The sequence below is a fragment of the Pistacia vera genome, unplaced genomic scaffold (assembly GCF_008641045.1).
Source record: "Pistacia vera cultivar Batoury unplaced genomic scaffold, PisVer_v2 Contig338, whole genome shotgun sequence".
In the NCBI taxonomy this organism is placed as follows: domain Eukaryota; kingdom Viridiplantae; phylum Streptophyta; class Magnoliopsida; order Sapindales; family Anacardiaceae; genus Pistacia; species Pistacia vera.
Window position 1 is genome coordinate 1,906,269 of NW_022196155.1, and position 60,948 is coordinate 1,967,216.

The 60,948-nt window shown below is 34.6% G+C and overlaps 1 protein-coding gene and 3 pseudogenes across 2 annotated transcripts; all 4 read right to left on the minus strand.

Annotated features, from left to right (window-relative positions):
• Positions 1-12,621: 12,621 nt before the first annotated feature.
• On the minus strand, positions 12,622-14,797 carry LOC116138050 ((R)-limonene synthase 1, chloroplastic-like). Of its 2 annotated transcripts, XR_004129256.1 has the most exons (3): positions 14,529-14,797; positions 13,341-14,429; positions 12,622-12,853 (listed from the first exon to the last, which is right to left on the minus strand). XR_004129256.1 is itself a non-coding variant. In XM_031423764.1 (2 exons), exons 1-2 carry the CDS (start codon positions 14,754-14,756, stop codon positions 14,022-14,024), a joined length of 636 nt encoding a protein of 211 aa, XP_031279624.1. In that variant the 5' UTR covers positions 14,757-14,797; the 3' UTR covers positions 13,299-14,021. The 2 variants fall into 2 exon arrangements, 1 of the variants encoding a protein (XP_031279624.1); XM_031423764.1 differs by lacking the exon at positions 12,622-12,853 and having other exon boundaries at positions 13,299-14,429.
• Positions 14,798-35,286: 20,489 nt separating this feature from the next.
• LOC116138052 lies at positions 35,287-38,396 on the minus strand (annotated as a pseudogene).
• A 1,669-nt stretch (positions 38,397-40,065) lies between these two features.
• On the minus strand, positions 40,066-44,498 carry LOC116137950 (annotated as a pseudogene).
• Positions 44,499-46,825: 2,327 nt separating this feature from the next.
• Positions 46,826-51,971, minus strand: LOC116137951 (annotated as a pseudogene).
• Between the last annotated feature and the right edge of the window lie 8,977 nt (positions 51,972-60,948).

Genomic DNA, 60,948 nt, shown 5'->3' on the forward strand with positions numbered 1-60,948 from the left:
TGGGCAATGTACGTATCAAACTTTTTTTAGTTATAGATGTTTTCATTGATCATTTTTTTAGTTATAGATGTTTTCATTGATGCCAAGGCGTTAATGAGGGAAAAAAGTATAAAACTTTTGTTGAATGATATACTACTATTGTTGAATTTCGTTTACTTAATTAGTATGATTCAAAGATTGTTGAATGTTTAATGTTATTTATGAATTGTGATAATTGTCGTTGGCTGAGGAATATTATGAAGAATTTCATTGTATTATTTTATTATTTAATTGGTAATAAATTACAAAATAAAAATATTTACAAAAAAAATCCTTGACATTTTTAAGACTATCAATGATGGAAAATTATTATTAATAAAATTTGATTATTATTATTATTAAATTAATTTTTTTTGGTTAAAATCTCAACAGTTCGAAGAATGTTAATGATTGGTTAAAATTTGGTTAAATCCTTAACGGGTAATAACTGTCAAGAGATCTGTTAAGAAATTATTGACAGTTAAAAAACGATCACCATCCTTTTTGACATTGGCTTCAATGACGGGTGAAGAATTGTTAAGAAACCTTCTTCTTGACAGATATTACCAGTTAAGAAAGGGGTTTTTTTTAGTAGTGTGAGAATTTCATGCATATCTTTTTTTCGTTGAGAATAGATTATAACTATGAAATGGTAGCATTTAAATAACAAGATTGTATTATATAATTTAAACATTCTGGAATTTCATGAACTCTGTCTCTTTTATTTTGTCTAAAGCTAGAAAGAAACTGTATTTTTTTTCTTTTTTAAGTCAGATGATTTGGTATTTCTCGTTTAATAGCATTTTGTTTGTTGCATCCTTATGCATCGAAATAGCTCTCTATGTTTAATTTGACACGAATGTTCTACAATTCATTGTGATATAGTAATTTGTGTAAAAGATGCCATAGAGTCAAAGCTAAATTCAACATACCGTGTGCAAGTCGAGGCAAAACCGCAAAGGTAGACAAGTCTAATTTGGCCATGACTTTCAAAATACCATTTCGATACAGTAATCAAAATTCAAAATACAGTTCTGTATCTACATTGTCCACCCATCTAACAGTTTATGACACACCTAGTTAGAATTTGAAGACGTGGCAAGCAGATAAGAAGGAAATCAATGGTATTATCAATGAGTAATCAATAAATTTCAAACCAAAATCTTGAGGGAAACTAGCAACATTAAGTGAAGCTCAGTAGCTCACCTCCCACATTGCGCAAGCAAAATCACACTCAAATAGAACTCTTACAAGCATTTCATGTAATGATTGCTTAATACTAGGATACTCATAGAAATACATCAGTAAAATACATGTATTGTGCTAAAAGTAGTTGGGCTCGAAAATTTTCTTTTATTATATATAAACATTACTTATACAAACTAGAATATCATTTACAAAATGCCATTAAAACAGTGGACGGTGTAGCTATTGCTCCTCGCTTGCCGACGCCCATCCGACTGCGTTCTCACCTAGATCCTACAACCACAAAGAAAAACAACAGGGTGAGCACAAAATAATGCTCAGTAAGTAAATCCTCTACTCGACTGTCCCCGTAACTCTTTCTCTTAATTCTTTCCTTACATTTTTTCTCATCTCATTTATTTTCTCTTTCACACAGCTCTCTTTCTGCTATATGTCACGACCTCATCTTACCGGAGGCACGGCCGAATGGAGTTCACAAAGCACCATCCCACTCTTCGTGACTGTTGGGTGGAGTTCACAAAGCACCAACCCGCTCTTAGTGACTACCGGGTGGAGATCACAAAGCACCAACCCGCCCTTAGTGCTCTTCTCATTCTCTCTACTTTAGAGTAGTTCATTCACGCAGTTCTCTACTCTTTCTCAAGCCACTTCTCAATGCACAATTAATGTATATGGATGGTTCATCTCCACTAATGCACTCATGAAATGCCAACATGTAATGTTGCAAGAATTAAGGTTTACTACTTATGATTCTCTTAGGCATTTCATCAAACAACTAGTGTGCATACATAAACTCTACTTTATCTATAGTCCTATCCCTCTCTTGAACCATCCAAAATGGGAGACACTCCCGCACCAAGCTATAATTCCTATCATAACATAACACTTCCAAAGAGATTTCTCAATCTCCTTTAATTTCATCTCAAACTACATTCTCATCACACATCACACTTCTCATAGTTGAAGTGTATTTAACAACCACAAAACAATTATTCATCTTCATCTCAATTCTCAATACATATCATCTAACATGCATACACAATTTCTATTAAATTTCTACTCAAAAGAGTTCTCAAATATTAACTTGGATTGGGATTTACTTACCTTGTAATGGAGAGATCTCACTAGCACTTTCCTTTCCTTTAGATTGCTTGTCTCTTCTCTACCCTTTAAACAATAACACCATCAGACTTCAATATACAAATATATGCAAAACTTCACATCTAAAGCAAGAATCCTTACCGTAGGATGCCTTAGATTAATTTTCTACCCCAAACTACTCAAAAAGCCCTGTAAAATTCTTGAAAGGTTGAAGGGAAAGTTGAGAGGAAATGGAGAATGGAAGAGGCGGTGGAAGATGAAGAATGAAGGGTTTACTAAGCTTAATCCCTTTTTAGCTCAAAATATCTTCATTCATTCCCCTATTGCCCTTGCTCTTTCTTGGAAATTCTATCATTGTCCTTTGATTCATTACAATCACACCCCCACTCTAACATATTCTCCATCAAATTTCCTTACAATTCACTCCCCACTTTTCCTGCTAATTAGGGGTAGAATGGTCATTTTGCCCCTATGGAAAAAATATCTAGAAACTTCATTAAACTTTTTAGCCGGCCCGTCGCCGCGGCGAAGAATTACAGAACCGACACCGCACATTACAAAGCCAACGTCGCCGCGGCGAAGACTATTCTTCGCCCCGGCGAAGACCGAAATTCCAACATTCACCAAAACTCAACCAAAATCAAGGCAAACACTCAACCAAGGGCCAACCAACCAAAATAAAAAAATGCAAGCTCAAAAGAGAACACATCAACAAACATTCAAGCATACAACATAATTTACTACGTACCTCAAGTAGGGCGTTACAATTCTCCCCCCTTAAAAGAATTTCGTCCCTGAAATTCACACAAACAACTCTAGGTAATGATTCTGCATGTCTTGCTCTACCTCCCATGTGGCCTCTTCGACCTTGTGATTTTGCCAAAGGAACTTTACTAATGGAATGCTCTTATTCCGGAGTTCTTTAATCTTTCGGTCCAAAATTTGTACTGGATGCTCCTCATACACAAGGTTCTCTTCTAAGTCAACATCATCTACTTTCAAGATATGAAAGGGGTCACTTACGTACTTCCGAAGCATCGAGACATGGAACACATCATGCACCTTGTCCATGCTAGGTGGTAGTGCCAATCTGTAGGTCACCTTTCCTACTCGTTGCAATACTTCAAATGGACCCACATATCTCGGTGTTAACTTCCCTTTGCTTCCGAAGGGCATTACTCGCTTGTAGGGGGAAACTTTCAGAAACACTTTATCGCCCACTTAGAATTCAACCTCTTTCCTCTTCAAGTCGGCATAACTCTTCCGTCGATCTTGGGCTTGTTTCATTCTGTTTCTGATTAACTTACATCCTCTATCATTTTCTGAGTCACCTCTGGCCCAAGAGCGGTGCTTAACTCGTCCCTTTTGCCGATCTCATCCCAATGTAGTGGAGACCTACATTGTCTACCATACAAAGCCTCGTAAGGCGCCATTTTAATTGTAGACTGATAACTGTTATTGTAGGCAAACTCCACTAAGGGTAACATCTCATGCCATGATCCTTTATAATCCATAAAGCAAGCTTTCAACATATCCTTAAGCACCTGATTCGTTCTTTCTGTTTGGCCATCCGTCTGGGGATGATAGGCAGTATTGAATGCTAAACGGGTATCCAAATTCCTCTGTAAACTCATCCAAAAAGCTGAAACAAACCTGGAATCTCTATCTGACACTATTGTCTTGGGCACACCATGCAACCTGACTATCTCCTTAATATAAATCTAAGCCAACTGATCTGTAGTGGTGCTCTCCTTTGTTGGAAAGAAATGGGCTGACTTGGTTAATCTGTCCATAATCACCCATATAGCATGATACCCTCTCTGTACTCTGGGGAGACCTGTGATAAAATCCATCGAAATGCTCTCCCATTTCCACTTGGGAATACTCAATGGCTGAAACAACCCTGATGGCCGTTGGTGTTCTGCTTTCACCTGTTGACAAACCAGACATTTGGCTACAAATTCTGCAATATCTCTCTTCATACCTGGCCACCAATAGCCTTTGTTTACATCTTGATACATTTTGGTTGCTCCAGGATGAGCAGTGTACGGTGTCATGAGCCTCTGTAAGTAGTCTCTTCCTCAACTCATCATTCTGAGGGATACACAACCGATTCCTAAAATAGATGACACCATTTATTACTTGAAACTCTGTTGTCTTGCCCTCATGCACTTGTTGAACTATTCTCTAACACCACTCATCGGCCACTTGCTTATCTCTGACTTCCTCCAGTAAAGTAGATTGAACCTCTAACCTGACAATCATTCCCGGAATCACTTCAATCTGTTCTCTACATAATTCTTCTACCAACTCTTTCTGCTTAATGAGCCGGGACAAATAAGCCTTTCAACTCAAGGCATCGGCTACCACGTTGGCCTTCCCCGGTTGGTACTTAATCTCACACTCATAATCCTTAACCAGCTCTAACCATCTTCTCTGTCTCATATTCAACTCCTTCTGAGTGAAGAAATACTTTAAACTCTTATGATCAGTGTAGATATTACTTTTTGCACCATAAAGATAATGCCTCCAAATCTTTAGTGCAAAGACCACGGCTGCCAACTCTAAATCATGCGTAGGGTATCTCGTCTCATACTTTTTCAATTGTTGAGAGGCATATGCTATCACCCTACCTAACTGCATTAACATAGCACCAAGTCCGTGCAGTGAGGCATCTGTATAAATGTCATAATCTACACCCTCCTGTGGTAACACTACAACGGGAGCTGTCGTTAATCTCTTCTTCAACTCCTGAAAGCTCTCCTTACATGTTTCTGACCATACAAAAGGAGTTCTCTATTTGGTAAGAGCTGTCAACGGTTTAGCCAATTGGGCGAACCTTGCTACAAATCGCCGGTAGTAACCTGCTAGGCCTAAGAAACTCCTGACTTCTTTCACTGTCCTCCGCCTCTGCCATTCAAAGATGGCCTGCACTTTACTCGGATCCACTGAAATCCCTTCCTTAGACACAGTATGGCCCAGAAATATCACCTGATCAAGCCAAAACTCACACTTAGAAAATTTAGCGTACAACTTCCTTTCTCTCAATCGTTGCAACACTATCCTCAAATGTTCCTCATGCTCTTCCCTTGACTTAGAATAAACCAGGATATCATCAATGAAAACCACTATAAACCGATCCAAATAATCATGGAATACTCGGTTCATCAAGTCCATAAAAACTGCTGGGGCATTAGTCAAACCAAACGGCATCACTACAAACTCATAATGCCTATACCTTGTACGAAAGGCAGTCTTAGTCACATCTTACTCAGCCACTCTTACCTGATGGTATCCTGAGCTCAAATCAATTTTAGAGAATATTGCAGCACTTTTCAACTGATCGAGCAAATCATCAATGCGAGGTAGCGGGTACTTATTCTTCATTATCACTTTATTCAACTCTCTATAATCGATTTACATCCGTAGTGACCCATCTTTCTTCTTCACAAACAAAACTGGAGCTCCCTAGGGAGAATGACTCGGTCGGATAAAACCTTTGTCCAAAAGCTCTTGAAGTTGCTTCTTTAATTCTTGAACCTCTACTGGGGCCATGCGATAAGGGGCTTTGGATATTAGTGTTGTCCCTAGTGCTAGTTCAATACTAAACTCAATCTCCCTTTCTGGAGGCAAACCCGGTAACTCTTCCGGAAACACATCTAGAAAATCTCGAACTACTAGCACCCTCTGAATTTCTAGCTGTGGAACATCACCACTCTGAACTACATAGGAAATATATCCCGAACACCCCTTTCTCAACATCTTTCTAGCCTTCACACTGCTAATTAACATGCTCAACTGATAACCCTCTCCAAAACTAAACTTATCTCCATTATCGATATTAAATCTTGCTTTCTTCTTCTGACATTCAATCTCTACCCCATATCTCCCTAGGAAATCCATGCCCAATATCACATCAAAGTCGGGCATATAAAAAACTATTAGATTAACGGTTAAATCTCTACCCTGGATCACCATAAACTCTCCTGCCAACATCTCTTGCGTCAGAACACTAACCCTATCGGCTAACTCTATCTTAATAGGTTGAGTCACTCTAGTAGGTTTCAAACCTAACCTCTCAATCATCCTATACGATATAAAAGAATGAGTGGCTCCTGAATCAATTAAGGCATATAAAGGAACAGAATGGAATAATAACTGACCAGTAACGGCTGATGGACTGGCCTCTGCTTCACCCTGTGCCACGGTAAACACTCTGGCATTCGTAGTACCTCCAGAACTCTGTGCGGGTGGTGGAAGAGGAGCTTTATAATCTCTCATCAAGTGCCCTGGCTGTCGGCACCTAAAACACACCCTCTGGTCCCTCAGACACTCTCCTGGGTGGTTCCCCCACATTTAGGGCAAAGAGGAAACCCTTCCATCCGGGGCCGCTTATTGTTCCACTCTCTTCTGTTCTGTCTAAACTGAAACTTCTTCTTCTGATTCTTCATTTCTTTGCCTTTCACACCCTCTAATTTCTCTCTCTGCGGGGCGGAGGGTGGCTCACTTGGTCCTCTTGTCAAGGAACCTCATAAGGGAATTTTATTCTCGAAGATTTTCGCCCTTATTGCTCACCTCAAGGCCTCACTATAAGTTTGAGGGGGATCGAAACTTGTCATTATATCCCGGGCTATCTCCAGCTTCAACCCGTGTATAAACTTATCTCTTCTCAATGCCGGAGTACTAACTATTCCGGGTGCAAACCTTGCAAGGGAGTTAAATCTCACTGAGTACTCCTTCACGGTACTAGACCCCTGCTGCAAGCTAATAAATTCTTGGACCTTCTCATGAACTCGGTCCTCTGTTCTATACTCGGCCTCAAACTCTTGCCTGAACTCTTCCCAAGTAATCATTGCCACATCATGGGTTTCTTCCATTAGTTCCCACCAAATTCGGGCATCACCCCGAAATAAGAAACTCGAATACTGGATCTTCTCCTGGTCCGTCATGGGGAATAAACCTGTTGTTCGCTCTATGGACCTAAACCATTCTTCTGCTATTACTGGGTCCATAGTACCCTTAAACTCTGAGGGTTGATGTTGACTAGGAAGACTATAAATCGGTTTCACTCTGTTCTATACTAGGGGAGGTACTGGTTGTTCTCTTCCTACATTCGTAGTTGGTGGTACCTGCACGGGGGTTACAACTCTCCCTTGGGTTTCTGCCATAACTTGCTGTATAATCCCCCGAACTCTAGCTTCATCCAAGGGAAGGGGCGTAGCTTCTAGTGGATTAGAAGATTCTCCCTCATTTGTCACACCCTTACCACGCTTTTGGTTACTATGCCTCATCTACAAAACAGTCACATTTAATCAAATCGAGAAACAGTTATAGTAAGGAAAGAATTAACTCACACAGTCGGTTATCGGACGTCATAGCGATGAGAATAGTACACTGTCAAATCCTAAAATCTTGGCTCTGATACCAAAAATGTAATGACTACTTAATACTAGGATACTTATAGAAATACATCAGTAAAATACATGTATTGTGCTAAAAGTAGTTGGGCTCGAAAATTTTCTTTTATTACATATAAACATTCTTTATACAAACTAGAATATCATTTACAAAATGCCATTAAAACAGTGGACAGTGTAGCTATTGCTCCTCACTTGCCGACGCCCATCCGACCGCGTTCTCACCTAGATCCTGCAACCACAAAGAAAAACAACAGGGTGAACACAAAATAATGCTCAGTAAGTAAATCCTCTACTCGACTGTCCCCGTAACTCTTTCTCTTAATTATTTCCTTACGCTTTTTCTCATCTCATTTATTTTCTCTTTCACATAGCTCTCTTTCTGCTATATGTCACGGCCTCATCTTACCTGAGGCACGGCTGGGTGGAGTTCACAAAGCACAATCCCACTCTTCGTGACTGTTGGGTGGAGTTCACAAAGCACCAACCCGTTCTTAGTGACTACCGAGTGGAGATCACAAAGCACCAACCTGCTCTTAGTGACTATCGAGTGGAGATCACAAAGCACCAACCCGCCCTTAGTGCTCTTCTCATTCTCTCTACTCTTAGAGTAGTTCATTCACACAGTTCTTTACTCTTTCTCAAGCCACTTCTCAATGCACAATTAATGTATATGGATGGTTCATCTCCACTAATGCACTCATGAAATGTCAACATGCAATGTTCCAAGAATTAAGGTTTACTACTCATGATTCTCTTAGGCATTTCATCAAACAACTAGTGTGCATACATAAACTCTACTTTATCTATAGTCCTATCCCTCTCTTGAACCATCCAAAATTGGAGAAACTCCTACACCAAGCTATAATTCCTGTCATAACATAACACTTCCAAAGAGATTTCTCAATCTCCTCCAATTTCATCTCAAACTACATTCTCATCACACATCACACTTCTCATAGTTGAAGTGTATTTAACAACCACAAAGCAATTATTCATCTCCATCTGAATTCTCAATACATGTAATGACTGCTTTCTACTCGTATTCTCATAAAATATGCATAGTAAAATACATGTAAACTAGCATAAAAAGTTGGGCCCAAATTTTTCTTTTATTAAACATATACATTCTTTGTACAAAACTCATGTCATATACAAAACTATGAACAATAAGGTGGACAGCGTAGCCATTTCCCCTTGCTTGCCGACATCCATCCGACCGTGTCTTCACCTAGATCCTGCAAAAACATAGGAAACAACGGGGTGAACACAAAACAATGCTCAGTAAGTAAACCCTCTACTCATCTATCCCCGTAACTCTTTCTCTTCAATTCTTTCCTTACAATTCTCGTTTACTCTCTCTGCTCTCTCTCTCTGTTTCTCTTTCTTTTCTGTTAACTCTCTCTCTAGAAAGTCATGGCCCATCTGACTGGAGGCACGGCTAGGACTCACTCCCACTCTCCGTGACTTTTACTCATTCTAGCCGATCGGACTAGGTTATTTATGGATTCAGAACCCTTGGCCATGTGAGTACATAATCTCTCTCTCGGGTAAACTCGGGTATAGCCCTCATCCTCATGCACTCTCACGGGCTACACCACATCTCTCTCATACTCATGCCGTTCTCTCAATGCAGCGTACATGCGGGAATACTCTACCCATTAGTCACGGGTTCCCCATCGCACAACCTACTCTATTCTCTTGTCTAGCACTACTTTCTCTTTGATCTCTAGTGCTTATTCTCTCTCTTTCTCTTTACTCTTAGAGTAGCTTATACTCAATTTCTCTACTCTCTTATCTCTTCTCTAGTGCATAATTAATGCATATAGATGACTCATGCTCATTAATGCACTTATGAGATGCAATTATGCCATGTAGCAAAAATTAAGGCTTTTTACTGTTACTCATGCTTCTCTTGAGCATTTCATCATACAACTCATATGCATATAAAGCTCTACTTTAACTATAACTTTTCTCTTTTCTTTAATCATCCAAAATGGGAGAGAGGCTCCCTTATACTCTCTAATTTCCCTGTCAAAGGAAAACACTTCTATAAATTTAATCAAAAATTCATTCCACTTCACTCAAACTCAACCCAACATCAAGCAATCTCAACATTTCTCATATTTAAATATATACAACAACAAGCATAAATAGCATCCATCTCATCTCAATTGATATAATGAATACACATTTATACATAAATCTCCACTCAAAGGAGTTCTTAAATCTCACTTGGGTTGGATTTACTTACCTTGCGAGGAAATAGCTTCTCTAATATTTCTCATTTCCTTTGGTAGCTTGATTTCTCTCTACAACTTTAAATAACAACCACAACATAAGACTTTAACCAAAATATAATAAAACTCTCATCTAAAGCAAGGATCCTTACCTTAGGATGCTTTAGATTAAAACTCTACTAAAAAACTACTAAAAAAGTCCTTAGAAATCCTTGGAAGATTGAAGGAAATTTGAGAAGAAGTAGAGAATGGAAGAGGCGGTGGAAATGGATGAAATGAAGGGTTCTCTACACTTAACCCTTTTTAGCTCAACTTATACACAAACATCCCCATTTTACCCTTGCTCTTTCTTAGAAATTCCATCCATATTCTTTGATTCCTTACAATCACACCCCCATACTAACATATTCTCCATGAAATTTCTTTACATTTTACTCCCCACTTTTCCTGCTAATTAGGGATAGAATAGTCAAATTGCCCTTAAAAAGAAAATATCTAAAACTTAATAACATTTTTCAGTCGACCCGTCGCCACGGCGAAGACAATTTCGTCGCTGCGGCGAAACACTCCAGCAGCTACTCCGTGGGCTGCAGCACTTCTTCATCGCGGCTAAAATTCTTCTTCGCCCAGGCGAAGCCTATAACACAACATTTCGCCAAGTCTTCATAATTTTCAGGGCAACCACTCAACCAAACCAAAATAACAACATATAAACTTACTTGAAGCTGAACCAATAAACATTTAAGCAATACAACGAATCTTAACTACGTACCTTAAGTGGGGCGTTACAATACATATCATCTAACATGCATACACAATTTCTATTAAATCTCTACTCAAAAGAGTTCTCAAATATTAACTTGGATTGGGATTTACTTACCTTGTAATGGAGAGATCTCACTAGCACTTTCCTTTCCTTTAGATTGCTTGTCTCTTCTCTACCCTTTAAACAATAACACCATCAGACTTCAATATACAAATATATGCAAAACTTCACATCTAAAGCTAGAATCCTTACCTTAGGATGCCTTAGATTAATTTTCTACCCCAAACTACTCAAAAAGCCCTGTAAAATTCTTGAAAGGTTGAAGGGAAAGTTGAGAGGAAATGGAGAATGGAAGAGGCGGTGGAAGATGAAGAATGAAGGGTTTACTAAGCTTAATCCCTTTTTAGCTCAAAATATCTTCATTCATTCCCCTATTGCCCTTGCTCTTTCTTGGAAATTCTATCATTGTCCTTTGATTCATTACAATCGCACCCCCACTCTAACATATTCTCCATCAAATTTCCTTACAATTCACTCCCCACTTTTCCTGCTAATTAGGGGTAGAATGGTCATTTTGCCCCTATGGAAAAAATATCTAGAAACTTCATTAAACTTTTCAGCCGGCCCGTCGCCGCGACGAAGAACTTTTCGTTGCCGCGGCGAAGAATTACAGAACCGACACCGCACATTACAAAGCCAACGTCGCCTCGGTGAAGACTATTCTTCGCCCCGGCGAAGACTGAAATTCCAACATTCGCCAAAACTCAACCAAAATCAAGGCAAACACTCAACCAAGGGCCAACCAACCAAAATAACAACATGCAGGCTCAAAAAAGAACACATCAACAAACATTCACGCATACAACATAATTTACTACGTACCTCAAGTGGGGCGTTACATTTCATCAAACATGTTTTATACGCAAATCAATCCACCAACATAAAAAATCAAGAATCCAATAAAAACACCAAGCCAGCCCCTACTACTACTATTACTACTATTACTCACACACTAAAACAAACACAAACAATCCACTCCACCAACATACGCGATTATAAGAGAGTTAAAAAGAGGAGATGATGTATGAACCTTGAGGCTTGAAGTCTTGGAAAAAGAGAAGAGAAGAAGAGGTCAAGACTCAAAAGAGAAGGAAAGAGATCAAGATTCAATGATTCGACTGTTTTTGTTTGATTTCATTTGATAATTGATATTTGATAGTTGAAGAAGAGACAAAGAGGAGATTTCATTTAATTTGACAAAACCCCCCCTCAAACGGCGTCGTTTTCCCTTATCAAATAATGAATTTTTGTCTACAAAAATACGATCTTATAATTCGGGAATAATTTGACTGGGGCATATAATTCTCAAATTATATGGCTGCCCGTTATATGACTGGCCATATGATTCGCATATAAAACGCGAATTTACTAATTAGGCATACAAGCACACAATCAAAACATATCCATTCTTGATCTTGACATAAAGAGCATGCTCATGAGGACGTTTGGTGAAACCATTCTCTTGAAAATACCCATCAATACGGCTATTTCATGCCCGAAGTGCTTGTTTCAACCTATAAAGAGCTTTGTTCAACTTCAAGACGTTGTCTTCTTGCTCTTTCACTTCATAGCACAACGATTGTTTACTGTAAACTTCTTCTTCGAGTACTCCATTCAGGAAACTAGACTTTACATCTATATGATGAATCTTCAACTTATTTTGAGCTGCCAAAGAAATGATTAGTCGTATGGTTTCTAAGTGAGCAATGAGAACACATACCTTACCATAGTCAATGCCAACTCTTTGACAATATCCTTTTGCTACGAGCGTCGCCTTTATCTTTTGATCTCTCTTTTCGCATACTTCTTTGTTTTGTAAACCCACTTAACTCTTATCGCCTTGTATCTTTTAGGAGATGAATATGTTCCCACATGTCATTATTCACAATTGCTTTGATTTCTTCGTCCATTGCATCTCTCTACTTCTTGACTTGCACTACTTCTTGGAAATTCATAGGTTGGCAATCGACAAAGAGACAAAACAAAGAGGTACCAACACCGAAGGTGGTTTATTTGTTTTCAGCAAACCTCGACGATATTTAATACTAATCCCTTAAAACAAATAGTAAATACAAGTGAAGTGACCATAAACCTTTTTTATATTTGTCATTAAAAATTTATGTGAGGGTATATAAGTCATTTAATCATCGTATTTTTATAATTCAGTACAAATGTAATATAGTGAAGGCAAAAAATTATTTTCACAATAAATCCAATTTTCAAGGTAACAAACTTAATTAGCATCAAGATTCAAGGCTTAATGGTAGTTTTTGACTAAGTCTTGCATAATTGTCATGAGTTTAAATATTAGCAAAAGATGAGGGATAGTTTAAAATTCTTTTAATAAAAATTGGCCGAATTATTTTGTTCACCCTTTATTTCATCAACTAAATTTGCCACCCTTAGTTTCGAAGATTATCAATGTGCTACCCACTTTTAACTTTCATCCAATAAAATTACGTTTGACCATGTTTGACTATTGAAGTACCAATATACCTTTATAATTTATTATTGAGATATGGGTAAATTCACCTTCTTCCAACCTTCTCTCATTAGTTCCTTGATGTGTTCACGAGCAGCTTCCTCATAACAACCAGTGTCATTGATGTGACACTGCAAAGCTTTAGGAACATCCCCTATTTTTATCTCGTCCTGAATAATTGAAAGAAACACAATTAATTAATCAATCAAATTCAATAACATTTTAACGCAAGTGTAGATAATAATGACAATTTTAATATCGTTGAAGTTCCCAAATCATCTTGCAGCCGAAAAACTACAGATGCCCAGTATACTACCGCAGAATTGCTTTCTTTATATTATAATTCCTTCTTTAAAATCGGATCTGTAGAAGACAAGTATGATAGAATTGATATTATAGGGCCCGTGATGGGTATAAGTACCTTTTTCATATATTCTTCCAGTGTTGGTTTATATTGAGCGTGGTACCATTTTGCCTCCTGAAAAAAGGCTTGCAATAAACTTGCCCACTGATGCACATGGCAAAAAGAAGTAGAATTAGAACATTATATTTGTGAGAAATGAATGAAACATAAAACCTTATAAACAAATACAAAGGTAAAATTTAAGAAGAACAAATATATGTGTATACATGTATATATATATAAATATAATTGAACAGCTGCCGCACTACATGAAAATATGCTTTTCTTGCGCTTTTCAATCATGTTAATGAAATGATTTATGACATTCTCAGAGATAAGGATTCAGCACCACTTTTGAATCCTTATGTCTGAGAATGTCATAAACCATGTCATTTGGTTGAAAAGCGCAATAAAGCATTGTTTTTCTCCAATTTATATAGACTAAAAAGAAATTAACAGCTTCACTACCTTGAGAAACATAATAAGCATGTTGTCTGAGGAGTCTAAATTCTAGAGAAACTGCATGTAGATTTTCTTTCTTCAATTTATCATCGCTGTTATTGTGGATATTATGCAATATGCTCGTAATCTCATTGTCAAATTGATAACTCAGTCCAAGTCTTTGTACGGTGTCAATCAGCTGTAGTTGAACCAATGGCTTCGTCACTTCATTGATCATCATTATCATCCTCACTTCTTCCTTCAGCCTTTCTGCTTGTTTTCTGTAAGCATCTCCCTGAAGAAAATTTGAGATTTTAGCTTGCAGTGACCGAATTTATAAAAACTAAATGAAATTGAAAAAGAAGGAACCAAAAAATAAAGATCATGAAACTACCGTATAGTCGCTAGTTAATGAGAGCAGATAGCCTTCGTCCCAAATCGAAGGGTGGTAGTTTCCTGATCGCCTAACAACAGTTGAAGTACTAAGTTCCGAGCCAGCAATGCATTGGAATTTCTTGTGAACACTGATTCTGCTGGTTGCTCTTCTTGGGACAAGCAGTCTAGTTGAATATTTGAAAACAGTGGGAGAAGGAATAGAGGTTGATTTCATGCAAAAAGCCATTACTATAAATTAAGTTAAGCTTGTAGCAATATGCTATGCTTACAAACTCTATTAAGTATGTAAAAATCACTGCTTGCTATACGATAACTTTATTGGGTTTGAAAGCTATATATAGAATAACAAAGAAGTTTTCATGCCAAAAAAAAAAAAAAAAAAAAAACCAATTCCATAGAATTAAAAGGGAAAAAGTAATGTTATGCTTACAACCGAGTCATTAAACTAGACAAAAAGCAAATGACAAAATAGTTATTTTACATGAATTTTGTGCTATTTTTGTCTAGTTATATGACACAGTTGTAAATGGAAAACAAAGATGCGGTGATGAAGCAAAAATTACTTTGTTACGGTATAACTTAGCATCTATATATCTCTATAATTCTGAGGCATGACCTGTTTGATTGACATGTAGGGTTTTAAAGCTCTAAAATTGGTGGATTTTGACATGTTGGATGATTGTTTGACATGTGGCTGTATGTAATTGGTGATAATGTGAGATATGTACATTTAGCTGTATGTAATTGGTGATGATGTGAGATATGTGGATGTGTAAGATTTTTTGTTACATATGGCTTATTGTAATTGATGATTCATATTTGTTAGTATTAATGACACATATTACTATTCAAAATAAAACTCAAGTGTCAAATTTAAGAACATCTAATGTTATCCACGTCCTCTAGACATTTTACACACCAAAAGACATACAATAAACGTTTTACACACCAGAAGACAAAAACATTTCGCTTTCCTCTATTTCTTGGTTTTCACTGAACAGTTAGTAGTAAATTGATCATAACTTTCTTAATAAAAGTTAATTGGTGAACATATTGAAGCATTAGAAACTAGACAGTCAGGGCTTTAATTTGATATATTATATATTGAATTTGGATAATTGTAAACCTTTCGCAATCTGGTCGAAAAGATATGATATCAAATAGTGGCATTCCAAATGTCTACTTAAAATTTTGTTTATTCAAATAAGAAGATCGATAGATTCATATTTGTATATTCATGTATGTTCCTTCATATTCATGTAAATACAAATGTTCCACATTCTCATTAAATATCTATCTATATTTATGTGATATGGTACCATTCCACCATGACATCGTCAGTTGCCTATTGCTGCATTATGTTATTTGGTTTCAACCATACGGTTGGTCTCAACAATTTGGTAAGCCTATCTCTTCACAATGTTAATATCAAAATCAATTAATTTCTATTGCTGTTGTTTATAGGGAAAAGATTCATGTATTGGAATGGAATCAAGCCGAGGATGTTTCTATCACCAAAATACACAAACATTTCGCTTTCTTCTATTTCATGGTTTTCACGGAATAATCAATAGTAAATTGACCATAACTTGCTTAATAAAAGTCCAATTGATGAACGGATTAAATAATTCGAAAGTAGACATACATGACTTTAATTTGATATATTATATGTTGCCATTGATATGGAATCTGCCTTGCTACCAAACCATTTATTTGAATAGGTTTTGCTTTCCTATGTTTCTTACTTTCTACTGAACAGTCAGTAGTAAATTGGTCATAACTTACTCAATCAATGGATTGACGTATTAGAAACTACACTGACATGACTTTAATTTGATATATTATATGCTACCTGTGATATGGAATCTACCTTGCTACCAAACCATTTATTTGAGTAAGTTAATAATACTATTGAAAATGTGATATGATATCAAGCTGAGGATGTTTCTATCATCAAAATACATGAACATTTAACTTTCTTCTATTTCTTGGTTTCTACTGAATAGTCAGTAGTAAATTGACCATAACTTGATCAATAAAATTCCAATTGATGCTTGGATTGAAGCATTTGAAACTAGGCTGACATAACTTTAATTTGATATATTATATGTTGCATTTGATGTGGTATTTGCCTTGCCACCGAACCATTTATCTGAATAAGTTATTAGCAATAATACCCATGGTGGAATTCATGATATCCAACAACCCATCAATGACATCTTTCAATTTTTATCTTGCAGTATTTAGATTCTCTAAGTTGGTGCCAATATTTTGTAGAATCTGTTTCAACTCCAATTTGGTTGAAAAGCGTAATAAAGCATTGTTTTTCTCCAATTTATATAGACTACAAAGAAATTAACAGCTTCACTACCTTGAGAAACATAGTAAGCATGTTGTCTGAGGAGTCTAAATTCCAGAGATACTGCGTGTAGATTTTCTTTCTTCCATTTATCATCGCTGTTATTGTGGATATTATGCGATATGCTCTTAATCTCATTGTCAAATTGATAACTCAGTCCAAGTCTTTGTACGGTGTCAATCAGCTGTAGTTGAACCAATGGCTTCGTCACTTCATTGATCATCATCATCCTTACTTCTTCCATCAGCCTTTCTGATTGTTTTCTGTAAGCATTTGCCTGAAGAGAATTTGAGATTTTAGCTTGTAGTTACCGAATTTATAAAAACTAAATGAAATTGAAAAAGAAGGAACCAAAAAATAAAGATCATGAAACTACCGTATAGCTAGTTAATGAGAGCAGATAGCCTTCGTCCCAAATCGAAGGGTGGTAGTTTCCTAATCGCCTAACAACAGTTGAAGAACATCTAATGTTATCCACGTACTTTGGACGTTTTACACACCAAAAGACACACAATTAATGTTTTACACACCAAAAGATAGAAACATTTCGCTTTCCTCTATTTTTCAGTTTCCACTGAACAGTCAATAATAAATTGGTCATAACTTTCTCAATAAAAGTTAATTGATGAATGGATTGAAGCATTAGAAACTAGACAGACAAGACTTTAATTTGATATATTAAATGCTAAATTTGGATAACTGTAAACCTTTCGCATTCTGGTTGAAAAGATATGATATCAAATAGTGGCATTTCAAATGTCTACTTAAAACTTTGTTTATTCAAATAAGAATATCGATAGATTCATATTTGTATATTCATGTTTGTCCTTTCATATTCACGTAAATACAAATGTTTCACATTCTCATTAAATATCTATCTATATTTATGTGATATGATATCACTCCACCATGATATCGTCGGTCGCCTATTACCATATTATATTATTTGGCTTCAACAATACGGCTGGTCTCAACAATTTGGTAAACATATCTCTTCACAATGTTAATATAAAAATCAATTAATTTCTATTGCTATTGTTTATAGGGAAAAGATTCATGTATTGGAATGGAATTAAGCTGAGGATGTTTCTATCACCAAAATACACAAACATTTCGCTTTCCTCTGTTTTTTTTGTTTTCACTGAACAATCAGTAGTAAATTGACCATAACTTGCTTAATAAAAGTCCAATTGATGAACAGATTGAAGAATTAGAAAGTAGATAGATAGAGCTTTAATTTGATATAGTATATGCTGCCTTGCTACTGAACCATTTATCTGAATAGGTTTTGTTTTCCTATGTTTCTTACTTTCCACTGAACACTCAGTAGTAAATTGGTCATAACCTGCTCAATAAAAGTCCAATTGATGAACGGATTGAAGCATTGGAAACTAGACAGACAGGACTTTAATTTGATATATTATATGTTGCCTTTGATATGGAATCTGTCTTGCTGCCGAACCATTTATTTGAGTAAGTTAATAATACTATTGAAAATGTGATATGATATCCATCTGAGGATGTTTCTATCACCAAAATACACAAGCGTTCCACTTTCCTCTGTTTCTCGGTTTCTACTAAATAGTCAATAGTAAATTAGTCATAACTTGATCAATAAAATTTCAATTGATGCACAGATTGAAGCATTTGAAACTAGACAGACATAACTTTAATTTGATTTATTATATGCTGCATTTGATATGAAATTTGCCTTGCTGCCGAACTATTTATCTAAATAAGTTATCAGCAATAATACCCATGGTGGAATGCATGATATCCAACAACCCATCAATGACATCTTTCAATTTCTATCTTGTAGTATTTAGATTCTTTAAGTTGGTGCCAATATTTTGTAGAATCTTTGTCAACTCCAATTGTCTGTCAACTATTGCCAAATCAACTGTGAAAAGCAAACAATGAAATTTTATTAATTTTTGAAAGCTCTACAAATATAGAGTTCCTTATATTTGTACAGAAATAAACTATAAAAGCTCAAACAAATACTTGATATCCACTCTCCAAACGCAATGCTGATCAAATAAAACTGTACAATATCACATAAAACACAGGTGAAGAATAAATTTCACAAAAAAACAACTGAAATTGTTAGAAAAAAAATAAACAAAATATGAGAAAGGCTCTAGACAAACACTGCAAGCATCTTTAAAAAATCAACAACAGCACCAGAAGAGAAAACTGAAAGGATCTTATTCTTGCACGAAACAATGACAGTGAAGGAAGAACAAAGAGAAGATAAAGAAAGGGAAAATGAGTTAAGTGGAGAAAGAGGAGATAAATTTGTAAAGAAATTAGAGAGAAATGAAATAAACGAAAAAAAAAGGTAACCCTAGAAAAGTGATAACTCGATTTTCGCACAAATATGATTGCACTAGTGTTCGACACATTGACACCGGTCCAACCACGAGTCAAAACAGGTTAACTACAAAATAATATTAATCATACTATTTAATGAATTAAAAATATTTTGAATGTCAATCCATTCTGATTTTATGCTTATTTTAAATTGGCACATATTTAACATTACTTATTTGGATTAAATTGGGATACATTGAATCCTATGTAACGTATATTGAATTATTTAAATATATATTTCACACACACATGTAATGTTTATATCCAATTGATATTCTTAATTTTATGAAATGCGGGGGTATATAAATCCCTTGTAAAATTGATCAGAATTATTTAAATATATATTTCACACATGTAATATTTATATCAAATTGCAATTCTTAATTTTATGAAATGCGCGGGTATATAAATCCTCTGTAAAATTGATTGGAATTATTTAAATATATATTTCACACATGTAATATTTATATCAAATTGCTATTCTTAAATTCTTTATTATTTATTGCTTTAATTATCAATTCAACATTAAATTAACTTCAATACAAACCGTGCACATTCACATAAATAATATAACAAAAAGTTTCATCTTCTATTTATGTAAGTTTAGGATACTCTTTATATTGTTACTCTCCTAATTAGTCAGTGTTGTGTATCTGTAACTAACATAATTAGGAGATTTAGTTCATTGTTTTTCTACTATATAATGCCTGTAACCCTGTAGTAGATATCAAAGTTGAAACATCCCATTCTTCCAGCAAACATGGTATCAAAACCTCTTAATAAACAACACTAATTATATACAAACAACAATATTGGAAATATAGCAATAAACAAACCGATGCCACGCATGGGCCTTCACTAAACAACAGCAACAAGAAAAAAAAATTTAGTGAAATAGTATCTATTCTCGCATGGAACAATGAGACTGACAATGATTGTGAAGGAATCAGAGAAGAGAAGAGAAGATAAGAAATAGAAAATTAGTGAAGTGAAGAAGGAGGAGAGAAATTGTAAAGGAATTAGAGAGAAATGAAAAAAAGGAACCCCAGAAACTGTTAACTCGGTTTTCGCACAAAACTGGTTGCATGGTGGTTTGGCACACTGACACTAGTCCAAGTGTGGATCAAAACGGGTTAACGACAAAATAATATAATCAAATTTATTAATGAATTAAAAAATTTTTAATGTCATTCATTGATTTTATACTTATTTTAAATTGGTATATATTTAATATAACTGATATGGATTATATTGGTATACATTCAATCTGTCTAATGTATATCAAATTATTTAAATATATATTTCACACTTGTAATATTTATATCAAATTGTTATTCTAATTTCTTTATATTTTGTTGCTTAATTATCAATTCAACTGTAAATTAACTCAATAAAAACCGTTACACTCGCATAAATACTATCACAGTAATTTCAATAACACTTCATAAACAACACTATATATCGACAAACAACAATACTTGAATACAATTTTATAAACATACCCGCTCAATGCATACTATCACATTGATTTCAAAACACTTCATAACAATACTATATTATGACCAACATAGTACTTGAAATTATAAACATACTCGCGCAACACGTAAGTACACCTAGTTAGAATAATTCTTCAGCTACAATGAACGCGTGAAAATCAAAAACTTTGTCCGGTCAAAATCTAGAGATGAAATCACATATCATAAAATAAGTTTAAGGTGTACATGTGTTTTGTTTAATTTGTAAATGTTTATCTTAAAAAGGAGATATAATATATGCATAAATATGATAAAAATATTTTTTTAAGTAAATGTTTTATTATGAAAATATATTTTAAGATATCTGACTAATTTATCTAATAATATCAATGAAAAAGCTGAGATTACTACTTCATGCCACAATTAATCAAAGGTTTGGCTTAAACTTTTTTCAACTCACTCCGGTCAAACACCAAACCTTTTTGACCGTGAGGCCAACACCATTATTACTAAATAGTTGGCAACGATCTCAAAATCTTCATAGTACTACTATTGGTGTCCTTTTTTCGAGTTTTGTTCCAATTATAGTGGATTTAACTAAAACCTTTTTCCCCTTAAACAATAAATTAATATGGTTATCATAAAAAATGAGAACCATGAAGGCTTTACACATGTTATTCCTTAAGGATCTCCGTATGGTTCAGTTGCACCTGTCGAATTAGAGATGAGTAATAAGACCTTGCTGAGGGAGAATTATCTAAGCTTGATCGTTCCTATTAGTGTGGGACTCCAACACCTCTTTCACAATCAAGCTTGTTGATGGAGATAGTTGTTGGCTCTAACTTCTCACCTGTTGATTAAGCATTCAGGTCAACTGAACTGAGCTCTGATACCATGATAGAATTTGAGGTGGGCGACTTTACCTAATAAGGCTTTGTTGAATGGGAGGACTACTCCCTTATAAACCCGTAGACTTGAGCGTGCTTAGTCGGTGTGGGACTCCAACAATAAAAATTCTCTCAAATGTAATATTGGGTAGTCAAAATTTTAAAGTCTAATGGAATTTATGAAATCAAACGCAAACTAAGATTTTAAAGTCTAGTAAATTTTGTGAAAACAAAATCAGAAGAAATGATTTTTTTAGATCTAATGAACATATATAATAATAATGATCTAATAACATATGACGAATTCGAATACAAGATTTAATATTAATGTTATTGGTGGTTTATCACTTGCTAAAAGAGCTTTTTTAAAGTTATGAGTTCTTTTAAAATTATTAGGTTGTTTTGTTGATTTTAAAATTTCTATAAGATTTTAAACAAACTATTTACGGCTGAGAAAAGTTTAAAATTTGAGCATTTCCGTAAGGTTTTTTGAGCTTAATTAAATTGTTAAAATTGAGAAAGATCCCCATTCAATTTTATAAATTTGACTTGTTTTGTTTTTGTATATTAGAGTCTTTTCAATAAATTAATATTAGAAAAATCTTATATACTTTCTAACCAAACAATTAACGAAATTTTCAAAAAAAAAAAAAAAAAAAAAAAAAAACTACACGTATAAACTCTACTCTAATAAACTCCTTTTCTATAAACTCTATTAGAAAAAACTGTACCAAAAAGACTTGTAAAATACGGCTTAATCCAAAAAAAAAAAAATTATTAGATAAACTTCAACATTAAATTTTGAGTCTTACATATCTTATAACAATATTATTGTTATTTCATCCTCTAAATGATTAAGTAAAAGTTAAGTTTACTTAATCATTTCTTTGAAGTAATCATATAATGTTTTTGTGTAATAAACTTGGGAAGTGTTTGGTTTTTAGTGTAGATTTTTAAGATTTTACTTTCTTTTAACTGTTCATGGATATCAAGTAATAATTCTAGAATTCTTTTGTTTTAAAAGTCTGATTTCTTTTAAATCGTTTAAAAGCTTGTTTTTGGTCGTAGAAATTAGTCAACAATTGATAATTCTATGGAAAAATACAAAGTTTACAACATAATTTCATTAACTTCTCTTACAACCCTAACGTGTCAGTAGGTTAACATTATCACATCAGCTCCCGCTACACTCAAGGCAATAAAGGCATTACTAGAAATGAACAGTCGTTCCTTCAGAAGGAACAGTTGTTACTTATGAAGGAACAACCAAAGGAACAACTATTCCTTTCATAAGGAATGATTGTTCCCTCCATTAGGAATGGTTGTTTCTTATTTATGAACAGTCATTCGTTTGGTTGTTCTTTCATAAAGAACAATCATTCCTTCTGTGAAGAACGACCATTTCTTTATAAGGAATGACAATTTCTTTGGTCTAATCAAAATCATTTTGACGTGACAGCGTCAACTCAGATGTCACGTCAAAGGTTGTGAGAGAAGTTTGTGAGAAAATGTTATTCGCGTAGCATTACTAAGTTCTATGTGAGAGTGACATGTATAATTGTCAAAAAGTAAATAATTCGTTGAATAATAGTCCAACCAACATGGTCCTTTCCTTTCATAATCTATGTACAAATTTCAAGTTTATAGTCTAAATAACGTGACTTTAATTTAAAATAGAATTTTCCTTCAATAATAATAGCTCATGAATGTGGCTAACATTTCCCAATTGTAAAACTAAACCAGTAAACTAATTTATGTTGTAATTTAAATGAAGAAAATGATAAACTAACATTAAATGAAATAAAAGTTAATCTCAAACAGATGATTATGCCTAGCTCTGTCTTTCTAGGTTTTAAGTTTTAACATTAAAACAATTATCTCAAGAATATAGTCATTGAAACACAAAGCCCATCTTTCATGTTTAATCTATCAGTCTTTTTTTATTTTCAAGATCTGGATTGTCATGTATAGTTTATCTTGATATATACCTACCAAGTTCTTGAGATTTAATAATTAATGCTTTATTTAACTTTAGAATTTTTTTCGTAACCAAAATGTAAGGCCCGGTTACTCTTTATAACAAATAGTTTTTAATCTTCTATTTATGTAAGTCTTAGGATACTCTTTATATTGTTTACTCTCCTAATTATGTTAGTATATTGTGTAATATGTAACTAACATAATTAGGAGATTTAGTTCATTGTTTTTCTACCTATATAATGCCTGTAACCCTGTAGTAGATATCAACGAATTGAAAGATCCTATTCTTCACACAAACATGGTATCAAAGCCTCTTTAATAAACAACACTATATTATATACAAACAAAAATATTGGAAATATAAGCAATAAACATACCGGTGCCATGCGTGGGCCTTCCACCTAAACAACAGCAGCAAGAAACAAAAAATTAGTGAAATGGTATCTTATTCTCGCATGGAACAATGAGACTGACAGTGACTGTGAAGGAATTAGGAAGAGAAGAGAGGATAAAGAAATAGAAAATTAGTGAAGTGAAGAAGGAGGAGAGAAATTTGTAAAGGAATTAGAGAGAAATGAAAAAAAGGAACCCAAGAAAACTGTTAACTCGATTTTCGCACAAAACTGGTTGCACCGATGGTTTGGCACACTGACACCAGTCCAACTGCGGATCAAAACGGGTTAACTACAAAATAATATTAATCAAATTATTTAATGAATTAAAAATATTTTTATTGTCATTCCATTATGATTTTATGCTTATTTTAAATTGGTATATATTTAATATAACTTATATGGATTATATTGGTATACATTCAAATATTCAATCTTGTCTAATGTATATCAAATTATTTAAATATATATTTCACACTTGTAATATTTATATCAAATTGCTATTCTTAATTTCTTTATTATTTATTGCTTTAATTAGCAACTCAACTGTAAATTAACTTCAATACAAACTGTTTACATTTGCATAAATACTATCACAATAATTTCAATAACACTTCATAAACAACACTATATTATCGACAAACAACAATACTTGAAATACAATTCTATAAACATACCCGCGCAACGCGTAGGATTACACCTAGTTAGAATAATTCTTAAGCTACAATGAACGCGTAAAAATCAAAAACTTCGTCCGGTCAAAATCTAGAGATGAAATCACATTATGATAAAATAAGTTTAGGGTGTACATGTGTTTTGTTTAATTTGTAAATTGCTTTATCTTTAAAAAGGAGATATAATATATGCATAATAATGATAAAAATAGATTTTTTTAAGTAAATGTTTTATTATGAAAATATATTTTAAGATATCTGACTAATTTATCTAATAATATCAATGAAAAAGCTGATATTACTACTTCATGCCACAATTAATCTAAAGGTTTGGCTAAAACTTTTTTCAACTCACTCCGGTCAAACACCAAACCCTTTTTGACCGTGAGGCCAACGCCATTATTACTAAATAGCAGGCCAACGATCTCAAATTCTTCATAGTACTACTATTGGTGTCCTTTTTTCAAGTTCTTTGTTCCAATTATGGTGGATTTAACTTAAAACCTTTTTCCCCTTAAATAATAAATTAATATGTTTATCATAAAAAATGAGAACCATGAAGGCTTTACACATGTTATATCCTTAAGGATCTCTGTATGGTTCAGTCGCACCTGTCGAATTAGAGATGAGAAATAAGGCCTTTGTAAGTGTGAAGACTGAAACGATGCCATGTTACTTAACTAAGTAATACGCTATCGTTTTAGGAAGAAATATGGACCATCAATCAACTTGAGATCCAACGGCAAAAGTTAGTCCAATTCTGGTCAACGGTATATAAGCAAATGAGTCTTAAGTATTTGATATAGGGTTTCTCTCGAGTAATAAACTGTGAAATAGAATTTTGTCCAGTTCTGAAATCTTAATCGGTGTAACTAGTTGAGTGATTGTGTTTGTCATTCTGAGAGAGGGTTATTGTCTCTCTAAGGGCTAGGGATCTTAGTGTTATTTTCTCTAGGTTGATTGTTACAAGATTGATAGATTTCGGGGTGTTTCTTGGATCTTTTGATCGAGAGTCCGTAATCTATAAACTGTTTCATATTAGTGCAGTGAGCTTCTTCTGTTTCTGGAGCTCAACGTGGACGTAGCCTTCCCATTCTTGGAAAAGTGAACCACGGTAAAATTGTGGTGTTGAATCTTTTCGTGATTGCTTGATCTGATAGGTTAAATTAGGTTTGTGTGTGTGTTATTATAACAGTGGTATCAAAGCTAGTTACAGTAGAACCTAGTGTGACTTCGAGATCCCAATTTAGGAAAATTTGAATTCTAGGGTTTCGACAAATTTGGGGGTTTTCTAAATTGTCAGGTTCTAGGGTTCTTAGGAGTCTGTAGGTTATCAACAAACCAGAAATTGTCAAGAATTGAAACCAATTTTTGATTCTAGCATCATGAGTTCAACTCGCATGGAGATCTCCCAGTACGATGGGAAGATAGACTTTTTGGAAAAAGAAGATGAAGGCCCTACTTTCACATAATAAAGTAGGGATTGCATTAAAAAAGGGAACAGAAAAATGGCCGACGAACAAGTTAAAAAGAAAGGCAGAAATAGACGAGGCATACAATTTGATCGTGATGAATATGGTAGACAACGTGCTAAGAAAAGTGGATGGATTAAAGGCTCTAATCACACTCTAGGGTAAACTCGAAACTCTGTATGCCTTAAAAAGTACAGCCAATCTTGCTTTTTTAAAGGGTGCACTATTTTCATATAGAATGGACAGTAATAAGTCAATAGAGGATAATCTAGATGAATTCTTAAAAATGACTATAATCCTGGAAGGCACTGACCAAAAATTAGGAGACACAAGCCTGGCCATGATCCTTTTAAACTCACTAACAGAAGACTACCAAGTAGTCAAGAATGCTTTACAATACTCTGGTACTGTCCCTAGTGTAGACCTTATAGTATCAGGACTTAAAGCTAGGGAGTTAGAGTTGAAGGTTCAGAAAGGAAGTGGGAATAATCTGTTTGTAAAAGGTAAAACAGAACTAGGAAGTTCCTCTAATCGCATGCAAAGAAACACATGGTCCAAGACTAAAAAGAAAGGAAAAGGAACTAACAAGAAAAGGGAGACTAGGAAATGTTTTCACTACAATAAACCTGGCCACTTAAAAAAAGAATTGTTATGATTGGATTAGAAAACAAAAATTTGTAAACACTGAGAGTAATGTAGCTTGTGCTGAGAATAATGCCACTGACCCATAAGTACTCACTGTGTCCAGGACAAAACAAACACAAAAGTGGGTGTTAGACTCAGGATGCTCATTCCACATGAGCCCTAATAGAGATTAGTTCCAAAACTTTAGGGGTGGTGAGTATGAAACTGTTTTCATGGGCAATAACAACACTTGCAGAGTGCTAGGAATAGGTAATATAACCCTAAGATTGGATGATGGGAAGCTCATAGTATTATCTAATGTTACATACGTTCCTGAATTAAAAAAGAACCTAATATCCTTAAGCACCTTAGATGAATCAGGATGTAGTTATAAAGCTGAAAGGGGTTGTATAAATGTGTTTAAGAATAACCACATTGTGTTAAGGGGGCTGAAGAAAAATGGGTTGTATCTCTTGTGTGGTAGTTATTACCCTGAGAAAGGGAATAGTGCTTTGGTCTCCTCTAACCTAAGTGCCATTGATAAATGGCACCTAATGCTAGGGCATATGGGTGAAAAGGGTATGAACATCCTTAGCCAACAAGGTTTGCTTGGTAAAGATAGGATAACCTCTCTAGACTTCTATGAAACCTGTGTTTTAGGAAAGGAATATAGAGGTAGCTTTACTAAAGGCATACATGTATCCAAAAATTGCTTAGACTATCTCCATGCTGATCTCTGGGGACCCGAGAGAGTTAGATCTCATGGAGGAAATACCTATTTCCTCTCCATAGTTGATGACTTCAATAGGAAAGCATGGGTATACCTACTGAAGTCAAAAGATAAGGCTTTGGCTAAGTTTAAAATTTGGAAAACACTTGTGGAGAATCAGGTTGAAAGAAGAGTGAAAGCCTTAAGAACAGACAATGGACTGGAGTTTTGCAATATGGAATTTGATAACTACTACAGGGATCAGGGTATTTTAAGGCACAGAACAGTGAGGAAAACCCCTAAACAAAATGGGGTTGCTGGGAGGATGAACAAAACTCTACTAGAGAAAGTTAGGTGTCTCCTGTTTACTTCAGGCCTTCCAAAAACCTTATGGGGAGAAGCATTGACTACTGCTACATATTTAATAAACAGAAGCCCAAATAGCTCCATAGAATTCAAATGCCCAAAATTTAAATGGTCAGGGAGGGACTTGAATCTAAGTCACCTAAGGGTGTTTGGATGTGCTGCATATGCACACACGAGTGATGGAAAACTAGAGCCTAGGTCCATAAAGTGTGTACTTCTAGGTTATTAAGAGGGCACTAAAGGCTATAGGTTATGGGACAGAACTGCACCAGGGGTAAAAATCATAGTTAGCAGAGATGTAATATGTAATGAATGGGATTTCCCCTACAAGTCTACTAACAATGATGCAGGTACTCCAAGCAACATTGAACCTCAACCAGGTCAACCAGACACTACACCAATTGAGGTGGAGGCAACTGGCATACAACCAGAGATTACACAGTCAGAATATGAACCTGCAGTAAATGCCCTAGAGCCAATCAATTATTGTAGAATTGACTCTTTGTAATAATGTTCATTGATCAATAAAAAGCATTTTATTCTATATCGCGTAAATCATCATTGTATGTATTGATATATGTCCTTAGAATGGTAGAACCGTGACGAGGGTATTCAGTGTTTCAAATCTTGATAGTGAGAACCCAATGAGCACATATGGTGGCCATTCTAGAAACGTTTGAAGCCCTAGTATTGTTCTAAAGTGAGGGCACAGACAATACAGTAAGACTATCATAGTGTTGAATGACTCTATCGAAAGGTAGTGACTGATCTCACTTGTCAAGGTTGTTTGGTGACAACCTGGTGCAACACATGGGTGCTTGCTGTAGGCAAGTTCACTAGACTGACCCACAAGAGGATTCCATATGGATGGTAACCCTAGTGTCTATGGAACAAATCCTCTAACGAATGGTGGTACATGTGATCCTTAGACTGAGATCACCGGAGTGCCTTGTGCATCGATTGGTGTAGTTTGACACTAGCCTAACATAGTTCTATTTAGAGTTGTCAATACGGTGGTGATCGGCTGCATCAAGGAGTGTATCAAGACTATGGTGGATAGACAGAGGATTCATCACTTCCGGGTACGGGAGAAGTTATCTCACGGCGCAATTTAGTAAATGGCAGTGACACTAAAACTGTGGCCACAGTGGGATTGAGTTGTTGATCTATCCAGATTATTATTCAGGTCATTGGTCCAGTAACTGAATACATACATATCGAGAGTAACCGAGGTTGACACTATTTCTATGCCTCGGTCTCATCGAGATAACATTTGATGAAATGATTAGATTGTACGGTAACCATATCGTTGACAAGTAGCTGCTTCGCTGAATCTGAATCTATCGGGTGGCCGTGATGTCTTGCTAGGGGCCACTCTTGGTTTGTGTGTAGTGAGACGATTAATTGGTGTTAATCGCGATACTACATACTGTCGGTATGATAAGGAGCCTATGGGTCACACACATAGAAGATAATTTAAGAACCAGATTGTAAAAAGGGCGTTTTCGTCTTTTTAAGGGAAATGGTATTTTGGTAATTTCCTAGTGCAATTAAATTTGCTGAGATCGTAGCCTTTATTTAATTTGTTAATTAAATTAAATAAGTGAAATTATTTTTAAATATGTGTTCGTATATATTTAAATGAATTATTGTTATTGTTAAATGTTAATATATATGAAATATATATATTAATTGAATTTAATTGAAATAACAATAATAATTAAAATTAAAATATCTTAAAGGGGTTGTTTGGATACAAGGGGTGTTTGGGTTGGAGCCCAAACCCATTCCATTATGGAATAGGGCAAAGTGTGCACTATATAAGTGCAACACTTTGTGAATTGTTTAATTAATTCATTCATTCATTGAAAGCAAAATATTCCAACCCCTTTTCTTCTCTCTCACGCCAGATTTCTTTTGCTTGAAGAAAATATTTCATTTGATATTTCATCTTGGTTCTTAAAGGCTAAAGAGGATCTAGCAAATCCCTTTTTAGTTCCTTGAGGTTGTTTTTGTGTGAACTACATTGGTTCGATCCTACACTTGGGTTGGTAGCGAAACCCATTCCGAGACAAATTGGAGGAGCCTCTAAATGTGGGTATGGTTTCTTAACCTTGAACTGTTTTATTGCAGATTTTAATATGTTGTATAAACTGTAAATTTGTGCCCTGATCTTGGTTCAAAGAAACGATCTATAATGTTTAAATAATTTTTATTTCCGTTGCCATGTATGATCATTTCCTAACAAGAAGAAGAAACAATACCTGATGCACCAGACCAAGATGAAGGTGAAACAAGGGAGGCCCAAGACCCCTTGATTGATGAACTACAAGAATACCAATTAGCAAGGGATAGGACCAGGAGAGAGATTAGGCCTCCAACAAGGTATTCATATACAGAGCTGATCTATACAGCTTTACTAGCAGGAACTGAAGTATTGAGAACAGAGCCAGAGTCATACTCAGAAGCAATAACTTCAAAGGATAGGGACAAATGGTGGCAAGCAATGACAGAGGAAATGAATTACCTAAAGGTAAATGGGACTTGGTCCCTTGTTCCTAAACCTAAAAATCAAAAAATTATTCAGTGTAAATAGTTGTATAAGATTAAGGAGGGTATAGCAACAGATGAATCACCTAGATACAAAGCTAGATTGGTGGCCAAAGGGTACACCCAAAGGGAGGGCATAGACTTCAATGAAGTCTTCTCTCCCGTAGTAAAATATAAGACCATCAGGATGATGTTGTCTGTTGTAGCTCACCAAGACCTAGAGCTAGAGCAATTTGATGTAAAAACAGCTTTCCTACATGGTGATTTAGAAGAGCAAATCTTTATGGCTCGACCAGTAGGTTTTGTAGATAATCTAAGATCATGTGTGCAGGTTGCATAAGTCCTTATATGGACTTAAGTAGTCACCCAGACAATGGTATAAAGGGTTTGATACCTTTATAATCAACCTAGGATTCACTATGAGCAAATACGATAACTATTTTTATTTTTCCTTGAAAGATGCTATGCCCATTTACTTGCTACTTTACATAGATGATATGCTCCTGATTAGTAAATCAAAGTCCAAGATGATTGAATTAAAAGTCAAACTTATTTCTGAATTTGATGTGAAAGACCTAAAAGTGGCAAAGAAAATACTTGGAATGTTCATAGATAGGGACAGAAGTAAGAGTACCCTAAAAATCCATCAAAAACCATATATGCAGATATTAGTCTCTAAATTTGGAATGTCTAAATGTAAGCATGTGTCAATGCCCCTTACAAACCATTTTGTACTGTCTAAGTCACAGTGTCCTAAGAGTTCTGCTAAAACCATTCAAATGGAGACTGTTCCTTACTCTAATGTGATAGGATCAGTAATGTACGCAATGATTAGCACTAGACCAGATTTAGCCTTTGCAATTTCTTTGTTGAGTAGATACATGTCAAACCCAGGGAGTGATCACTGGATTGCTCTAAAATGGGTCCTCAGATACATTAACAGTACTGCATGTATAGGTTTAGAATATTGCAGAAGAACACCTACACTTGATCTTGTTGGGTTTGTGGATTTAGACTTTGCAGGTGACAGTGATAGCAGGAAGTCAGCTACAGCCTATTGTTTCACTCTTGGAGGGAATTGCATCAATTGGAAATCACAACTCCAGCCTATAGTTGCACTATCATCGACTGAAGTAGAATATGTGACCCTGGCAGATGGTTTCAAGGAAGCCATATGGATGCAAGGACTACTGACAAAAACTGAGCTGACTGATAGCAAAGTGACCATCTTCTCAGACAGTCAAAGTGCTATACTATTAAGCAAAAATCTCATCTATCATGAAAGAATAAAACATATGGACGTAAGATTTCATTTTATTAGAGACCAAATCAACAAAGAACTGATTGAGCTAAGAAAGGTTCCCATTGAAGAAAATCCAGCAGACATGGGAACAAAGATTGTCACTCCAGCCAAGTTCAAGCATTGCATGAACTTGCTATTTCTGAAATAAGCATAAGACAACAAAGCTATGAGGGAATCAATTGAGGCAAACTGCACTAAAAGAGAGTCAAGAGAGGAAGTGGGTTTCAAGTCTTCAAGGTGGAGATTGTAAGTGTGAAGACTGAAACGATGTCATGTTACTTAACTAAGTAATACGCTGTCGTTTCAGGAAGAAATCTGGACCATCAATCAACTTGAGATCCAACGGCAGAAGTTAGTCCAATTCTGGTCAACGGTATATAAGCAAATGAGTTTTCAGTATTCGATATAGGGTTTCTCTCGAGTGATATACTGTGAAATAGAATTTTGCTCTCTTAGGGTTTTTGTCTAGTTCTAAAATCTTAATCGGTGTAACTAGTTGAGTGATTGTGTTTGTCATTCTGAGAGAGGGTTATTGTCTATCTAAGGGCTAGGGATCTTAGTGTTATTTTCTCTAGGTTGATTGTTACAAGATTGACAGATTTCAGGGTGTTTCTTGGATCTTTTGATCGAGAATCTGTAATCTGTAAACTGTTTCGTATTATTGCAGTGAGCTTCTTCTGTTTCCGGAGCTCAACGTGGACGTAGCCTTCCCATTCTTGGAAAGGTGAACCACGGTAAAATTGTGGTGTTGAATCTTTTCGTGATTGCTTGATCTGATAGGTTAAATTAGGTTTGTGTGTGTGTTGTTACAACAGCATTGCTGAATGAGAGGATTATCTAGGCTTGAGCGTGCCTAGTCGGTGTGGGACTCAAACACTCCTCCTCACGGTTAAGCCTGTTGATGGAGGTAGTTGTTGGCTCTAACTCCTAACCCGTTGGTCAAATATTCTACTTAACTGAACCTGAGCTCTGATACCATGATAGAATTTGAGGTGGGTCTGACTTCTCACCCAATAAAGCTTTTTTGAATGAGAGGACTACTCCCTCTTATAAACCAGTAGGCTTGAACGTGCTTAGTCGGCGTGAGACTCTAATAATAACAAATCTCCTCAAATGTAATATATGGGTAGTCAAAATTTTAAAGTCTAATGGAATTTATGAAATCAAATGCAAACTATAGATTTTAAAGTCTAGTAAATTTTGTGAAAACAAAATCAGAAGAAATGATTTTAAGATCTAATGAACACATAATAATAATGATAAAATAACATATGACCAATTCAAATACAAGATTTATAATATTAATGTTATTTGGTTGGTTTATCTACTTGCTAAAAGAGCTTTTTTTAAAGTTATAAGCTCTTTTAAAATTTTATTAGGTTGTTTTGTTGCATTTTAAAATTTCTTATAAGATTTTAAACAAACTATTTTACAGGCTGAGAAAAGTTTAAAATTCGAGCATTTCCCGTAAGGTTTTTCTGAGCTTAATTAAGTTGTTAAAATTTAAAAAGATCCCCATTCAATTTTATAAATTTGACTTGTTTTGTTTTTGTATATTAAAGTCTTTTCGAAAATTAATACTAGAAAACTCTTATATACTTCCTAACCAAACAATTAACAAAATTTTCAAAAAAAAAAAAAAAAAAAAAAACTACACGTATAAACTCTACTCTAATAAACTCCTTTCTATAAACTCTATTAGAAAAAACTGTACCAAAAAGACTTGTAAAATACGGCTTAATCCAAAAAAAAAAAAATTATTAGATAAACTTCAACATTAAATTTTGAGTCTTACATATCTTATAACAATATTATTGTTATTTCATCCTCTAAATGATTAAGTAAAAGTTAAGTTTACTTAATCATTTCTTTGAAGTAATCATATAATGTTTTTGTGTAATAAACTTGGGAAGTGTTTGGTTTTTAGTGTAGATTTTTAAGATTTTACTTTCTTTTACAGTTCATGGATATCAAGTAATAATTCTAGAATTCTTTTGTTTTAAAAGTCTGATTTCTTTTAAATCGTTTAAAAGCTTGTTTTTGGTCGTAGAAATTAGTCAACAATTGATAATTCTATGGAAAATTACCACGTTTACAACATAATTTCATTAACTTTTCTTACAACCCTAACGTGTCAGTAGGTTGACACTGTCACATCAGCTCCCGTTACCCCCAAGGCAATAAAGGCACTACTAGAAATGAATAGTCGTTCCTTCAGAAGGAACGGTCGTTACTTATAAAGGAATAATCAAAGGAACAACTATTCCTTTCATAAGGAATGATTGTTCCCTCCATTAGGAATAATTGTTTCTTATTTATGAATGGTCATTCGTTTGGTTGTTTCTTCATAAGGAACAATCATTCATTTCGTGAGAAACGACCATTCCTTCATAAGGAACGACCATTTCTTTGGTCTAGTCAAAATTATTTGGACATAACAGCGCCAACTCAGCTGTCACATTAAAGGTTGAGAGAAATTTATGAGAAAATGTTATTCGCGTAGCATTACTAGGTTCTATGTGAGACTGACATGTATAATTGTCAAAAAGTAAATAATTCGTTGAATAATAGTCCAAACCAACATGGTCCTTTCCTTTCATAATCTATGTACAAATTTCAAGTTTATAGTCTAAATAACGTGAATTTAATTTATAATAGAATTTTCCTTTAATAATAATAGCTCATGAATGTGGCTAACATTTCCCAATTGTAAAACTAAACCAGTAAACTAATTTATGTTGTAATTTAAATGCAGAAAATGATAAACTAACATTAAATGGAATAAAAGTTAATCTCAAACGGATGATTATGCCTAGCTCTGTCTTTCTAGGTTTTAAGTTTTAACATTAAAACAATTATCGCAAGAATATAGTCATTGAAACACACAGCCCATCTTTCATGTTTAATCTATCAATCTTTTTTAATTTTCAAGACCTGGATTGTCATGTATAGTTTATCTTGATATATACCTACCAAGTTCTTGACATTTAATAATTAATGCTTTATTTAACTTCAAATTTTTTTTTGTACCGAAAATATCCAGGCCAGGGCCCTCAATTAAATCATGGATGCTCAGATGGAGAATTAAACCTGAAACTGTATACCTATTCACATTATCCCTAATTCGTCCTAACCAACTGGTCGGGAGAAATTTTGGTTTTGTTGGTGGAGTTATAATTCTACTCATAAACAGTCATGTTGTTAGCAATCAACATTGACATACTAAATGATTTCCTGGGGGAAGCAACGCTAAGAATATAAATTGATATTGGATACAAATCAGACCATCCTTTCGGTGGATGACTGAGAAAATTAAAGTTGTAGTGATCAATCAACTCTCTGACTAGTTGACAATTTGTGAATAAAAATAGTATTTAAACACAAGAAACCTGATCTTGGCACTAAAATCATTTAATTTTCAAAGCATGTGGAGAGAATCTAAACTCAATTGGGTCTGGGATGATATTAATCATTAATTAAACGATTCATATCTGCAAATTCATAAAGAGAGCCATGAGAGGGGACATTTATTGCTACACGCTGGTTTATAGATTTCAAGATGAAACAATGCCAGGAGGTTATACTGAAATCAGATATAAGTATAAACTAAAATGATATTACAGAGGAAACATCAACGCCGCTTCTTCCCAGTTGCTGCTTCCCAACCCTGTAAAATGTGGTTCACTATTTCCTCCACACCAAGCCCATGCTTGACCTGTATACGAAATATTCACATAAATCATCCAGAGACAAAATTGTTTAAAATTCCCAATAGCAGGTTGCAGCTCGAAAGAAAGAAAATGTTCATGTTTAACAACAATAATTTCATGTCATGGGGTAAGGCAGGAACTTTGTGGGAAATTTATAAACAGGTTTCTGTTCGTATAGATAGTTGAAAAATACCATAGGGTAATGAAAACATTTACATAAAGCATTTGTAGCAAACAGATTGTTAAAATCTTTTCTGCAGCAAAAAAGAGATTAAAATTTGTATGTTCAAGTAAACAGATTAAAAATAACTTCTTCATTTTTTGTAATTGAGGAACTTCCACAGGTCAGAAAACACCAGGTTCTTTCATGCTTAAATCAAGCAAATGCAAATACTGCCTCAACTAACCTGAGCAAAGACAAAAGGCCCTCCATCACGCATCTTAAGTGCATCACGCTCCATTACTGCTAAGTCAGCTCCAACTGCTGGTGCCAGGTCAGTCTTGTTTATCACCTACAACCAAATGCAACAAATCATTCACATTAACTTCCAGACAAAACAACATAAACTACAATACTAAGCAATTACAAATATTAAGCTACATACTAGAAGATCAGCTTGGGTGATGCCTGGGCCACCTTTCCGAGGAATTTTATCACCACCAGATACATCGATTATATAAATGATATAGTCAGCCAGCTCCCTGCTAAAGTTGGCAGCTAAATTATCTGCAGACATTAAACTTTATAAGAGTTGAATCTTCTCTAGTTGTAATCCAGTTCCAGTAGAGACAGCAGTTGTGTATCACAAATCATGCACAACTTATCATAAGACTTTAACTGTTAACAGATACAATGAGTACTACACATTAGCTCTGAATTTCAAACATGGGCCTTCTCTTCCCTAGTGAAATTTTCGTTAGAATAGATTGCCTGAATTTGGATAACCACAGGCTCCCCAAATAGCTGTCATAATTTCCCAATATCATTATTACTAGAGCAAACTTTTTCAACATGTAGTCAGTCTATTTCCGTTGTGATGACCTCTACAATTGGTAAATCAAGATAACAACTTTATCAGTCTAATTTAGATTTTAGCAAGATCTCTTCAAGAGAAAATTCATATTGAGAAAATGCATTCTCTAATAAATTACCTCCCCCGGATTCACAAAGAAGTATGTCTGCTTTGAACAAGTTAGAAAGTTCCTCAAGCGGGCCAAGGTTTATGCTGATATCTTCACGAATTGCAGCATGTGGACAGCCACCCGTTTCCACAGCACGTATCCTTTCCTCGGGCAGAGCACCATTCTTCATCAGGAACTCACCATCCTCTTTTGTGAATATATCATTTGTCACCTGAAGTGATTATATTCCTCTTCATCCATCATTCTACTTAGATAATCATTAAATAAATTAAAAAATAACAAGAGCATATGATTAGACAAGATAATAACAAATGTAAAGGTAATTCTTAGGAGATGTAGTACAAGACTGAAAAATGGTTGTTGGCTACTGAGACATTCAATTTGAGAATACGAACCATGAATATTTGCTAGTTCATCCACCTCTCAAGTGCAAGGAATGAAGTTAAGTGCAAGTGGTCTGTGTCATTAAGGCTAAGTCCAAGTCCAAGACAATAGATGGGGATTTATGAGTTGAAAATGGAGCTTACTTTCCATATGGATCCAGGCACATGCCAGAAAGTTCCATTGAGAGTACTTTTAATAAACCAAGATTTGAAAAATAGAAACATACTAGATACAACTTAATACAGCTAGAGGTTCCTAACGCTCCTTTATGGACAAACATCTTTTTGGTAATAAAGTTGTGTGATTCAAGTTTGGGCAAACTAAAGGAAATTGAAGCAAAGTCATTATCTATAGAACACATGCCGTCACTTTCTCAATTTTTTTTTTTTAACTTTGAATAATAAAAAGCATCACCATCTATAAATCTGTGTCATATGAAACACTTTCTTAACACTCCTAATGGCCAGTACATAGACTTGACCTGGTTATGCACTAGAAAGACCCAAATTTGAAATTTTTGAAATGCTCAGTAAACAGAGTTAACTTGACGGTTATGCACAAGAAAGACAAAATTTGAAATTTTGAAATGGCACTGATTCGAAACATGAAATTTTCAGAGAGATGGCTGAGGCAAAACTCAAGATTATAAGGAATGACAAGAATTCATTGTGATGATACTTACAGCTGCAAGGCTGTAGTTGTCCCGTAAGATTACATAAAGCCAGCATTAAAGCTGTTTCCTGTAGGCAGTAACCAAATGCTCCATCAACAGCAATTCATTGATTAATTTGAGCCGTGACAAGAATTATAATACCATGAAAATGGAACACATTTGGACAATACAGAAATCCCAAATCAAAGCATACTAAAATGTGTCCTAAACCAGATAATTCCAGATGCCAAAACCACTATGCATTCATATAATATAAATAAAATTTAAGGACAACAATGAAACCCTGTTCAATAAAAGTAAAAATGAACTAGCAAATTACATTTAGAACTTAAAATTAAAATTTAGAGAGAATGGTGAAAATACCCAGTACCAACAGGACCACCAATACCAACAGTAAAGGCTCTCTCATTGAAGTCTCTGGATAGAAGAGGAGGAGCTCTTCTACTGAAGAAACCAGGAGAGTAAATGGGTTCATGTGAGTGTGGTGCGAGTCCGTCGTGGCTATGGTACACCCTCCCATCTGGACCTACCCATGATTTCGTAGCTGAATCTCCATCACTTCAAAATGTTTGATTCATGAAAACAGTTAGTAAGTTCATCATAGTACATAAATAATACTCAACCAGAAAAATAAATAATCAAATAGAAAGATTACTGATGGGTATGATCGTGATGGTGATGATCAGGATGATGATGGTCATGTGAAGCCATTGACTATGGAACTGAAGAGGATAAATTAAGAGATTGTTAAGAGTGAAGCCATAGATGCAAGAGAAGCAGATTCCTTTTGGTACTTCTTCCATGGTGATGAAAAAGTAATTTACAGAAATACCCTAGTTGTATTTATAATATTATTTAAAAATACAAAAGTATGTTAACCTGATAACCTTCGTATAAATAAAGATATCTTTATTCATTTTTAAATATAAAAAATATAATTTTTATTCAAATTCAATATACTCTTTAAATTTAACGTAGATATTCTTTATTTTTAAGAAAGAGACTTAATGAGAGAGAGAATTAATAAATAAAATGCATAAGAACTTGTAGTTTAAAATTAGGATAGACAGTGAAATTTGACTCTTTAAATATGGTGAGTCAAACTCACTCTCTAATGTATATTTTAAAAATAAAGAGTCTGTTGGACTTTTGTTTGTATGAATAAACTCTTTATAATAAAGAGTTTGTATCATATAAAAAGTCATTTGGAATGCTCTCACTATTTACTAATATCTAATCTCTCTTAATTCACATGTGAAGTTATATATAAAAGATAAATTGAAATAGGTTGAAAATGTGAAGATTAGAAGATAAATATTATGTACAATGACGGAAGAACCCCCACTATCAATAGTAGTTAGTATGCCTCCCAATTTAGCCAATTAAATTCGCCCATCAATCTTCTTTATGTGTCATATGGTGGCATGTCTTGATTTTTTTTTTTTAATTATTATTATTTTATTTTTTACAATCGGAGGTATTCGGACCAGTTTACATACACTTCAGCTAATTCTTGGGGATCTTGGATCTACCGACCATGTAAGATTTCTAGTGATTACCTTTATTAGTAACTAAAGAAAGATTCGAATTTATGACCTCTTGAGTAATACATCAAAGAGTCCCTATTAAACTACTTAACGACCCAAAGGTAGTTTGTCTAGAATATCAATGTGTTCCATGACATACATAGTTTTATATAGAGTTAATTTCATTCATTTCTTCTATGCTTAAATTTTAAATGTTTTAATGATTTTCGAAAACTATTAAATATTATGATTTGTGTAAATTAATATGTTGTAATATGATTAAACTATAAAAATACTATAATTTGTACACATCAATATGTTATTATATGATTGGATGATTTAAAATTAGAGGTAAATGAAATTACAGTAGATAATGTGACAAATTATTAGGATAGTCTGCAAAATGGTTTAGTATCAAATTTGATCACAATATTGCGTTGCTATTTCAATTTTAAGGATTAATTATTTATTAAAATCTTATCATAAATTAGCATAGTGATCTAAAATTAAATATCAGTTATAGCTAATGGTAAATATTATTTGGGTTTACGAGAGAATCATAAATTAGGTTTTAAGATATTTCCCGAAACATAGGGGGTCAACCAATATTGTCAAACGACATTTGTTTTCCGAAGAGACGACATGTCGTTTGGCTTGGAAACGGATGTCATTTGCCTTTCAGACGCATGTCATGCGTTTTCAAAAATATCAGTTTACTCCCTCTACTGTTTCGCAAATAGGATACTGGTCGTTGTTTGGCAAAATATATATATATATATAATTTCTTTTTTTTTTTTTAAAGAGCATTAAATGTCTCTTTTGCAGGGACTCTCAGAATCTTCAATATTATGCCAGATATTCTCTGAAACTGATGTCGGTTTTTTGGCCAGTCTTCTTTTTGAGAGAAGCGGTAATTTCGAACTGTTTGGAATAAGTTAGATGATTCCATAACAGTCATCTTCATTGCTCTGGGCGAGGTTGATCGAGGCACAAGAGCTCTGGTAAGATTCTTCTCCGTCTTCTTCTTCTGCTTCCTTTTCTTCATCTTGGAGTTGTGAAAGAATAGTCTTGAGGTGGTCTTTGAGTTCTTGTTTTGTCTTGGCTCCTGCTAAGGATACTAATGCCACAGTCTTTTTGTGTAAAAAATTGGCAATTTCAGGGGTAATTGCCTGAGTTTGATGAGGTGAACTTGAGAGACAAAGTTGAATGTTTTCTTTGGACACGTGGGATGCATCAAATTTATCCCACCACTTGACTTTAAATTTCCGGATCAAATTAGGGAGATTGCTAATATTTTGGACGATTTCATATTCCCATTGTAAAATCCACGAGAGGTGGAACTTTGCTGAGAAATGAAGTGATGGAGGGAAGTTTGAATCTGCTTCGGAAACTTTGAACTTGAGTTTGAACTCATTGAATCCTTCATGGACAGTTGGGGGTAGGATTTCGGGAATTAATCCAAAATGATCCCACCATTGGGAAAACCAATTGGGAAATTTGAATAAAGTGTTTCTTTTGAAGTAAATCATCCAGGAGTGCCTGTGATGACTATTTTGGAGAAAGAGTGATCTGTTCCAGGCTCTTTGATAGTCCCAGTAATTATATCTAGGGGGGTCAAAATTTTGGGAAAATTTTCTGAATTGGTTTGGGTTGGATCCCCAATCAGAAGGACTAAGGATTTTCATAATATGAAAGGTTGAATGAGTGATAAATCTCGATTGGTTTTTATCCTCATAGTGTTTAAACTCACAAGAGTCAGAATCAACAAGAAGAAATTCATAAAATTTTTGAGTTTTCCTTATATATATATATATATATATATATATGATACCCAGTACACCTAAATCATATTTACAATAAACCACGTGGATATTGCATCACACTAGAATACGTATGTTTAAAAAAAAACACACATTGATAATATCACTGTTTTGAAACCTGGACCAGACCAGTTGGTTCGACCGGAAACTGGCCACAATCTGGTCCGGTTCAATGTTAAACTCATTAATAGATTAAAAATCGCTTTGGATTGCTGGTTCGATCGGTCTATGACCCAAATTGGGTCACTAATTATTTGCATATCTAAAACCTAAAAAAAAACCCATTCCCAAATTTGCATCTTCATTCTTCATTTCAATTGGGGATATTTACTTTCTTAGCCGTGCAGAGTTCGAAACTTCGAATCGCATTTGCATCTTCAATCTCCCTACATCTGCACCCTTCAAATTCCATTTTCAATATTCTTCTTCACTCCACTAAAGTCTAAAGAAGATTTAAATCGATCCTAGTTCAACTTCACTGGCAAAACTGTACTTCTTCACTCCAAACTGTACTTTGCCGAATTGCAAGTTGATTCTATTTTCTTCTTTTGGTTTTGTAGTTGTAATATTGTATAGGATGAAGAATAATTTGGAATTAATAGTGCTCTATATGATGCTTTGTGGAACAACTTTGTTATCTGAATTCTTCTTAAGAATATTGTATGATATATCTCATTCTTCTTAAGAATATTTAGTGGGCTGCCTAACTTTGGACATATTTTAAGAGGATATATATAATTTATGTCAATGACATATTTAGTGGGCTGCCTAACTTTGGACATATTTTAAGAGGATATATATAATTTATGTCAATGACATATTTAGTGGACTGCCTAACTTTGGACATATATTAAGGGAGATATGATTCAATTTTATTGTGTCTAACATTTTATTGTACTGCTTACACTATAGGAATTTATAACTAATGTGAGATAGACATGCTTAATAACAAGCAAATGCAAATACTGCCTCAACCTATGAGCAAAGAAAAAAGGCCCTCCCTCACGCATCTTGGTGCGTCACACTCCATTACTGCTAAGTCAGCTCCGATGCTGGGGCAGGTCACCAACCAAATGCAACAAATCATTCACATTAACTCCAGACAAAACAACATCAACTACAATATTAGGCAATTACAAATATTAAGCTACATACTAGAAGATCAGCTTGGTTGATGCCTGGGCCACCTTTCCAAGGAATTTTATCACCACCAGATACATCAATTAATAAATGATATAGTCAGCCAGGCCCTGCTAAAGTTGGCAGAATTATCTGCAGACATAAAATTTTATAGAAGTTGAATCTCTCTAGTTGTAACCAGTTCCAGTAGAGACAGCAGTTGTGTATCACAAATATGCACGACTTATCATAAGACTTTAACTGTAACAGATACAATGAGTACTACACATTAACTCTGAATTTCAAACATGGGCCTTCTCTTCCTAGTGAAATTTTCGTTAGACTAGATTGCCTGAATTTGGATAACCACAGGCTCCCCAAATAGTTGTCATATTTTCCCAATATATTATTATAGAGCAAACTTATTAACATGTATCATATACATTTATGTTGTGATGACCTCTACAATTGGTAAATCAAGATGACAAATTTATCAGTCCAATTTAGATTTTAGCAAAGACTTTCAGGAGAAAATTCATATAGGAAATGCATTCCCTAGTAAATTACCTCCCCCGGATTAACAAAGAAGTATGTCGGATTTGAAAAAGTTAGTAAGTTCCTCAAGACGGCCAAGTTTATGCTATATCTTCGCGAATGCAGCATGTGGACAGCGTCCCGTTTCCACAGCATGTATCCTTTCCTCGGGCAGAGAACCATTCTTCATCAGGAACTCACCATCCTCTTTGTGAATATATCATTTGTCACCTGAAGATTATATCTCTCCGAATCCATCATTAACTTAGATAATCATTAATAATAAGAAATAACAAGAGCATATAATTCGACAAGATAATAACCCATTGTAAAGTTAATTCTTAGGAGATTGTAGTCAAAAACTGAAAGAAATGGCCGTTGGCTAGTGACGTTCAATTTGATAATACAGAACCATGAATTATGGCCAGTTCATCCACCTCTCAAGCGCAAGGAAATGAAGTTAAGTGCAAGATGGTCTGTGTCATTTAAGGCTAAGTCCAAGACAATAGATGGGGATTCATTATGAGTTGAAAATGGAGCTTACTTCCCACTATGGATCCAGGCACATTACCAGCAATCTCCATTGAGAATACTTTTAATTAAACCAAGATTTGAAAAATTGAAACATACTAGAATACAACTTAATACAAGCTAGAGGTTCCTAACGCTCCTCTATGGAGAAGCATTTTTTTTTTTTTTTTTTTTTTTTTTTTGAGTAATAAAGTTGTGAGATTCAAGTTTGGGCAAATTAACGGAAATTGACGCAAAGTCATTATCTATAGACCACATTGCCGTAACTTTCTCAATTTTTTTTTTTTTTAAAAAAATACTTTGAATCTAATAAAAAGCAGGTTAATCGGGTGAGTAACCAATTATTATGAGAAAAAATAAATGCATAACTGAAAAGCATGAAAGTAGTATGAACCTAAAATACCATCACCTCTATAATCTGTCATATGAAACACTTTCTTAACACTCCTAATGGCACAGTTCATAGACTTGACCCTGTATGCACTAGAAAGACCAAAATTTCAAATTTTTGAAATGGCTCAGTAAACATAGTTAACTTGACCTGGTTATGCACAAGAAAGGCAAAATTTGAAAATTTTGAAATGGCACTGATTCGAAACATGAAATTTTCAGAGAGATGGCTGAGGTAAAAACTCAAGATTATAAGGAATGACAAGAATTCATTGTCGGATACTTAAAGCCGCAAGGCTGTATTTGTCCGTAAGAATTTACATAAGCCAGCATTAAAGCTGTTTTCCTGTAAGGCAGTAACCAAATGTTCCATATACACGTGAAAATGGAAACATTCGGACAATACAGAAATCCCAAATCAAAGCATACTAAAATTTGCCCTCAACCAGATAATTCCAGATGCCAAACAACTATGCTTCATACAATTATAAAAAAAATTTAAGGACAAAAATGAAACCCTTGTTCAAAAATAAAAATGAACTAGCAAATTACATTTAGAACTTAGAATTAAATTTAGAGAGAATGGTGAAAATACCCAGTACCAACAGGACCACCAATCAAACAGTGAAGGCTCTCTCATTGAAGTCTCTGGATAGAAGAGGAGGAGCTCTTCTCCTGAGAAAACCAGGAGAGTAAATGGGTTCATGTGAGTGTGGTGCAAGTCCGTCGTGGCTATGGTACACCCTCCATCTGGACCTACCCATGATTGCGTAGCTGAATCTCCATCACTTCAAAATGTTTGATTCATGAAAACAGTTTACTAAGATTACTGATGGGTATGATCGTGATGGTGATGATCAGGATGATGATGGTCATGTGAAGATTGACTGTGGAAATGGAGGATAAATTAAGAGATTGTTAAGAGTGAAGACATAGATGCAAGAGAAGTAGATTCCTTTTGGCACTTCTTCCATGATGATTAAAAATTAATTTACAGAAATACCCTAGTTGTATTTATGTATACATTACACTACTTCCTGTTCCAGAATATCTTCTGATTGACATCAACAAATTTAAGATAAATTTATTTAATTCTTAATATATTTAAAAATATACAACTCTGTGACTACTTACTATTTACTAATCTCTAATCTCTCTAATTCACATGTGAAGATATATAAAAGAGAAGAAATAGGTTGAAAATGTGAAGTTTAGAAGTTAAATATTATGTACAATTACGAGGAAGAACCCCCACTATCAATAGTATGGTACGCCTCCTAATTTAGCCAAAAATTCGCCTATCAATCTTGGTATAGAATCATATGGTGGCATGTTCTGAAATATTTTGTTAATTAATTATTTTTTTTATGATCGGGATGTTCGGACGTTACATCCACTTCAACTAATTCTCGGGGATCTTGAAACTACCGATTAGGTAAGATTTTCAGTGATTACCCTATTAATAACTAAAGAGTGACTCGAACTCATGACTTTTTGAGTAATACATTCAAGAATCTCTATTGAATTATTCAACCACCCAAAAGTAGCTTGTCTAGGGTATCAATGTGTTCCATGTCATACATAGTTTTATATAGAGTTAATTCATTCATTTCTTATATGCTTAAATTTTAAAGTTTAATGATTTTCGAAAACATTAAAATTAGATTTGTATAAATTAATATGTTGTAATATGACTAAACTATAAAAATACTATAATTGTACACATCAATATGTTATATATGATTGAATGATTTAAAATTAGAGGTAAATGAAATTACATAAATAATGTGACAAATTATTAGGATAGTCTGCAAAATGGTTTAGTATCAAATTTGATCACAATATTGCGTTGCCATTTCAATTTTAAGGATTAATTATTATTAAATCTTATCATAAATTAGCATAGTGATCTATAATTAGATATCAATACTTAATGAAAATATTATTTAGGTCTACAAGCGAATCATAATAAGGTTTTTAAGATTTCCCGGAACATGGGGGTCAACCAATATTGTCAAACGACATTTATTATTCCGAAGAGACGACATGTCGTTTGGCTTGGAAACGGATGTCATTTTCCTTTCAGCCTGTTATGCGTTTTAAAAATATCAGTTTACTCCCTACTGTTTCGCAAATATAAAAACCCCTAGATTTATGGTAGCCAGTACACCTAAATCATATTTACGATAAACCACATGGAATACATCGCACTAGAATATGTTTGTTTAAAAAAAAAACACACATTGATAATATCACTGTTTTGAAACCCGGACCAGACCAGTTGGATCGATCGGAAATCGGCCACAATTTGGTCCAATTCAATGTTAAACTTGTTAATAGATTAAAAATCGCTTTGGACTATGGTCGGACTGGCAAAATAGTCCCAAACCACTAGTTCAACCGGTCTGGACCCAAACCGAGTCACTAATTATTTGCATATCTAAACCCTAAAAAAAAACCCATTCCCAAATTTGCATCTTCATTCCTTATTTCAATTGGGGATATTTTCTTTCTTAGCTGCACAGAGTTCGAAACTTTGAATCGCATCCGCATCTTCAATCTTCCTGCATCGCATGCACCTTTCAAATTCCATTTTCAATCTTCTTCTTCACTCGACTAAAGTCAAAGAAGATTTAAATCGATCCTAGTTCAACTTCACTTGCAAAATTGTACTTCTTACTCTAAACTGTACTTCGCGGATTGCAGGTTGATTCTCTTTCCTTTTTTAGTTTTGTAGTGTTTATTATTGTATAGGATGAAGAATAATTTGGGATTAATAGTGCTCTATTGGTGCTTTGTGGAACAACTTTGTTATCTGAATTCTTCTTAAGAATATTTAGTGGGCTGCCTAACTTTGGACATATATAGGGGATATATATGATTCAATTTTATGTGTCTAACATTTTAGTATGCTTACACTATAGGAATTTATAACTAATATGAGATAGCTCTTTTGATTTTGGCTCTATTGTTGGAATATGACCTTTTCCGACACCTACAATGTTAGAACATATATTTTTAATGCAACAATGTCGTAATAATCATTTTATGGGTAGTTATTACGAAGCCAAGCCCTCGCATAGTTAAAATAAGGAATATGAAAAAAAGAAGCAGTACATTTTTATTCTCTCATGTAAAAATAAAAGACAAAGAAAGTTATCTCAACTTTCATCATTTCTTGTAACCATCTCCATTCATTAATGGAATGGAAAAAAAATAATGACATGATGCGATCTTTAAACAACTCTTCAATAGCATGCCGTCTCATATTGGTACACACACTGAGCCACCCTGCCTAGGTTCATCGCAACTGTAACAAACGTTTCTGGAAAATGAGGGTTTCCAAGCCGATCTGTTCACTCTTCATCCACGTTGTAGCAATCATTTTCTGTATGTGTTCACGAGCCTCTTCTTCAGACGCTCCAGTTTCATGCATGTAACAATTGATGGATTAAGAGTATCCACTCTTACTATCTTGTACTAAGCCTCACTGTTTTTTTTTTTTTAAATAGTGAAAATATTTTATAATCAATTACAGTTTATTTACTCTTCGGATCTAAGCTTTTACTTAGAGGACAAATTTATGATTGATAGTTTCAAAAAGATATATAATAACAAATAACTCTTCATAATAAATAGATTAATACGTGAGCTCATGTCAAAAAAGTATCATATTTTAAAAAGAAAAGTATATATATAAAGCTTACAGATGAAAGTCCCCATGTCATTTGCAAGTCGTATAATGATTGATGACCACTTAATTATATCGCTATATTCTTCCAAGTATTTCATAGGCCCTTTTGGTAATGGATTTGTACTTAAAAAATATGCATGGATTAGCATCACAAGTGCTCCTATAGAAATCCATGCACGTCCATGTATTCTTGAGGGTTGGGGTGTAACCATCCTTATACCACTTTGCCTCCAATAAATAGTTTTTGCATAAATCTGCCCCTAAAACAATTTATAATGATATCAATCATAATGAATCGCACATAAATCTACAACATTAAAAATCATCTTCATAATATATCTATATAAATAGATTGTATTAATACCGATTTCTTTAGATAGGAATGATGTCAACTGTGTGTTCTTTGAAAGCATCAAAACCCAATTCGTTGACGAAATTGTAGAGAGCAAGAAAAAATATCTTCATATAGTGTGGAAGTTGGTCAATTTTGTTGACATCCCATCTAAATAACAACACAAATTATATAAAAATTCCATGTTGGGAATAGCTATGCACGGAATTAAATAACTATGTGTATCAATCGAAACTATCATGGCCTGCCACAAACCTGTCAATAGCTTCGGTTAAATTTCAAGTTCATCCAAAGTGCCATAAACATTATACACATCATCCATAGACGTAATCAAAGCATTGACGATTCCAGACATAGTCCTACAATGTCCATACTGTGGTTCGGAAGTCATCCCCATAGCCCAAAAGAAACTCATCATCCAGCTATCTCGTGCAAAACTACTAAGTTGATGTCCAAGAACCATCTTCTTCCAATTCCTTTATATGAAAAAGAACATCATCATGTGTACAAGATATACAAGAAGTTCCAATGATTTTTTTTATTAATTGCTTTTATTTATGTTGTAGGTTCATGTTTAGATATTAAATCAAAAACTTTACCCTCTTAATTAGGTATAGCTAGCCTCTTACCTTGATGTAGACTTCATATCCTCTGATGCATTGCTGCACCATGTTAAAATCAAGTTTGGCAAGCTTAAGCACGATACTGTTTATGTCAGGTCTTGTCTCATATACATCTATGAACCACCTGCCTCCAATCTTGGCATCCTCCAATACCGCGGAAGCTCCAACTCAGGCTCACTACAGTGGGAAGTATTGATCTTTGTTTTCTTTCACATATTCCTTGAGGTAGGAGGTTGTGAAATTTCTAACATCATCAAAGATGACATTCTCTCCCTCTTTCAAAAGAAATGCCAGCTTCATACATAGATAAAATTCCTCTGCAATCATCGTGAGGCATGGCCTGAAGTTTCCTTTCTCATCCCTGAAATGTCGAAAATTTCTGGAAAAAGGAGAATAATTAAAGTGAAATGAATTACTTTTTCCATCTGTTGCACCGTAAAGAATTTCATGTATCCAATATATTTTACTATTAGTTTGGTAGAAAAATTGTGTATAATGAATCCAAATGGCAAATTTTGTGTATGTTATAAATCTATTAGGCACCTATAGGAATATCATAGCCATGCTGTCTTAAAAGTCTGAATTAAGAGATATTGCATGTAAACTTTCTTTCTTGGCTTTAATGTTGGAATATTGTTGTGTATCTCATTTAGGATTCTTATTTCATCCTGAAGGTGATTAGATACTCCAAGTCTTTCCAAGTCATCAATCAGCTCTAGTGATATAAGGGATCCACCGAATTAAGCATCAGCCTAAATCTTCCTTAAGCTTTTCAACCGTTGGGCAAACGATTCTCCCTGCATATTTCAGAACTAATTAATTTTAATAACTTATAAATACAGATGCGAACCAAATATTTCTATAAGTATAAGCAGTAAAAGTTAATTGACAACAGAAATATACCACATAGTTACTGAGTGAGTGATTGAACATAATCATGGGACCAATTGGAAGGTGGGTAATTGGCTGATCGTCTAACAATGGTTTCATCAGACGTTTTGGTTGCAGCTATACATTTAAGTATTGATCTATCAGCTCGACGAACGATGTTGCTGGATGATCCAACTAAGGAGCTTTTTAAGGCGGCAATCTTATAAAAGTTATTGAAGGCAGTGAAGTAAGCTGACAATAAAGAGCCATTGATTTAGGAAGGTTTTAAGGTCAAGTGTCAGAGGAATGACTTGCAGAGGTTGTAGTTGCACTCCTGTTGCCTCTCTCTAATTTATACACACCGTGTCTTACCATGAGTACGAGGTAATCAATATGAACGAATAAAAAAAATAAAAAATAAAAAAAGAATGATATTTTAATATAATGAATCTTGGTTTTTGATAAGAAAGCTAACTAATACTTTCTAACTATCTTGCAATGAGCCACACATACTTGTGAAGTAATATGTTTGTCTTCCAAAATGAATGTTGTAAATCAATACCAATCCTACCTGCAAGATTAGTCACAATACAAAACAGAAACTGCAAGAACAATGAACAATCACACAACACAAGATATATCTGGTTCGCTTGTTCATATAGAACAAGTTACATCCACGTGAACTCCAGAATTGGAGCTCGCTGCACTGATTTGATCACTTCAAAGATTACAATTTACAGATGAATATTCTTCACTGTCACTCACCGAATCAAACACTCATTCACTTCCCTGTATCCCGCAACTCCTATCAAACCCTAGAGTACTCTATACTTTTAAGGAACCCTTGCCCTAAAACAAATACTCCAGAAAGATTCCACAAAGAAGACTCAGAATGGGTGTGAAACCCTAACCAAATGAAATGCTATTCAGAGAAAATGAAACGAGACTAAAACTCGATCTCTCCCAAATGCGTGAATAGTCCCTTTTTATACTGTTGACTTCTGATTGCATTTGAGCATTGGATTCTCTTTAACTTTGATGGCTGTGTGATTCATTTGGAATAATAGACAAAACGACAACATTTTTTTACCTGGTCTAAACGACGTCGCATGCTTCACTTATTTAACAATCTCCACCTTGAAGTATATGGCAGTCGTTCAGCAATGTCAGTTCAGTTGTGCAGCAAGCTTTTCCATACTCCTTTAGTGATTTGGTTATCCCATGCAATAAGTTTAAGCAGTGCTTGAACTTTGCAAGTGTTACAACCTTGGTTCCCATGTCTGTCGGGTTGTTTTCAGTGGGATTTTCTGCAGGTTCACTTCTCCTTTGGAGATCATATCCCTCACAAAATGATAACTCACGTCAACATGTTTGGTTCTCTCATGGTACACGGGATTCTTTCCCAGATGAATGGCACTCTGACTGTCGAATAGACAGTCACAGTTCCATCCTGCAGCTTGGCCTTTTCAGGAATCCTTGGAGCCATATGGCTTCTTTGAATGCGTGGTTACAGCCACGTATTCAGCCTCAGTTGTGGACAAGGCTACCAGTGTGCAGTTGGGACTTCCAAATGATGCAGTTTCCTCCCAAAGTAAACTGATATGCTGTGGTGAATTTCCGCGAATCTCTTCACCTGCAAAATCAGAATCTACATACCCACCAGATCAAGTGTGGAGTTTCTTTTACAGAAATTCAGACCAATATTTTCTATACTTTTAATGTATGTTAGTAGCCATTTCAAAGCATTCTAGTGTCACACCCAGGATTTGACATGTATCTACTTAGAAGTGATATTGAATATGATAAATCAGGTATACTGATCATAGAGTACATAACAGAACCATGGCATTTGCATATGGTATGGTTTCCATTTTAGTCTATCAGGTTCTGTTTTAGGACTTTGGGTTTTCTAAGGATGAGGTGACTAGCTAGGGGCATTGTGGCACACTTAGAGTCACTCATTCCAAACTTTAGCACAAGTTTTCAGATAAGGCATCTGATGCAATTTTAGGCTGTAATTCTTCCTGTTTCTTTCTATTAACATACCTAAAATTTTCTTAGCACCAGCCCAAATCTTCATGTCAAATTCAGCATGCAATTTCCTTTCAATTCCTCAATTTGGTCTTATTACTAATTAATAGCATGTCATCAACATATAATAACAAATTAACAGGATTTGATCCACATGTGCAAAAAAAGAAACAATTATCATGCTCACTTCTAGTAAACCCTATGCCTACTAAAAGGAGTCAAATCTCTTGTACCACTGCCTAGGTGGCTTGTTTGAGACCATACAGAGATTTATACAGCAAACATACATGGTCAGGGAACCTTTTATCCTTAAACCCTATAGGTTGACTCATATAAATCGTTCTTCTAATTCGCCATGCAAGAATGCAGTTTTACATCTAACTGCTCTAACTCTAAGTCATAATGGGCTACTATAGATAACATAATCTTATAGTTTTGAATTTAACAACAGGTGAGAAAATTCAGTAAAGTCTATACCTGCTCGCTGGGTGTAGCCTTTGGCTACCAACCTAGCTTATACCTTGGTGGATCAGTTTGGTTTATGCCTTCCTTTAGCTTGTATAACCACTTACAGTCCACCAGTTTGACATCTTGGGTTTTGGAACCAGAATCCAGGTTTTGTTCTGCCACGGGAGTCCATCTCCTCATTCATGGTAGTGAGCCAATGTTTTCTGTCCTTTGAGTTGACTGCCTGTTCATAGGAGTCAGGTTTCTGTCTTGGATCTCTACTCCAGCCAGCAGGGCTGTGTAGATGAGGTCTGCATAACTGAACCTTGCTGGTGGTCTTATGTCCCTTCTGGTTCATCTCTGGCAGTTGATACTGAGCCAGATCATTTTGTTGGTCATTGTCAATGTTTTCCTCACTTTCCTTCACCATTAGGTTCAGTATAGTTGTAGTGTGCTCAGTTTATATTTGGTTCATCAGTATTGTTCTCAGGCTCTTGCCTTGTTGACTCCACCTCAAACTGAGTACTGTCTGTTTGCTATGGTGTCTCCACTTGGTGGCTTGAGGTACCTGCACTGTTATTAGTAACCCTACAAGGGAACATAAATTCATTAAAGATAACATCTCTACTGATGATAACCAACCCTGGGGTTTCTCTCTCCCACAGCCTATATCCTTTGGTTTTTCTTGATACCCCAGAAATACACATTTAGGGACCTTGGTTCTAATTTTCCATCACTATATGTGCATAGGTTGCACAGCCAAATACTCTGAGGGTCTGAGTGAAGGTTTTCTTCCTGTCCATTTTTCTTCAGGGCATATAGAACAGTTGCACTAGAGGGGGTTCTATTTATCAAATAGGCAGCTGTGTTAAAGCCTCTCCCAAAAGGATTAGGTAGCCAGCTGTGAAGAGGAGACAGCTAACCTTCTCTAACAGTGTCCTGTTCATTCTCAGCAACTCATTTTGCTGAGGTGTTCTTCTAACTGTCTTATGTCTCATAATCCTAGTCTTTACAATATGCATCAAACTCAGTGTTACAGAATTCCAGGCCATTGTCAGTTTGAGTGCTTTCACCTTTTTCTCCAGTTGGTTTTCTACTAAAGTCTTCCAACTCTTAAACTTACTTAGTGCCTCATCTTTGGTCGTAAGAAGGTAAACCTAAATTTTCCTACTGAATCATCACTATGGCTAGAAAGTAAACTATTACCCCCATGAGTTTTGATCTCTTGGACCCCACAGGTCAGCATGAAGATAATCCAAACATCCCACAGACAGGTGAGTTCCTTTTGGGAAGCTAACCCGTGCTGTTTGCCCATGACACAAATCTCACAAACTCTAAGTCTGATACATTGTCATTACCAAAGTACCCCTGTTGTTGAGATTGCTCATACTAGTTTGGGCTATATGGCCCATCCTGAGGTGCCATTTTTCTGCATTTGAAATGTTAGTAGATATGAAAGCAGAATTAACATTCAACTGATAATATTGACCACTCAATATGTACAGACCATGCCTTTTCACACCCTCAACGAATTTGATTATCTTATAAACAGTAATGCAACCATTTTCAGCTCTATAGCTACAGCCTGCTTCATCCAGTGTGCCTATGAAATCAGGTCGCTTAAGCTCTGTTGGGTAACATTATTAGTTTGCTAGTTTTAAGTCTAAGGGTAATGCTACCAATCCCTTGAACCCTACATGAATTATTATTTCCATAAACACTATTTCAGGTTCACCAGTTATCAGGTTTTGAAACCAGGTTTTATTAGGGCTAATATGAAAGGAACACCCTGAGTCTAGCACCCATTCATTAGCAGTTTCAGAATTGGACACAGTAAGGGCGTCAGTGATCTCAAAGCTGTTACTAGAGGATGCTAGGTTACTCTCTGTACTATTCTGCTTTTGCTTCCTAATCCAATCCTACATAGCAATTTTTTTTTTATGTGACCAGGTGTTTGGCAATGGAAACACTTTCTAGTCTCTGACTAGACTTATTGTTATTATAGCCTTTGCCTTTCTTCTTATTCTTAGGGCCTAGGTTTTGTGAACCCCCTTTCAAGTGTCTTACCAAAATGACCCGTGTCTTGTTTTCCTTTACAAAGAGATTATTCCCATTTCTCTTTTGTATTTTAGCTCTAGTTCTCTGGATTTTAAGCCAGCCATTATAGATCTACACTAGGGACTATACCAGTGTACTGGAATGCATTCTTTACTACTAAATATTCATCAAGAAGAGAATTTAACAAAATCATTACAAGACTAGAATCTCCTAATTCCTGATCAGTTCCTTTTAGCACTAATGCCATTTTAGAAATTCATCTAAATTTTCTTCTAATGACTAAGAGGCATCCATTCTATAAGAAAACAGAGCACCTTTCAAGAATGCTAAATTAGGAGTAGATTTCAATGCATACAGAGTTTCGAGTTTACCCAGAGCTCTATTGGTGTGTGTCAAGACCATCATTTTTCGCAGAACACTATCTGATAAATATGATTATCAGATTGTATGCTTCTTCATCTATCTCTGCTTTCTTTTTCATCTTTTCTTCTTACCACTTGGTTTATCTTCTTCAGTGCTATTCCCACCTTGTTGTGGGATAAAAGTGCTTCTTTTTTTTCTCAGGTATTGAAATCCATCTTCCCATCATCGGGATATCTTTACACGCGTGGTAGTGTTCATCATATTTACAATGACAAGACAGAGCAGTATAAGGAGTACATGGCTTTGTTACACCAGAAGTTGCCAAATATGCCAGGCGTTTTTAAGGCGGTCACTGGTATTCCAGCTATATACCCTTAAACAGACTCAAAAGATATTCAAAAACCTAATTAAAAGAGAAACCCCTAAATCTTGACAAACCCTAATTATGATTTTGCCCTATTTTCGTCGATCCCTTGTGTATGTGACCTAATCTCAGAATTAGCCAAGACTCACAAGATTTGTAGCCTAATGATCTAGGGACCTTAAACGAAAGACCCCAAAAACTGACAAACCCTAATTTTTGAGTTCGTCAAGAGTTGAACGATTTCTAACCCTAGATCGATTTAGACCTAAAAGGCTCTGATACCACTGTTGTAAATCAATACGAATCCTTCAACTGCAAGATTAGTCACAATACAAAACAGAAACTACAAGAACAACGAACAATACCCAACACAAGATATACCGTGGTTCGCTTGTTCAATATAGAACAAGTTACATCCACGTTGAACTCCAAAATATGGAGCTCGCTGCACTGATATTGATCACTTTAAAGATTACAATTTACAGATGAATATTCTTCACTGTCACTCACCGAATCAAACACTCATTCACTTCCCTGTACCTGCAAATCCTATCAAACCCTAGAGTACTTTACACCCTTTAAGGAACCCCTGCCCTCAAACAATACTCCAGAAAGATTCACACAAAAGAAGACCAGAATGGGCGTGAAACCCTAACCCAAATGAAATGCTATTTCAGAGAAAATGAAACGAAGACCTAAAACTCGATCTCTCCCAAATGCGTGAATAGTCCCTTTTTTATACTTGACTTCTGATTGCATTTGAGCCGTTGGATTCTCTTAACTTGAGTGTTGTGATTCATTTGGAATAATAGACAAAACGACAACGTTTGTACACTAGTCTTAACGACGTCGCATGCTCACTTATTTAACAATGAAACTTGTAATTACTCAGTATTTAGTTTATTTGTCTCGTAAAGTTTTATAAGAATCTATAATTTGTTTGATCCGGAAACTGATGTGAGAAAACTTTAATTTTTAATGAAATTTTTTGATATTGTGTGGGCGGAGAGAGGTGGTGAGCAAATAGTGTTTTGTGGGATTTTTTTGTATTTTTTAAATTATATTTTGACATGTTTACTACCTTTTCCGTATGAAAAAAAAAAAAAAAAGTGCGCCGAATAAAAATTACATTTAGAAGAAAACACAAGAGAAAACATAAACAAATGAAGTATCAAAGTTCACGTTTAATAAATGACAGCATAAAATAATGTTTCAGAGATTCTTAATAATAATTCATTTACTTACTTACCAATTTGAATTCTTTAACGTGGGTAAAATCCGAACACAAATAGTGTTAACTTCTCTAACAAACGGGTTCATGTAAATTAAAAAGCTAAAAACTATTAAACCTTCAAAACTAATTATAATCAAAGTATCAATATTATTCCATCTAACCAATTGAAACGATCTTTTTCATAATCTAAATACCATTTCTTTGGTAAATTAATGAAGAGTGGAAGCACCATGGACTGCAATAAAAAAGAGTTCTAACATAGCTAAAAGAATTATGTATATGCACATTGAAATTATAAGTATGATGCTTCAGGCTTTCTTAATTTAGTGAACCAAATAATAAAGGCCTAATAATAAGGCCTAACGACTCCACCTATCCAAAGTTTAGCATAAAGACAAAATGATACTTAAAATATTGAAAATGACAAATAATATTTTTGTCATATTCTGTAAGGATTTCTGTTTGTTAAAAGATAGTATAATAATTTTATTTTCATTCCAAGCTTATTTATACAGTCTTCTTATATCATCGAGTATTTTTGATTGAATTTAATATTTTTTATAAATTTGGTGATAAAAATGGCATTGACTTTGTTGGTGTGCATTGAGAATAGAGATAGGTGATATTTTATTCTTTTCATCATTTTCATCTTTTAATAGGTTAAAATTCCTACCACAACAACATGACAGAAAATAAATATTATCATTTTCAAACCTTTTAATATCATTTTATCTTTTAAACAAACTGGATATGCGTAAGACGTTGCCCCAATAACAAAGGATGAATCCGGACCAATTCCTTAAATGTCTTAGATATATGTCAATATCTCGGAATAGAAAATTTGGAGAATGATGGATGATGAGGAACATAAAGGCCGAATAGTTTTTCTAATCAAAAACCAAGGACGGTGCTGCCCACCAAATGTCAGATTAAAGGACCAGAACGTCAAATTAATCTAGGAACTCGGGAAATCGGTGTATTCGAGAAAAAAGCAAATCATTGATGCATTTTTAAGTCAATTAAAGGGGCTAGAAAAAGGACCTCTAGATATACTGTTAGGAATTAATCGATGGAAAAACACGCGGCCGGAAAATAAATTCGATTAAACCTTTAAACCCAACGAATCCGGGCATAGTTATTATATTTACATGCGTTAAAACTTAAACAATTCAAGGATTAATTATATGCCAACGTTTGAAGAATCTTCACGTTTAATTTTTGGTACTGTTCACCATCAGCACTGTTCATATCAATGGTTCAGTCACTGTTTATCAGAACACAATTTCTTCGCAATCTGATTCAAAAGAAGAATCAAGCTAATGAAGTCCACACAAAGGTAGGAACGACAATCCATAATTAAAGATTCAAAAAGGTTGCTAGACTGATTGATTACTCAAGCAAAGGCTGAATCAGGGCCCTCCACTGCCTAGGGCCCCCAAAAAATGGGGCCCAAATTTTTATAAATTTTTTTTTTTATATATCTTACAAAAAAAAATAAAAATGGTTTATATTTCTATCTAAGCCAAGGGATCCCAAAAAAAGTCAAAAAAATCCAAATTTATTATAAACTTTACATATATTCCCACCCAAAGTTTAACAAAATAGCAAGTTTGTACCTCTAGTTTTATATATTCTAGTTTGTACCCTTAAATTAACACATTGAATCTCTTTAACATGGAAGACTAAAATAGTTATTTACAATCTCAAATTACTCACCCTTATTAATCCCAAAATTTGACATTCACATAAATCATCTCCAACCCTTTCTGCCGCCAGTGGTTTGGAGTTGATTTCGGTCAATTTGGTTCCGATCGATTTTCTTACCAAAATCGACGAAATCATCATTTATCATTTTCCAACCTTGATAGCCCTCGATTTGACTAATTTTTATGAATCTCGCAAACCAACTCCATCACACGATAGCCATTTTCAGCCTTTTGGAATGTACTAGACATTGTTGGCTTCCCCGACACACCATCTTCCGCCCCTCAACCCTCTCACCAAAACCCCTATCATACCTTATCTGTTTACTCTGCCAATCGCGACCATTGATACCTTTTGGGCCGTGACTTCTCAAGCATTTTCTTATCAATCTTGGCATTGGAAATCACCATTTCACCACCATCCACATTACTCTCCAAAACCACCCACCAAACTAACCTTGTTGCTTTGTCGGTTGCTGTCCACTCTCCTAGTGATTTTTCATTTCAAAAGGCAACAAAAAATAAAATAATAATAATTTTTAATATATGCTTATTATTATTAGAGGGCCCTAAAAACTCATGTCTAGGTCACAAATGTTCTAGAGACGGCCCTAGGTGAATGAAAATTGAAAGAAAAATTCCTTCAATTTGCTTTGGGCAGCCAGGGTTAATGAAAAATAATAAACTCATTTATTTTCCTTTCCTTTTCTTTATATAGTAAGGCATGTCATTGTTTTAAAAACGGTCCGCATGCTTCTGACCGGTCAAAGAGCCGATGCGCGGATTGATCAGTCTAACCTATTGAATCGGTCGGTCCCATCGATATATAACAGTCACATCTTTAAACAATTCATTAATGTATAAGTTGAAAACATACAATACTTCCTTAAAATTACTTATAAGCCCCTAAGTCGTTATATGTTTAAAATAAGCAAATACACCTATAGATTTTATTATTAATTATTTTTTTCTCTCTTCCCATCACTCTATCTTTCTCATTTTTTTCTCTCTCCCCTCAGGCTATCATCTCCATCACTTTCTTCTTTCTCCTTTTTTTCTCTTTCTCTTTCCGTCACTTTCTTTTTTATTAAACACATTAGCGTCTCTCTACCGTAATTTTTCTCTTCTCTTCTCTTTCTTTTCCTTCTCTTTCCCTTCACCTCCTCTTTTCTTTTTCTAATCTTCTTCCTTACTCTTCTCTTGTCTCTCTTCTCTTTCTTCTCTTCCCCTTCCCTTACTTCTTCTTCTTTACATTGTAGATTTTAGAGTAAATGAAGAAGAATAGAAGATGAAAAGGAAGACGCAATTTTGTCTTTCTATTAAATGAAATAGAGAATGAAACGGTACTACAATTGGTTTAAGATAGGAATATGAATTTTTGAGGATCAGATACCAAAAAACAACAAACCATTTAAGCCCAGGCCGGTCAAGCCAGCGGTTTTATTTTGTTCCACCGGTCATTGCGGTCCAGGCAGGTTTAATGACATTCCTGATTTTTAGTTAAACTAGACCAGAGTAAAGGTTGGGGTTCCGATCGAACCGGTTAGATCGGACGGTCCGGTCCGGTTTTAAAACAGGAGGCATATACGGGCACAACTCCAACAAATTCAAATGCACAAACAAATGACCAAAATACACATTTCATCTAAAAGATGAAATTACCCTTTGTTCATCATTTATCTTAAACTATCTTAATGTGTGTAACCATAAGCTCTTCATTATGTTGGTAGTGATTGAAATCGTAATTTAGAACCAGCTAATTTGCATTTTGTACACTAACCAAGATTAGCCTCTAACAAAACATCATGGTTACCCAACAAACAAAGATTATGAGAAATCGCTACCTGTCAACCTTATATTACCATGCAATGAAATCATTTCATCATTTGTTATCCTATCAAGCTAAAGCATAGAAATAAGTTAACGTCAGATGTTATCTAGATGTGAATATTGGTTATCGGATCAACGCCAAATTAAAATTAGATGACTGAGAAAATAAAGTTTGTAGGTTCATTTGTTTCACTTTTGGGAAAACTATTATTAGTATTCCCAAAAAACTTAAACAGTAAAATGTCATTATTCTCAAAATATTATTCATATTTTTCAATTTCTTTTAAACCTCCTAAATTTGTTAATTAACCAAATACCCCCCATATTTTTTTTAGAAATTACAAAAACACTCCGACCATCCGGCGGTGGTGGCCGACTGTCCATATTTAATGGGTGGGTTGGAGTGTTGTTAACTTTATATTATTTATTATAGAGGTGTTAGTAAATAACCAAACATAGTGGGTATTTATTATTTTCAAATCTTACATCGAATACTTGCCCAATTCAACTTTTTTTTTAAATTTTTTTCAAAAAACTTTCTCAAAATTGTAAAAAAATGAACCAAAGGAAGCCGTGGGTATCAATCAACTCTCTGACTAGTTGACAATTGTGAATGAAAGAGTATTTGAACACGAGAACCTGAAATATATGCACATTAGCACATTGAAATTAAATACGATGCTTCAGGCTTTCTTAATTTAAGTGAACCAAATAATAAAGGATGAATCCGGACCAATTCCTTAAATATAGAAAATTTGTCAATATCTTAAGAATAGAAAATTGGGAATTGAGGATGAGGGAACATGGGCAGATTAGTTTTTTTCTAGGGAGAACGACATGTTCCACGCAAGTTTGGCGAAACTAGTTTTCTCACCCATTAAGTTAAAAATAACACTTTTCAACCTTCATTAGGTTCGTTATGTTTTCTATTAATATTTTACTGAAAGATGAAAATATTTTAAATATTTTACTTTATAAATTTTTTATTATTTTTTATTAGTAAAAACAGTCAAATGTTAAAAATTAAAAAAGAAAAAATAGTTAACCTCACCTTAAAAGTTTGAGTAATGCTATAAAGTTAAATAATCTTAATATTTATTTATAATGTCAGTAATATCACATAAATATTTATAATGTTTTCATTTTTACTAATTAATATAAAAAATCAACATTCCTAATTAAGTAAATAAATAATAAAAGAAAAAAATGTAGCTTTATGCTTAGATTAATAATAATCGAATAAAACTTTGAATTAACTAATTTATTTTATAATAACTAATTAAGAAATAAACTATTTAAAGGTATTTTGTTTTTCGGTCACAAATAAACTGAAAACACTAATCGAACCTAACAAAAGGTAGAAAAATGTTATTTTGAAACTTGATGGGTGGGAAGTGAAAATGTCGTTCCCCTTTCTTTAATTCAAAACCAAGGAAGGTGGCTCTCAGCAAATGTCAAAATTAAAGGACCAAAACGTCAAATAATCTAGGAACTCCGGAAAATTGGTGTATTCGAGAAAAAAGAAATCATTTATGCATTTTAAGTCATTAATGTGACTAGAAAAAGAACTTTAGATATAAGTTGTTAGGATTAATCGATAGAAAACGCAGTAGTGACCGGAAAATAAAATTTCTCGATTATTAAACCTTTTAAACCCAGCGAATCGGGCATAGATTAATATTTACATGCGTTAAAACTTAGACCCATTCAAGGATTAATTATATACCAATGTTTTTGAAGGCTCCTTCACCTTTAATTTTTGGTACTGTTTACTATTCACTGTTACTGTTTATATCACTGTTCACCGTCAGCACTGTTCAAGTCACAGTTCATCGAACACAATTCTTCGCCAATC

Coding starts and splice junctions, on each gene's coding strand:
- LOC116138050 (XM_031423764.1), bottom strand. CDS start 14,756: ATGGCTTTTTGCATGAAATCAACCTCTATTCCTTCTCCCACTGTTTTC. Junction 14,430..14,528: donor CATTAACTAGCGACTATACG/GTAGTTTCATGA, acceptor AATTTTCTTCAG/GGAGATGCTTACAGAAAACA.